We start from the raw sequence: 71147 nt of genomic DNA, 5'->3' as shown, positions 1-71147 counted from the left end.
ATACGTAGTGTTGCCAATCAAAATCGGAATTTCTTTATTCTACATCATTATACACTAATATCAACATTCCTAATAAAGTAAGCACTTTTTCAAAGTATTAAAAACAAAGTATTAATTTAATAGCACTAATCTACAACTTCGACTACTTCGAAATAATAACGAAATAGCTTCATGTTAATAATGAGATTTTCATGGCCGCCTGAGACCGCGTGGCACAGCCCCAGCCTGCCTCCTCCCTCCCTAGCTAATTTAATGAACAGCTCTCTCAGAACTCTAAGAATGAGACAGTTCCAATTTTTAGGAGTATAGTATTCCTTTTAGTATTGCCTTGACAATATATTTTAACATCATTTTCTTAAATTACGCAACAAATATCAGATGAACCAATATTTTTTAACAGGCATGTTCTACAGTTTTACGACAAAATATGACCAAAGTCGTGGAAGCTTTTTCAAAACGGGTACTTTTCAACATTATACCTTACAACCCGTGAACAAAATGTTTACGATAAAACAAGAGTACACGGGCTTATTGAAATAACCCTCTTCAAGATGTCAACCTTGAATTTTTGTAATCGTAGTAAGTTACTTTAGAAACAAAGGGTCTTGTAATGTAATATCCAGAGAGTCGAGCGACACTAAACACCGACTGGCATTTGTTCGTATAACGTACGGGCTACGCAACGTTAGTTGCAATTTCCACAAGGCGGGGAAATATTTTCCATTTGTCTCAGATGGGAGCGGAGCGTCGACAGTTATTAGTTCTACTAGCAAAGTAGTATTGAACTTGTTCGCTACAATTATTGGAAAACTTCGTAGAAATGTTTTATATTGTACCTTTATTCACTTTGATACATTATTTTTTACAAACTAACCTATATCGAAAGAGTCTAATGTATTTCAGACAATTTCAAGGCATATAAATAAATTAGGTTATAAAATTTATAACGAATGCCTGAGGAAATATTATTCCATTTATTTCAACAATAGCTGCTAAGTCTAGGGAATTTTGTTAGAAATTCTCGTTGCGAATACTCCTAGACTAAAACAGAACATTGTGAAATTCAATAATCGAATTGAGGAAATCCAATTGTAACAGTTGGACCATAGAGAGAAGTGTAAATCCGAATAGAATACATTGTAAGGAGGCGAGATAGTTCTAAACACTAGCCACCCACTAGAATTTATTAAAAAAAAACACATGTATATAAGAATTCGATGTGTTCATAAGAATTCGAAGCCCAATATGGAAGTCTAAAAATAACTTATGATAGGTCTTGTTTATATTTTTAATTTCAAAAAGACAAGAAGTACTTAAATATAAATATTAAACAATAGCTATTACAATAAAGCTACTTACGTGAGTTAAACGGCAATACAAATTATCGTTATATGGCGTAATGGTAATAATCGAGCTATAATTCGAATTGATTGATTACCAAAGGAAACGAGCCAAATGTTGGGCCGGCTATTGTTTGCACGGTTATCGTAGGCGCGCAACAGTAATGGCGGAGCAGCCATTTTGACGCGTAAAAAGTGCGCGAGAAAATCAATTACCGGTGAGCTATCAGAATGAATTCCCAAATGGCTATTGTTACACTTTATAATCGTATTATTTGAAAATGGAACAGTTTTAAATAAAAAACGATCGGTAGATATAGCAGTACCGTAACTTATAACCACCTAAATATTAATAGTGCCACATGAAATATTACGTTAATACTCTAAAGTATCGTGAAATCTATCGTATAGTTTACGTGAGAACGTCGTTACTTTTTAAGTCTAATATAAAGTATTGTAGACCAATAAATATGTTTCATAATAAAGGAATTGTTCTTATTTTAATTTATGAAAAATCAACTGAAAAAGGTCGAAATGTAGAACATGATTGAAACATTTCGAGCAAACAGAAAACAATGAACGTAACGGCCGGCACTCGACTTTGAACAAACGAACAATAAACAGAATTAGAAACGATCAAAGGATATTCGACCTAGATTGGATTGTTTGTAGAGCTGAAGATTGTTTTTACGTGCTCTACTATATCTCCATCTGGTTGCGAGGTGGGTGCTTCCGTTGGCAATCGGGTCACGTTTGACGCGCCTCTCGTTTCCCAGACGCTAGTCCAGGTGTCAGAATGTCTGTTACGGAACAAACTATGAAGTTGTAATCTAATCTCTTTGTTATGTTGTATTCTTCTTTTGTAGTTGTGATTACAATCGTAGTATTAATTTTATTAGCATTTTATGTTAGTACATCTTTCTATATATATATATATATTTCTTTAAGTAGACGTAGGCGTCTGGTTTTGCAATGTAATTCAGGATTAATTTTCACCTACAACAAATTATCGAGCGCAAAGTTTCACAGGCTGCGGTCGCAGGCTTGCTGCGGCTTCGCTGAAACTGTACCCGACAGAGGAATATCATCTATCACATAATATGTAACGTGTTCACACTTCTATAAATACAAATGATTTAAATAAAGTAACATAATTTTAAGTGTTGACATAAAAAAACACCAGATTTTTTATTTATTTTTTAATTATAAAGGAGTAGTTTTTTTAATTAGAGTAATCGTAGGGCGTGTTATTTTTCTTGTGTAAAATCCCGGGTTCGATTTGTCAATAACCGAACTTTTGGCGATATATTTATCTCTGTAACTTTAGAACGAGGATAGTTAACCTTTATTACTTTTGAATATTAAACATTTAAAGGAAATTTAATTACTAAACTGCCTTTAGTTTCTTTAGAAGGACATGTAGGAATTATTGAAGTTATAAAAGCTTGGGTTTATTGAAAACTTGCTCGGCGCCCGGCGTCAAACTAAGTTCGTTTGCTTTTAATAGAATTGCCCGCAAAGTTTTAATAAAGTTGCGACATGTATTCAGTTATGAAACTAACGTAGAACGAAGCTTTATATTTACTTTAGGTTTATCGCTATTTAATTATTTTTAAGAAACAAAATTATATAACCGTGACAAACGATCAACATTTAAACGTATTAAATATCTATATTTATGATTGAGTTTTCACGTTTTCCCTATAATTCAGATATTCATTCGACCATGTAAAACAATGACGCAATTCTCCTCATCCTTTGAAGTAACCTGGATATCATCAACATACATGAAAAAGTAAACAATAAGTTCATTGAAGAATCATGTACATTTTACTACACTAATTATAGCTATATAAATACTTGCACTAAACTTGATATACTTCTATTATAATAATTTATCGTTTTCACATTATTTTTGCTATCGACTGTACCACTAATAATAATTTCCGTTGTGAAAGCAAGTCGGGCACGCGCGGGAAGCTGTCAGCCATCACTCAGTGCTAGTTTTTGCACTCACGTCGATATGTGTAACTCATCACTCAGAAACTAATAGATAGGGCAATGAGGAGTATAGCATATTCATTTTACTTGTTTTCACTATACGAAGTATCGGAGGCGTCCGAAAATACAAAGATTGCAGAATGAAAATTTCAAGCGAAATGAAGACCCAATTTCGGATCGCAAGAGAACGTAATAAGCGAGCTCGTACAGTTAACAAATTCAACAAGACCCATTCAGCTATTTCTTTTATACGCAAAAGGTCGTGCGTCCATTCGAGGGTTATCAAACGGTAAAAGCGGGCCTTCGCTAAGTCTTTTGACGAGCGTGGAATTGAAAACATGACTCGACAAAGCGAAAATAGTCTTTTTATATCTAGGTTTTTTTGTTGCAATGCTTTTATCGATATCTGTGTTCTAATTTCCAAAAAAAATGGATAAGTAGGCCATTACCAGTTTTGCAAATAAACTTTCATCAGTTTCGCTTATGTATCTGTTTTACACAATCGTTTTGTTTTTCAATTATAATTTCTGTGAAATGTAGTAATATGCCCACATAACAGTGATACGAGACACGCTAAGGTTGTTGCGTGAATAGACTGATTCAATCAGGCTAAACAGCAATACAATTTCACATATCAGCAAATGTCTCTATTAAATATTGAACCTACTGCAGGTCGATCGATGAGATGTATGTTTGAAGGCTCGGTCAACACTCTTAAGATGTTTAAATGCACATAATAACTCTTAGTTGCTGGATAGTCAATTACTCAATCAACTATAATAACACCGCAATTAACATTGTCATCAACAATTCAAACGATTACTTCTTCATAAGTTATTAAAGTAGTACGTACATTTATAAAAAGCGCAATTCCCTTATTAGTATAGGTTCATAAATTCATTATCCACTTTGTGTTATATTTCTCAAGAAAAACAACCGGGTCACACAATTCATTGTATATTGACAAGCACCCAGCCTTGATCATAAGTAATATTTACCAATACATATCGCATTATCGAATAGTTTAAACTATACGGGATATTTCCGTGTGGATTTGACGGCATTGTGAAAAATTGATGGTCCTGCCGTCGGCGTCGGCGTCGGCGTCGGCGTCGGCGGGCGATCGATGCCGTGCTATTTGTGTCCACAACAATACAATTACCCCACGAGTCAACAACCGACCTCTTCGACATCAAATTCAATATTACAATTTCTGGTGAAATTAGTGTATCGTAATATTAAATCTTTGAAACATTTGAATTGAAATATAAATGTAAATAAAATGTGTAATCTTAATCTTTTATAATTTAATACTCACTCAAAAAGCAGACCATACCTACATACAAGAATGTCTTCTTCGACATAATTCTAGAAAAAAAAATATATGGCATCGTAAAAAACATATTCCGTGTCATTGGGGGAACCCTATTCAATTCCACGAATACACGAGCCATTGAGAAAAAAAAACTACAAAAAACCTCGACAGTCTTGAGTGTAACGCGCGCTAGTGCGTGTTCTAAATTTAAATAGGTTTATCTCGTGATACTTTTTACGCGAGTTGATTTTTTATGTGAACAGGAAGCAAACGCGTCGGCGGGTCACATGTCAAAGTAACGCTTCCAAAAACAGGGTCTAGAACACTTGTTTTATTTAATAGAAATAAAAGGAAAAGATATGATGTAAACGCAAGGAATACTCAAAATCCTAAATATATTCTTTTCCCTTACCCTTTTAGACCCATTCAACGAGGTTTTCAATCCATATTTTTTGTAGTTTGAAAATAAAAAATAAATAGCGTAAACTGTAGCTAATCCAAGTATTTTACTAATTGTGGGGCAAGATGCGGGCGAAAATCCGACCGCACAACATCCGAGACACAAGGGAAAAGGTACGAGTTGAAATATGGGTTATTCTTGTCGGGAACAAAACTCGCTACAATATTATTTCGTGTTTCTTTGTAATGGTACTTTATTTTGTGAGTAGTTTGCGAAATAAAAATGTTAGAAATTTTCCAGAACTTTCAGAGTTTGCATATTTTGTTTGAAAGTAATGAAAGTAAGGAAACATTTCTCTACTATTCATCCTTTTTAACTTAAAAACATAAAAAATACATGAAATTTCTTCCTATAAATTAGTGTGATGAGCTTCTTTTTCCTAAGGAGAAACTGCGAACACTAGGTTTTCTATAAAACTGTGCATCATAGGTACTCGCTTGACCGACAATAAATAAGGCAAGGTATGCAGCGTACTCGCGAATGCACCGTACACTGCGTGCACGAGGAACTGGGTCAGTCGGCGCGGCACCGACATTTTGCCACCGTTTAGAAATTAACGCCTTAAAGTGAATTACATTGATTTTTTATAATCACTTTTTATGATGCAATGATATATGAAACTATGTATTTCAACAAAACGGTAAAACGTAAGGAATGTTTGGTACGCTCAGTATCCTATGAGGTTTAGTAGAAGTAAAGCTTACGCCGGAGAAAGCACAAGTTCATATGAATACACATTATTCGGCTTGATTTCAAACTGTGGTTAGTTAGTAGTTACATTTGTTACGGTAACTTATTATCTTAATGCTATAGTATTATAAAAGTTACGGCAACATTTCGCGATACGAGAGAACTACGTAACAATTACATCAAAGCGGGGCGGGCGGTCGGAAGTGAAGTCAGTGTTGCAGAACTCACGATTTCATTTGTAAATTACTTCAAATTCCTCCGCGGGCGAGCTAACTTTCCCACTATTGTACACTATAATAATATTATGTAGTTTATAAAGGTTATCCTAATAGAACCAACAAAAATAAAGATGTGTAGACTATAATTACGAATCCTAAAATTAAATGCCAAATGTTTTATATACGTTAAGTATTTACAAGAAGAAATATATTTATCAAAATCTTATTCCCACATGATCCTTAGGTTCAGAAGAATGTGTTTTAAATTTACACAAAAGTTGTATTGAAACAAACTGACCCATGACGAGTTAGGTGGCGCGTTGTACCATGTTATTCCATTGTTACCTCTGCGAGTATCACAAAGGCTTTTATACAAACGTTACTGTACGAAACTGTACCGTTTTTGTATATAAAAACGCAGGAAACAATATTAGATAATAATTATTCAAACGCAAATTATAGTTCACTTAATACCATTAAAAAAAATCCAGTTAAAAATGGAAATGGAACGAGATGATGTTATAAACAGGAAAACACTTAGACATAGAAAATTTGTAAATGCATATCTAGGTAGTAACAAATACACAATTATAACAGTTAAGAATGTCACAAGTCAGTTTAATACAATCCTTACTGAAAATGTTGTTTTTTCTGGCCTTTATTTTTAGATCAAAAGCAGGTACAAAAAGTCAAATAGGGATAACAGCATGCTAGATGTTTGAATTGAATTTCAATATTAATAGGAGCTGTAGGGTAGGAGGTAGGTTTTTGAACTATTATATTATTTAAAACCCAATAAAGTGGGCGTTAACACGTAGAGTTTTTGAAATTTGTAAAGCTCAGCGTGCGCTTGTATTCAGGTAAAATGTATTGTGTTTGAGCATTCAATGAAATTGACGTGCTCTAATTATCGCTGTATAATGTTTTATAATTTCAAAAAACAAACAGATGGTTAGATTAAACAGCATAAAACTGATGAATTTTCCAAAAAATATCTATTAACAAACATATTCTCCTAAGAATTGTACCTTTTTATTCTTTTAATTTGAAATATTTTTTTAATGTTCGATCTTTAAACGGCCATGAGACATAAAAACCTTGAAGGTTTACTTTACATAGCTACTTATGTCGTCGCCACGTCCTACGCATTAATATTATAGGATGTGTTGGAAGTGTGAATGCATTGTAAGGTTTATCATGATTGTGTGAAGTGATTATTATCGCTAAAGGTATTACATATACTAATACTGTACAATTTTGTAAGGAATTTTAAAACCCAAAAATTAGACTGCTGAGGTCCACCCTGCTACTCATTTAAAATCCCATTTGATGTGGTACTTTTGTTAAACAAATGAATGCAGGCACCAGAGACGCACATAAAATAAAAAATGGAAAAACAAAATGTCTGTAGTGGTTTAATATGACATACCACACCATTAAAATGCACGTTAGTCTAAACGTGACACTTAAAAAAGGGTAAGTGTGTTATATTCTCACAGCACATATTATCTATGTTACGGTGCATGCCACTATGCCACTCAACAGTAACGCCATTTTATGACGCGTGAGTGGCCGCGAACCGTACTACTAGTTGTAAAGCTAACGCGAGGTTAATGGCTGACAAACTGAGTTACTTCTGCATCACGGTTATTGTCGCTAATCGCTATACATTTAAAAAATGTAGACTGACAAACATGTAAGATGATTGTATGTCCTCATGTTACACATTTCCTTAATAAGTAACTAATTACTGTTAATAAAAACTAATAAATATTGCCTTTCTCATTGCCAAACATATTTATGAAACATATATCATCAACTCTTACTTGATTTTATTGACACAGAATCTGTTGCGAGAGCGATCGCAAGTCGTTTCGCGCCAAATTGATACGCTTCATGTCGATGGTAGCAAAGTAAAGAGAAATCTACTTGTAAGAAGCCTTTTACTGGCCCCACGTAGGCCACTATTAATTCTATTTGCCGAGCTGGGGAGCCGGGGAGCCAGGGAGAATGATTTATTGCGGCCGCCGGTCGAGTACATTCTTGAGAAATTATGCTCGACGTGTGCAAAGATTACATTTGTAGTTTCGTTTGCGTTTTGATTTTGCGTCTCTTAATGAATATCCACTGCCGTGAAGTCATGTTTATTTAATAAGTTTTTTTTGGTGATTTAATGTCCATATATCATACATTTTTTACCCTTTATTCATGACAAATGTATTTTGTGTAATTAAAAAACGTTTAACTCCTAACTCCGCTTGTGTAAACGCAAAGCTAAATTGTCCGCGGAGCAAATTAAAAATGAATAATGTAATAATCCGCATCATGTAACGGGCAGCTATTAAAATGCTACAACGCGTTTAATCGCGCTTTCGAGGTGAATCCGCCAATTAGATGGCGTACCTCACTCAAATATTAAATTCCTGCCGACGGCAACGGCCGCCATCGTAAACCAATTAAAAGAGCCCTAGACTATAATCTATAACGTCGATCCTAATGGCTAAAATTAGTACAACTATTCATTACTAACATGTTTTATTACGTAAAGAACAACTGTAACGAAAATTCTTATTATGCGTCTAAACGTTATGGGACATTCTTATACTCCAATCTTATGCAGTACACATGTATCCGTAAAAAGGACCTTCTGCCTCCCTTCGGTACGATAAAGGGTACATACATCTTGTTACATTATAAAGCTCTTTCCAACTTCAAAAGGTCTATTGCCTACTGGCCACAGCAGAGCCAGCTTGTGACGTAAGCACTTGACATTCATTCTGCGCCGCGCGACCTCTGCCTGCTAATTAGATATCTCTCGGAGAGCCGCAGCCGCCTACGACCCACGACACTCTTGTCATTTACATGAAATTAATGATCTATTTTTGCTTCTTTTCATTTTGATGGTAAAACAATAGAGTTTACGATCACCTTAATATAGCAACTCTTGTATTATTGTTACGTCTTCTAGTTTTAGGGATAATCGTCTATCTACTACAGACTTTTAGGTACATCTGTGTTTATATCTTTACTTTTGATGATCCATTTATACGCACATTCTACTGGTGCGAAGACGTATCCACAGATTTCAATAGATCTGCCAAACTTTCGCTTATGACAAAATCTAATAAGAAATTGGAATCATGTCGATACTCCCACAAGTAGTGATTAACAGTCAATGTAATTGATTCAAACTCTATATAAAATTCAAAGAATTAGCGCCTAACTGCGGCGTTTCCCTTTAATTGGGCGACCCTTAAATAAGATCGAATTCGTAATTTGAGGACCACTTGTCGTAATTATGAAGGCGTTTAAACAACGTCTCTGAGATAATATTGGGTGCGTAGGCTTAACACAAAACATTATTTAGATGTACGTTGTCCTCGACTTAATTATCTTAAACCTTAAAGGCTTTAAGCGTTTCTCTCTTCAGCAAGCTTTTATATCCATGTTGGTACGACTGGTACGTTTTTCCTCGAAACAAATCTCTTCGAACTCAAAAATACGGAATAGGAAACAAACTTTCAATTACAAGGCAGTAGAAATTGTTTCTGTCCCTTAAACGAGGAGAAATTAATAATAGATCGTGTTCTGAATGATAAGCGGCGGTTATCGTCAATTTAGTGTGTGTCGAATGGCTTTTAGGGTGTTGATTGACGTTAAAAATTAACATCGCACAGTCCAAACGAATAGAATGTCGCGACCATAACCAATGGTTCACTTTTATGGAACGCAAGTTACGCACAAGGAATAAAGATTGCGAAAGTCCTGTTACTGGCGGCTCACTGACTCTACCTTAACCTCCATTCCTTTGCTATTATTATTAAAAAAACATAAATAAATCAAAGTCACCTCTTACCTTTTATGCGACGTTCGTCTTCATAATTACGTTAAGAATAATCCTTTCACAGAACAAAAAAAAACAACACCGGAACACTTTACAAGCACAATATGTGATCAACTAAAGCTGTGTTATGTTAGAACATCATGTAACAAAAACGCGCACATTTTACACGTAAATTTCGGCTGTTAATAAATAAACCAGCACAATATTTAAACAGATGTGTACATATTTTCGTTGACACGACACTGGAAGTTTCGCGTGACTGTACGCGCACCGCCGCCCGTCAGGAGGGAATCACGGCACTAAACTGAACCGGAACCATTACGTATTTTGTTTGGTTCGTCTATGCGACTCGCCTTCCCTTTCTAACAAATAAATTATTTTAAAATTAACGCCATCTAGCGAAGAAGCGTGTCCCACACTTGTTAACGTAAAAACAACGAAGACTTACGTACCGTAAAATTTTGATTAAGATGACGTTGTATCCAAAGAATACAAGGACAATGATTCTTGATCACTTTCTTCAACAGTGGAAACATACTGTAAGGTCATAAAATTTCTCATAACACAAAAGTAAACCAAGATCTAAGATGTACCTTACAGTCTTGCAAATTTAATACTTAATTTACGTGACGGCGCTTAAAGGGTTAAGAAGTTTCGATAAACAGAATGTCATTTGTTTTAAACGATGATTATTGTAGACAAATCAAATGTATATAATGTTAAAGTGCTACGCAATTTGAATTTCTAATATAAAGTTAAGACGAATAAAAACCTACGCTGGACGGTTGAATAGTCCCCTTAGAGGGCTTTCATGAAGTTTTCTGTTAAGTGCTCTTGAAAAACGCAACTTGAGTCCCTCGTATTACATTAAGTTTTTTTCTAATTTCTATCATCATGAACCTGCCCTTTCTCCTACAAAGGGTCGGCACACTAAATACTTTTCTTCCGTGCATCTCTATCAGCTGTTATATATGAATTTACCCGCTCCTTACGCATATCCTCTTTCACACAAACCATACCTTCTTACCGTGGATTTCTGAGACCTAAGAACCCGTTTGAAACATATTATCTCTGTTTTGTCAAAGATGTAAGACAGGGATGACGAAATGTGTTACACAGAGATTTAGGTCTCAGAAACCCACGGTAAGGTCTTCCTTTCTCTTTGTAGCCGTCTACATTCAATCACATTATTTTTTATATTTAAGTGGTCATCATCTTTACCACGTTGTATGTTCATTGCACGTTAAACTTTTGCTTCTCAATTTCTCTATCACTGGCGCTACTTTCAAAATTACTATAACGCTTATTATAGCGTTATTATATCGTTTTACTATAAATTTCCGTTCAAGTTTATTACAAAAGTAAATATATTCCTAAAATTTTGTAAGATGCGTGTACATATTTCAAATAATAGAAACGACGAATAAACTTGTCAAACTTTTTTTGACGCATAAAAATTAAATTTACATTAATTAATAAAACCTGATCTTAAATATACGTTATTATAAAACAGTTTTTCATTACAACTTTACAATGTGCAAGGTAATAGTTTTACAATAAAAGTACAGCTAAAAAAAATGTACATTCGCCAAAAAAACTGAAAGTAACGTAGAAAACATCTGCATATTAGCAATAAAGTGTCATAACGACTCTCGCTATTACTATTATGCACTGGGTTTAGGTTTAATATCCAGTTCATATTAATTTTAATTTTAAAGCAAATTATATAACACCGAAAAAATACAACGAAAATAACGCAACGATTTCATAAATAAAGGAAAATACTGACTTGTATAGGATATACTCTATTATTAAATCCAATCTTGATAAGCAATAAGTCAGAAAGTCTTCAAAAAAACTTAAAAAGAAGTCATGTTTATTCAATATTTTCGATACTGGTTAACTTAAAATAAAATAGCCACTTCATTGAAAAATATTTTATTTATTTTTTTGTTTAGGAAATAGATTGAACCTACATCTAAAATAATCTTAATGTAAAGACACTTTACACGATAGTTCTGATTCAGTCTGCTCTGATACCACTTTTAACATAGATGTGCCTGATATTACATTCTTCGGTTCAAAACCCGAGTTCACCCAAGACTCGAGCACATCCGTACTTGGTAGCAGTGTCCGTAATGTGTTTCTAACATAAATGTATGCTTGAGGTGAATACTTATAAATACTAAGAGCAAAATTCTTTAAATCGTCTGTGTGTCTTGTGGGCATGGCCAAGACCAATCCATTTGTGTCCTCTTTGATTTTGTCTTGCAAAGAAAGCAGAATTCTTGATTTTTTCTTTCTCTTCTGGTTCAATAGATTCTTCTTTGATTCAATAACTTTTTTCAATCGCCCAAGAAATCTATTCTGTCTGTTGTATATTCTCATGTTAGTTTTTAATTTGTCTCTTAGTCCGATTGCTTGTCGTTGCATTCTTTGGACTTCAGTGAATAGTTTCAGCAACTCAACGTTTTCATCTTCAGATAAGTTTTTGTCATTTGAGTTTGATACATGATTTTCTTTTGGATTTTTATTTGACTTGTTGTAATGTTCCTCTTCTGTATCCATTTCATCTTCATCGTCATCATCATCATTGTCTAATGTTTCTTCATCAATATACTCCACCTGAACACAAAAGCTTTTTATTATAAAAATATAGTGTATAAATAAAATACAAAACTCCACCAACTTTGAACATTTAACTTAGTTTTCTATAAAAGTCATATAACTTTTTACCTCTAGGACATGATTTGGTAATTTCAATGAAGGTACAGCTTTGTTTATTAGAACAACCCTATTTTCAGCGTCACATTCAAAACAATCAACAGAGAAATGCTGCACACAAATATATGAGTAGTCTGTGGGTGTCCAATTGTTTCTGCCTGTTAGGTCCGTCCAGATTTGTCTTAGGTTTGCATCCTCTGGAAATCTATCAAATACATTCTGTGATGAACATTATTCTCATAAACAACTCGCCAACTAGAATATCAATTATATATTCAACTCAATTTGGTAATATACTTAAATATAACACTATTAAAAGATTTTCCTGAAATTTTTAAGCAATCAACAATCAATAGTTTACATTCGCACTTTTAACTTAGAAATATCTAGTAATTACCATACTATTCATATTTCGAGGCAGCAGACTGGAACATAAGCAAACTATGTTGGTCCATAACAATCAAAATATAATTATTATAGAATTTCTAATACATAAGTAAAAAGACATCTCTATGTAAGTTCTTACTAAACCAGAAACATTGAAGTTAAATTTCTTACCTAAAGAATGAATCAGAGTTTAAAGATTTTGATTCCTCACATCCTAAAACTGCGCAGTTTTTTGTTATTTCTGTATCGGCTTCAGTATTCTGTTTTAATTCGGGTGCTACCATTGCTGAAATTAGCAAACATTTCTATCAAGATTATTTTCACAAGAATTCAAAAAAATCGTTTCGATATAAAAAGTAAATACTTACCAACAGGAGTTGATTTTGATTTGTTATCTTCAATTTCTTTCATTTTTGTAAGCCCTTGATTAAAATTCATCATTGAGAATTCGCAGCCGACATAAATTGGCGGGATTTCTACGAGAAGTATCTTGAATTTGTATACTTCTTAGCACTTAACCTCAAAAATACATAACTTTTTATGATATTACGGGTCAAAATAACCTTATGTATGATTTACGATAAAAATTACAACATTGAGTTGGTGAGACGCCCGCAACATTGCCTGTGATAACAGGTTATAGACGTTAGTTTACGAGTACGAGCCATTTACATGGAAATACCGATTTTTCTTCTTATTTTCTCTTGTAAGTACTATATAATGAATCGTATATGACACCTAATTATAAAATTAAAAAAGAAAAACTTTCTTAACAATGTATTCAATTCAAGATAAATGTAATTTAATCAAAGAATAATTTTTGCTTCCCATTGCACGACTCCATGACAAAATTTTTAAAACAGATAATAGAAAAATATAAACCATGGTGATGACATTATCCGATTAAAACAGAGATTCCCAAACTTTTTCTCGGAGACCACTTCCAAAATTATACTGCTTTAGTGGAAATAAACATCCTGCTCTTGCTGCTGTTATGTGTTTTCGAAATGCGAATTGCAAATCCCTCAACTTTTTTCCCGATATCATACGGCCCCAAGCGACAATTTGCTTCCCGCCGCCTCCGCCGCTGCCAGATCTTCCCATCATGGGCCAGGAGGTAGCTAGGCCATTTTGGGAACCACTGGATTACCGTTAAAATAATAACCAAAACATATTGTCTATGATTAGGAAACGTCACATGAGTCTATGACGCATTTAACTGAGGTTTATCTGTGCTCTGTTTTCTATTTTCTGTGATGCAATGAAATGTCACACTGATTTCATTTCAATTTCATTTGTACGCATAATTTTGACGATATCTTTGTCTTTTACGGTTATATGCCCAGAAAATGGTTGACCCAATATTTGATTATCAATTTAGGCTCATCCTAATCGGCGATAGTACGGTGGGAAAAAGTTCCCTTTTAAAATACTTTACGGATGGAAAATTCGCTGAGGTGCGTATCACATACTAATGTTTTGGTCTTTGTGATTAAGTTTTATTTTAATTGGCAATTATAATACGCATTAATTTTAGCTCTCCGATCCGACAGTAGGCGTAGACTTTTTCGCCAGAATAATCGAGGTTCAGGATGGTACTAGAATTAAATTACAACTTTGGGATACAGCAGGACAAGAGAGATTCAGATCCATCACAAAGTCTTACTACAGGAACTCCGTGGGAGCTTTGTTGGTGTATGATGTGTGTAACAGATCAAGTTTCGAGCACATACCCTTGTGGATGATGGAAGCCAAGAGGCACATTGAGCCGCACAGACCTGTCTTTGCTTTGGTGGGTTGCAAAGTTGATTTAGTCGGTACAGACAATAAAAATGGTGCTAGAAGAGAAGTCACATGCGAGGAAGCCAGAATGTTTGCTGAGGAAAATGGTAAATAGTGTTCATTAAATTTCATGTAAATTTTAAAAGAGTATTTAGTTGTTGTAAAGTTGTCACTTGATAAGGAACATATTTATATGAATCAAGGTCAATCTACTTAACATAAATTTGCTTATGTTTGTTATTCACTAATGCTTACATTTACAGTGCAAACCTCTTTGTTAACATTTAATTATCCTATACATTACTTAAGATTTTCTCTGTTTTATTTATTTTTATGTTCTTCACAGCAATAAAAATGGATTTAAAATTGACATATTATGATTTGGTTACACCAAATTTTTGATTAATATTTTATCTATCAGATCATTTCCTTTGTTTGAAGACTGTACTTCAAAATTATGAACTGTGGAATTTTTCCAGGGCTCCATCATGTAGAGACATCTGCAAAGACTGGTGTTAACGTTGAAGAGGCTTTTGTATTAGTGGCACAGGAAGTATACAACCGCATTCAGACTGGAGAATACAAAGTGGAGGATGGTTGGGATGGCATCAAAACAGGGTTCAACCGTCCTAATGGTATGGATTTCAATTTGCTCGAGGCAGAAACTGTCCAGTCCACATGCTGCTAGAAAATTATATATTCTTTTGTAAATACTGACTCGTGTAATTAGAATAGATATATATTACGTAAGTATAAATTAACTATATAATGTAGATATTTTCAGCACATGTTTGCAATGGCATTTTAAGTATGCATCGGTTTTTCTTTTGTACAAGTTTTTATTGAATAATTCACTAATTGGTTGCAGGGTTAATTTAAATTGCTGTAATTTCATTATCTTGTTTATAACAATATTTTATGGCAATTAATGGCACCTAATGAATACAAAGAAATTGGCATAATGCAATGATGCATTTCATGAAATATCCATTAAAATATATGTCATATTTAAGTTGTGTCATATAATGTTCTATTCCAAGAATTATATTGATTTTTTTTTAATTTGTGAACATTAGAAATTGTTTAATATATTATTATTCATGTTAATATAAATAACAACAATGTGTTTTGGTATCACAAAGTGTCATCGAAATCATTAAGGATAATTTAAAAATTCTAAATTTAAGTATTTCACTGACATAGTATGACCGCTAGAAAAGCCTTTAAATTGTTACATGAAGCCTAAGATTTGGTATGTTTCAAAATCTAAGATTTAAGTGCCATCTGGTATGACATGGTCCACATTTTTTTTATATTTTTAAATTATAATAAAGCACAAGCTATTAACACAATGTTATTTCATCACATCACAACCAAAGACACTCCATACTATGTAAATGTTCTGCAAATTTTTAGTTTTTAATGTATATAGTTTTATTTTTAACTATCATTAACAAGTTTCCCATCGAAAAAACTAAATAAAACAAAGTTTTTACTCATTTGATTTCTTTTTTATATCCATCCAAAGATAAGATACATTTAGGACTTCTTTGAATCTAATTCAATGATGTGTCAAATTGTTATGACGAGTCTCCATTGTCACCTGTATAACAACATGTTCATACACAAGTGAAACAACATTGAAAATTCACAGTAAAAATGGTAAATCCTCTTTACATTGGTATTTATTTTATTAAGATAATATAGTTCTGTATTGTTTGTATTGAATTTTTGGTTAGATCAATATTTTTTGGCGCCATAATCGATTATTGTCAGTTTTAGAATACAGATTATATCTAATGTTTTCATACAACGCATCCAATAATGTTGAATCTTTATTAAAAACAAAACTGTGGCATGAAAATGAAAATTTTTATTCCTCAATAAAATTGTTAACAAATCTTAGTATAACAAGTATCTCAGCCTTTGTTCAAATCAAAAAACAATTCTATTGTGAATTAACTGTGTATTTAAGAGCTATGAAAATAAATTTGTGCTCAAAATTCTAAACAATATGTGGAATATGATGGTTTGTTTTTATATACGTATACATTAAGCGACATTTTATTTTTAAATGTACTACGTCATAATTACGCTGTTATTATAATGCTTGAACGCAGTAAAGTTTTTGTTAATCATTATCTTGTTTTAATTCTGCCCTATTTAATTATAATTGACCTGTGAAGTCAAGTGGATGGCCCAATTTCTAAACGTTATTGTGTCTGTCTTACCGCGAGGCAAAGGTGAGCTGATAAGAGGTCCTACACTACACAGATCAAATATTTCATGTTGAAATACCAATTCCTTAGCTTTCGTATTTTTTAAGTATAGTTGTCTCTGATTTTTTTTCTAAGAGAATGAATGATTACACGATTTTATTGCACACTACCTGTCGCCCGCGACTTCGTCCTCGCGGAATTAAAAAAAAAACTTGGCTACTACAGCGTAATGTTATATAGCCTAGAGCCTTCCCCTATAAAAGTCCAAATATCCAATAAAAAATAATTTTTCACATCGGACCAGTATTTTCTGAGATTAGTGCATTTAAACAAACTCTTCCATTTTATAATATTAGTATATACGGAAAAAGAAATCGCAGTTAACTTAAGCTAGACAGCGTATTACGTCACTTCCTAATGTGTTTTCGTCGGCGGAGACTTATATTATTATTACGCAATGCATTACAAGGAAACGTCTAGCATATTATCCTAATTAGAGTTAAATATGTACAGTAATACATATGTCTACGTGGTACAAACAGTACCACGTAGACATATGTATTTAATGCTCCTTTCTAGGCGCATTATTTAGCCAAGCGATGATACTTGTAGCTTAGTGGTTAGTGTTACGCGACCTAATTCAGAGGTTCGATTACCTGACATTTCATGACAGCAGACATATGATGACAATCAGCATTCGGCTAATTCAAAAATGGCACTTTGATAAATAAAAATAATTTCATGAATTTAAGACAGTTTAATTTCGCATTAAGGCAGGAAATAGATCTAGTAATACTATATAAAAGTAGTTAAATACTACTTACTCGAGTATAAAAACTTTGTACTCAGTCTCTAATTTGCGACAGACAAAATAAAGTTATCGGATTATCAGCGGCCTGGAAGCCATGTAATTATTGAGGCCATATGTCAGCTTAGCGATAACAAACGCTGGGTTAAATTTTGTATTCAATGTATAAGGTTAAGGTCAGTGTTAGTTTGGGGTATTTTCGGGGGCCAATGTTCGGACAAGTCTCTGTGAAAAGTTCACAACTATTGTAATAAAGTGCTGTACCCGTTGCTGCAACATTTTTTTACACACTGGCTACAAAGAGTATATAAAGCTAATTCATTGGAAGAAACAAGAATTTGAATTCATCGTCGCTATCAGGTCATAAATGTCCCTACCGAGGGGCTCCGAGTCAACCAAAGTGACTACGATGGCCCAGTGCGGGTTGGTTGATGCTTAATTTTTTCGGCAATATGTGGAGGTCGCACACCACGTTATTTTGTTTCATAGTAAGAACATCGGATGTACGCATGAAAATCGAAAATGACTTTGGTACATGACGGAGATCGAACTTGAACTTATGGATTTCGGTACGGCAAGAACTTATTGCGTCACCGAAGACACTCTTTTAAATTTATACAAAACTAGCTGTCGCCCGCGACTCCGTCCGCGCGGGATTAAAAATAGATGTTGGCCGATTCTCAGACCTACTCAATATGCTCACAAAATATCATGAGAATCGGTCAAGCCGTTTTGGAGGAGTATGGCAACGAAAATTGTGACACCAGAATTTTACATACTCTTTGCCTTGTCAGATGTGTGTCATGACACTGTCAAATAAAAGAAGTGTCAAAGTCAAAAAATATTGAACGATTTTGATGTAACGAAAATTTTCTCTTCTTATTTACTAATTTAATTATTGAATTTTAAGAGAAACAGTCCTTACTGAACAAAAACATAATTATGTCGTCTAGTCGATCTAAAACATCTTTCATAGACAAACCTTTAAGTAAAGGGAAAGGAGAAATATCGTTAGCTCTATACGCCCTTTTATTTTCAGAAATTGTACAATATTGTCAAAACCGTTCGCATTCAATTCACGAACTCCAGACCAAGTAAGTCTTACATTGATTTCATAAAATATTTTGTAATTTATCTATCCAGATATAAAAACTAGAATATACGATACTTGGCATTTTCTTATATTGTTCATCATGCTTGAATTTTCAGATTATCAGAAATTGGCCAAGATGTAGGAACTCGTTTGTTAGACCTGTACTTTGTGAGAGAGCGGAACAGCAAGCGGGAAATAAAGTTGTTAAATATGCTTCTTTTTGTCAAGTCTACATTGTGGAAGGTAGTATAAGCAAGCTTATAAATATATCAAAAACGTAATTAAATGTTTCATTCATAATTTTTGGTTTCCATCACCATATTTGAGTATCAACTGTTCCAATTTCAAGTGTGATGTATTCAAACTATCTTTTGTGTACCTTAAGATTTGTTTTTTTTTTCAGGTATTATTTGGCAAAGAAGCTGACAAACTTGAACATGCCAATGATGATGAAAGAACATACTACATTATTGAGAAAGATGCACTAGTAAGTTAAAAACATCCACTAGAAAGTGTGTAAAGTAGATTTTATACTAAATCATTATTGTTTCACAGGTTAACAAATTTATAAGTGTGCCTAAAGACAAAGGTTCTCTCAACTGTGCCACATTCAATGCTGGTATCATAGAAGCTGTCCTTACTAAAAGTGGTTTTGTTAGTAAATTTTATTTATTTATTATTAATGTTTATATAGAACCAAAAATATTTTCTTTCATTACAAATTCCTGAGGGAATTTTATAGTATAATTATGAATTAGAGCTTTTAGAGAATTTTCACACATGGCTTAACTTCATAAAGGTGACATCTACTACCAAAAATGGTGTAATTTTATCATTTTTTTTGTTTCAGCCTGCTAAGGTGACAGCGCACTGGCACAAAGGTACAACATACATGGTTAAGTTTGATGATTCTGTAATAGCCAGGGACAAATCTCTGGATGACCGATAAACTATTAATTTTAAGTGCATCTAGTGTTATATTCTCTGCAAAATAAAAAGATTACCTTGTTGTATTATTTTATTTGTCATTAGATGGAAGTTCATCAAACAAAAACTACTGCATAAGAGTTATAATGTTAAAACATTCATTTACATGATGTTGCTAAGAGGTAGTGTTGTAGTTTTCTACATTGAAAATTTAATGTAATTTAAAAATTCTATCCCGTGGCTTTAGATTTCCACAACGACAATCTCTTTCAAACTGACTTCTTTGTCTATGTATAAAATATCCATAAATGAACATTGGTAAAATAGCTATCACCCCAAACTGGATTGTTTTTGTATTTGCTTTGAAATACTCAAATTGACATGCCTTCATGGATAACCATTTTTGAAGAGCTGGGTCAAACTGAAAATGTGTTAAAATTAGATATGCCTTAGAAAATAATGCAGAGTCTTGTCTAGTCAAATAGATTGGAAATCTCTTGTACTTACAACATGTCCTGCTTCCATACTATGCTTACAAGGGTCAGTCCGCAGTCTTAAGAACTCTTTCCTATATTTTGCTCTTCTTTCGATTTGGGCTTTTATTATTTTACACTCAGTTTCAGAAATCAGTTGATCAGTCATTGTAATTATTTATTTTTCGATTTAAATTGCAAACAATATCAATTAAAATGACACTTTTATTTTTCTACATGACACATCAAAACATTGTATGAGAGGCCAGCATTAAAATTAAGGAAAAAAAATAAATAGCACAATACTCAACATTTTACTAATAATAATTGTATTTAATATTCTAACTGTTTAAGCAAGCTTAAACATTCTGTCCTTGTATCGGAGTTCACCACTCCTGATCTGCTGCTCCCGGTTGTTACGCTCGTTCCAGATAAAGTAGCCATACACAAACATTGGCGCTATAGCGCAGATTGCGAATAAACTGTTTGTTCTATTTGGTTTGAACTGCTCAAAAGAAGTCGCTTTCATTGACAAAAACTTTTGTAGTGCTGGATCAAACTAAAACAAACCATTAATATAATTTAATAGCTAGTTAAATAGTTTGATTAAAAATTACGTAATTCTAAACTCACGACATAGCCTGCTTCAGCTGCATGTTTCCAAGGATTAGTTCTTTGTTTTAAAAACTCTCTTCTCAACTCGGCCCGTCTAGAAGCTTGCTGTTGAATTAGCTTATACTCTTCCTCAGATATACCGTACTTCTCGGCCATTTTTGCAAAAATAACTTTTAAAATATTTACAAGTGCGAGTATGTTTTGACGTTTAGTGCACAGTGGTAAGGTGGGTGGTTCAAAGAGCATGTCAAAGGTTCATGGGAAGTTCGGCAGCATTGATGTTAACTCAAAGTATTGATTGTGCAAGTTGGAATATCTTGTTCCTTCGTAAAAAGGTTTTAGTTTCTAACCTAGTAGGATATTTTAAACTATCCGCAGTCAGCGTAAAGCCTATTGTATTTAAAATCATATCTTGGATTTATGATTCAATTTTTTTAGAGAGCTGATGTTAAATAGAAAGAAAGTAATCGATTCAAATATTTGCGTACTATTTGAGTTGATGTTAAAATTAAAAATATTTTTTAAAAAGAACGATAAACATAAACCGATAAAAGTTTGGCATAACGTTTTTGAACGATTAGGACATCACTGGTTTTGAAGGATTGTGCTTCTTCCGGCCACCATCTTTTTGGTTTCTCTTGTTGTCGTTGTCAGATCGGCGAAATTTCTCTAAAGCCGTAACCATGGGTCGTATGCACGCACCTGGGTAATTTATTTACAATTTAATTTGTGAAACCCTTTTTTATATTATGCACAACTTATTCCACATTTATAAAACCCTCATTGTGTGCAAGTATAACCTAGAAATGTCTTATTCACCACATGGCGTCTTTGAAATTGTGATTTTGTGTGTTTCAGTAAGGGTATTTCCCAGTCGGCACTGCCGTACCGTCGTAGTGTACCCACTTGGTTAAAACTGACCGCGGATGATGTAAAGGAACAGATATTCAAACTTGGCAAAAAGGGTCTTACTCCCTCTCAAATCGGTACGTATAAAACCTACATGGTTTCCAAGAAAATTTTAATTTCTTAATGTAAAACCAATAATATAATAATAGAAGTTAATGATACTTTAGACCAGATACAGACTTTATGTAGCTATCATATTATTTAGTTCTAAAAAGCATAACTGTTACAATCGGATATATTTTATGAAATTATTATTTTTATAATGTTTATAATCTTAATACTGCACTAGATATCATACAATAGAAACTAATATTTAAACAAATCGAAAAAAAAATATATTTGCTATGACAAATATTTCTATATATGTGACCAATATATATATAGATTAAAGTGAAGGACATTATGACAAAACCTTACAAAGAATGCTGTTTCCACAGCAATGTCTGCATATTTTACTACATGCTCAAGTTTTAATGAAACTAAAGTACAATAGTACATAGGCTGTCCTGTTAATGTGCCTCAGAGTACTTACTAGACTGTAGTTTCTTGTGTTATATATTCTATATAAATAGATTTACATTTATGTATTTTCAAACCCAACTAACTCGAATAATAGTGTTTCTCCCACCAGGATACATAACTTTGACACACTTCTTGGTGATCTCAAATAAATACCAAATAAACCGTTGGTCTCTGAGACCAAAATCTCTGCTTAAAACACAGTCATCCTTGTCATGATTGACAAAATGGAGATATGTTTCAAACAAGCTTTTTGGTCTTAGAAACCCATGGTATAAAATGCATAAATAAATTCTTAATTCAAAGAGTTCTTTTTAAACAAAATGTTTCATTCTTTTGCTTTACATCTTATCTCTTTAATTCTAGGTGTCATGCTCAGGGATTCACATGGAGTTGCCCAAGTCAGATTCGTAACTGGCAAAAAGATCCTCCGTATCATGAAAGCCATGGGTCTTGCTCCCGACCTACCGGAAGATTTATACTATCTGATCAAGAAGGCAGTGGCTATGAGGAAGCACTTGGAAAGAAACAGGAAAGATAAGGACAGCAAATTCAGACTTATTCTTGTTGAATCCAGAATCCACAGGCTGGCCCGCTACTACAAAACAAAGAGTGTGCTTCCTCCTAACTGGAAATATGAGTCAAGCACTGCCTCTGCATTGGTGGCTTAAGTTTAAATAAACTATGAAAATCTACTCTAGTGTTTTATTTTTTCATTAAATTTGTTCACTGTAAATCAATGTTCAGTTCTTTATAGGTAGGTTAAGCTACACTTTATCACATTAAGAACACAGGCTACTAATTTTTTTGTTTCATTTTCTCGCGGGCGACAGCTAGTTTGTCCATAATATTATGCACCTATTCGCCATAGGTTTTGTGTGCAATTTATTGAGAATTAAAGTTTCCTATAAATCTTAATTCGTACACAGTAATACTGTGCCGTGGGACGTGTATTTTTTGCATTTTCGCAAAGAACTTGAAAAAGAAGTTGAATATTACATAGATTATATCATATTATCTTCGCATAATTCAAATAATTTATCAATGTGGTGATAATGAAGTATGGATGGTAATTTTTGTTAAATAAATAATGATTTTGTGTAAGGTGTACCATTTATTATCTATGGAGACACGACATTGCAATAATTGTATAATCTGCAGGTGTATGGTTTCATTTTTCAACGGTGGCAATGATTTTGAAGTTCAAAATTTAAAAAGCGCTCGACCGTTTGCGAATTACAGGAATTAGGAAATGAGTTTTAAGTTTATAATTCAAATTCGATAAAAATAAACTTGCATGCAGTGCCCATAACTCAATTCATTTACGTGAAAATGTTTATTGTTTGGTGCTTGATTTACGGTACAATTTGTGTAATGTAATTGCGTGTTTTGTGTAACATCAAATATCAGGCTTGCAAGTTTTTGGTGTTCATGATGATTCTTCATGTAAATTTTTAGTAAATCATTGACTGAATCACCGGTTACTTTTCAAGATTTTTATATATTTTGACATTGGCAAAATTCAGGATTTCCAGAATGTCATAAAAAAAGAAGTCAAACCGTTTTGTTTGATAATTTACATATTTCAAACTTATATAGCAGTGGCAAAATGATAAACCAACGTATTTCCGATAGTGATGTCTCCAATTGCAAACGAGACGTACCCTCGTTTATTGAGCCGAGACCGCCTCTAATATCTAATCCATTCATGCGACCTAAACCCCAGAAAGGGACAAACTTACTGGACTTGTTTGAGACCGATTCCGAATCCGATGAGCCTGAGCTAGTTCAAGTATACTTAAGGTTAAAACCATGCAATGCTCCCAGCAATTTGTATGAAGTGAAGTCAGATCACTGCTTGATAACATCTCTGGATACATCTACAGTGGGCCATGGTCGACGCACTCAGTACAATGTGTCTAAGATGTACACATTTTCACATATTTTCGGACCTGAGGCCAATCAAACGGTGAGAATTTCATAAAGCCAGTTTTAAAATTAATATAGTACATTTTATCAAGTGATATTGAAATTTTAAAAGCAAACTCACATACACTAATATTATCTAATATTATTACTTTTAACGAAAAAAAATAACATTTCAGGAATTGTTTGAGAGAGTTGTTAAAGATAATTTAAAAAAGTTACCAGAGGGGCATAGCTTTACATTGCTGACTTATGGAGCATCCGGTTCAGGCAAGACATTCACACTCATGGGGACAGTGAGCTCGCCAGGGCTGGTGCCGCGGTCTCTGGAGTATGTGTTCAGAGTTGTGGATGCAGCCGTCAGACCTGTGTATAAACCCGCTGATAATGGAGCTGAAAAACTTAGCTATGCATCACAGGAGCATGAGCTACAGGTTATTAAAATATATTTATTTTACTGAGACCTAAATTATCCTTATTCTTATAAGATCAATAACATAAAAATGATAAGTCCTTACAGAATATTATAAAAAACAAATTGAAAAAGAATTACCTAAAGTAAAATTTCTGTTAAAGCTCTATATAAAAATATTTTCCAGTTTGTGAAACAGCTGCGTCAGGTGTCGGTGCCACTGCGAGAGAGGTACCGTCGCATGAGCACCAAGCTGCACAGTGACTTTGCAGCCAGCACTCTCGACTTGGCCAATAGGATTAAGTATTATGTCTGGGTATGTTATCTCATATGTCTTACATTTATGCAGAAATGTCAGTCAATCTCTTGTTAATATCATTATTTTTTTGGAACCCAATGTAGTATGATGCTCTCTTTGAAGTAAATTTAATTGAGGAATATTTTCATTTTATTTAAAAAAAATGAAAATGAAGAAGCAGTTTGTAATTTAGTGTTAATTCCAGGTATCTTTTGTGGAGATCTACAATGAGGGGATCTATGACTTGCTGTCCACCAATGATCGAAGTTCCGCCTCTAAACTTGTTATTCGTGAAGATTCCAATGGAAATGTATATGTAAAGGTAAATTTTTACCACATACAAGTATATATATTATAAAAAGTGTACATATTTATATAAGTTGAAGTATTGTATTTCGGTTTATATGTGGTCAGGGCGCGACGCAGGTGTTCGTGAAGACGGGCGAGGAGGCGTACGACGTGATGGTGGCGGGCAAGCACAACCTGCAGGTGGCCGCCACCGGCGTCAACGCGCGCTCCTCACGCTCGCACTGCATATTCACCATCACCATGCTCACAGAGACTGGTACCGCACCCTCCCCTACTCATATGGTGCCCCCAACTATATATCTAAAATTTGTGATTTAATTGATTTAAGAATCACAATGGTGATCAATTTTCAATATTTTGTTACTATTTGTTGGTAAAAAAATAGAATAAGAGGTATGATTTAGGAGCGTTAAGCGGAAATATATGTTGAGTGAGATATGTGCGCGAGCAGAGGCCGGATGCCGCGTGTCCAGCGTGCGGCTGTGCGACCTGGCGGGGTGTGAGCGCGCACGACGCACGCGCAACGCGGGCGCGCGGCTGGCGGAGTCGCGCGCCATCAACACCTCGCTGCACGTGCTGGAGCGCTGTCTGCGCACGCTGCGCCAGCGACAGCGCGCGCGCACCGACGCCCTCGTCCCCTACCGGTGGGTGCGGCACTGCCCTCCCTTGTATCATCCCCGGTGTGTTGTGTACTGATGTGTGATGTGTGATGTGCGGGTGCGTCCAGGGAGTCGAAGCTGACGCGTCTGCTGGGCGCGGGTCTGTCGGGGGCGCGCGGCGAGGCGGTCAGTGTGGTGGTCACCGTCAACCCGGCGGCAGAGTGCGCGCTGGAGACGCGCCACGTGCTGCAGCTCGCCGCCGTCGCCAGGGACATACGTATGTACCGCCGACAACAACATTATACTATGCTTCACAATACACTATTATACTTTGTTCTTACAATTGCCTTTGCAATTAAACCGAGAAATACCCCTAAATTCTAATTTGTGTGCTCCCAATTCAATCAATAACTCCAATAAACTTGATATTTTGTTGAAACGATGTTCTTTACAGAGGTGAACAACACGGCCTCGGAGTACTCCGCGCTGGAGGCGAGCTCGCAGGACACGATGCTGTCGCAGACCTCGTCAGCCTCCAGCGCGGAGGTGCAGCGTCTGCGAGCCGAGAACGAGAGGCTGCACTTTGAACTCTTGCAGTAAGTAACAAACTACATATACATATACGTTATGTGAACATGTTAGACATAATATAATGCTGTTATGTACACTTTATACGAAATAAGATGTGCGCGTGTGTGTGCAGGGCCCAGGAGTACAGCAAGGAGTTGGCGATGTCTATGGAGGAGCAGCAGGCGCAGAACGCCAGCAACATGAAGGCGGTGTTCAGCGAGGGGCAGCACATCATGCGCCAGCACTACGAGACCATCATGCGCTCCATGAGACAGGAGGTCCACCACCACTACTCCACATTGCACATAAGACTGCACACCCTGGACAACCGCAGCTCTTGTACCATACATGAATAAACAAAACTGTCATCAAAATCTGCTAATGATTTGAATTTTCAACATTGTGTTTTAATTTATTGGTATTTCTTCAGATGGAGGAAATGAAACAAGAATATGAAGATAAAATAAGCAAGCTTAGCTTACAACCGGCCCCTGCAGACGGTTCACCGACGCGATTACTCAAAAACGAGGTTTGTTATGTGACTAATATCTTTATACTCATTTCAGTTTAATGGTATAATAAGTTATTTTTAAAACATTTCTTTTTCAGGTATCCGATTTGATGAGAGAGATCGATAATCTTGAGGTACGTCCAATTTACTTTGCATGCTAATAAAAAAAATTTGTAATGCTTTATAAGTTATTTAGAAATTGTGTCACTTTCACAATGTGTCGATACTTTGCTGAAAAGGTTGCGTTTCTTATAATGAACATTTCTAAATGAAGAAACATTGTGACGTAGGGCAAGCTGGCTGCTGAGGTGTCTGCGCGCGAGGGCGCCGAGCAGGAGGTCTGCAAGTTGAGAGCATACATTGAAGAGATGGAAGGTACATATTGCATCACAATACATTACTAAAAAAGGCAAACAAAAGCACATCTCAGGTCTCAGTCAGGTCAGTTATAGTTGAATTGTGACAAAAAAAAACTAATAATTTATATTATTGTTTAGAAAAAGTTGCCAGCGGCGCACAGAATAAGTACGAAGAAGTTATATCTCTGACTGAAAGTGAGGACGACAGCGAAGAGGATCCGTGCAACGAAAGCCTCGAGCCCGTCATAAGAAAGGAAAGATCTAGATTGTTGAGACAGAGTCTAGCGTCTTTCAGCAACATACTGAATGAAAGCGTCGAAGTTTCAGGCGACGCACGCGCCAGTGAGGTTGACGAAGGTATCTGTAGGGAAGATGTAGAAGATATTGAAAACGACGAGGAAGTGAAGAACAAGTCTCAAGACATTGAAAAAATCTCTGAAGAAAATGTAGAATCGTTTGGATGTATAGACAGAGGAACATATTTCGTTAAAGAGCCTGAGATAGTACTCAGCAGCAGCAAAACTGTCGAAGACAAATACAATCAACGTGTACGTGAAACTTATTTTGTTAGGAAATCACAAGATGACAGTAAATCTGATGAATCTTCCGAACAAGAGCAGGAAATTGACAAAGATGACAGTGAGACAGAAATTGACAAAGAAGCCGACTTAAATGAAGAGAAAGAAAACGCCGACTTGACTTCGCCGATGTGTGATAATCTAGAAAAATTGGAAGAAAATTTAAATTCGAACAAATCTTACAACTTTACAATGAACAATAAGAATGATGAAGACAGCAAAGATGAGATAAAGACTTATGAAGAAATGAACGATATGTTAGAAGGAGAGAATATAAATAAAATTGTACCTCTGACAAAGTCTGATAGTTTGGAGAATTCAGTTGATGATAGTAATTTAAATAAATCACTGAACACCGAGAAAGAAATCATAAACAATGTGGAGAAGGAAATCGAAACAGAAAGTCAAATCGAAATAAATAATGGAAAAGAAACATCAGATGTACCAGATCCAACGAAAAGCTTGATGAATAAAATATTTAAAAAATTAAAATCAAACTCTGGAGAATACAGCTCCAATAATTCTTTAGCCCAGTTTGAACAGTTGGAAATGGAAGCAAATGATTTGAGCTCAGATCCTAAACGAAAAACTTTTGACGTTCTTTCGAATATTAACATATTCAAGGAGAAGAAAAACTTTTTTGACGTAACAATACCCGAAAAGCCCGAGGACTTAAACTGTGAGGAATCTAATGATGAAAAGAAAGATTTAGCTGACGATTTAAATGTACAAACTGAAAAATATGACAAATTATCGCACATTAAAAATATGCATCAATTAAAAAATGACGAATTAAGGTCTCCGTCAATAGTTAAAGATGATTGCGTGTCTAACTTTGAACCTAGTACAATAAAAAAGCTTTTGGGAGAAAGTTTTACTCGACAACTAGATTCGGTGTCAACTTTGAAGAATAAAAATTTTAAGAAAAAACACGATTCCGTCGATCCATTCGATGACTTGGAGTCGCCGCGAAAAGCTGTTGAAAATATAGGGAAATCTTTCAGTGATATTAATTTGTCTAAAAATAATGAATGTGACGTAAAATCCAATCCGGAACCGGAGGAATCCGATATTAACAAACCGTTAATGGAAGACATTTCTATAGCCACCAAACCGAGCGACTCGGCTCTCATTGAGAAAGAAACTAAAGTGGATAACACATTGGAAGCATTCGAAAACATATATAAAGATATTTCTCAACCGAGAGCTACTGACTTTGATCTATTGGTGGCGCAGGAAGAAAGCTCATGCAATAAAGAAGATAACAAAGAAGAAGCCACGAGTATTACACAGGAAGGAACGCAGGAAGCGACCGAAGTTAAATACAACCTGAGGAAGAAACTAACATCTAGAAATGGCGACGATTCTGATAAAACTAATGAAATAGTCGCGAGAGCGAAACGCAATTTGAGGCTGCGACGCCACAAGAAGCAGATGGACGAGGCTGCGGAGCTGGAGGAGGGTGACAAGCTGAAAGACATCATCAACCTGCAGGTGCAGTTCTCCGATGTGACGCTCGGCAAGCCGGCACCGGAGCCCCCGGCGCGCCCCGCATCTCCAGAACCCAAGGGGGAGGAGAACCTGCCCCCCCTCGGCATACAGAGTTGCCCCTCCAAGAGGTGAATATTAACATTCTTATTTTAATTATGCAATGTCCATTGTTGTCCATAAACATAAATAGCAAAGTTGCAGGTGTTACCAGCCTTCAAGTAGAAAAGAGGAGCTAAATAAGAAAGAGGACAACTTTGGGCCATCACCTTGTAACAACAAAGTATCATATCATTTACATTAATGTTTCAGCAACAAATACGCTTGAATTGTTGTATTGAAATGCGACTGGTTTGGGTTTTTTTGTGTGTGCAAGTCTATTTGTTTAAGGGTTAGTAAGATCAGTGTTTGCGTGTGGTTTATTGTGTATTTTTTTTGACGTTTATTTTTGTATTTAGTGTGACTCGCAGCAGAAGGAAATTGTTCACGCCGCGCGCGGAGCCGCTGGAGGACGAGTCGGGTCCGTGCGGCGACAGCGGGGAGCGACTGCGAGTGCCCCGACCCTCCTACCATAGACCTAGAGCGCGCCGCAAGCTTTAATTCATTTATGCAACACCTTATTCAAATATATTTATTAAATTTTATCTTGTAAACTTCAAAGCACAGGACTTGCTCATAATACAAATAAACTTGACGATAAATACGAAAATATATCTGACCTGAAGTTATTCTTGTTTTACATAAATATTTATTGTTACACTGTAAATATTATATATGTGATAATTCGATATTATTCTTAATAAAAAAATATCAACATTGTTAAAATTTGACTAATTTTGAGCATCAACTTGTCTTCAAATCTCGTGTCGTCGTAGATATTGTCTTTTATTGCATTCTAATTATATTACGTATCTATTTTGTATGCCTGGCTTTTATTTCACTATCCCATTTGCAACGGAATCATCGTCCAATTATGTCCTAGAATTAATTGAGTCTAAGGGTCGCTACACACGGGTCACATACGATAACCACTAACGCCGTCATTTAAATATTTCTAGTATATCTAACGCAACAGTAGCGCCTCTCTCACCGGGCCAGGTAAGTTAGTCGCACTAATATTTGTCCGGTTAATCGGTTGTTAAGAGCTTTTGCTCGATTCGATTTTTATGCCGATTTAGGTAAATACTCTATGGCACTATTGCTCATTTTTCAATCAATTTCAGGCATTAATCATTCAATGTGTCAGTTCAGTCATTTTTACAAATGTCGGATCGGTGCTTGTGTACAATATCTGGCTTGTTTATTTTTTGATTTTCACAAAATTATATATTGCCAAGATAAATGAGACTCTCTTTTAGTTTGATGTCTTGATTGTTATTTATTGCCCTGTTGTTTTCGGGGCAATATGCGCGAGTCATGTCATTGAAGAAAGTTTAATTTTTACGAAGCTTTGAAAATGTGATTGTTATTCGTTTTTGGCTTAGTGCCATAGTTTTAAACAGTTTTATGGGAAGCCAGCAAGATGCAGCAATATTTGGTTGTGATAGTGCTCCTGTTTTTCGAGGGGGCGCTAGGTTACTGTCCGTCGCTATGCACCTGTAAGGGGAACAAATCACTAGACGGATCAACATCCGATCTTCAACCAGAAGAACCCTTAAAATTAAAATGTGGCGGGAGTCCTGCTCAAATTACCGAGCTCAAGGAAATAGATCTCAGCAAATTATGGAACCTTGTTGTCAGTTTGTAAGTATTAGGTTAAAAAGTTTATTAGGTTAAAGTTAAACGAGACGAGCTTTTATGATTCGTTTCTAAGGCGGATAAGTTATGCTAACGATGAAAATAATTTTGTTGACATCAATTACGATGTCTGCTAATAACATTCAAATATGTTTTTTTTTAAATAAACAATTAGAACATTTTTGGCTTTACACAATATCAGTTTCAGTTATAGTAAAAGAAGATATTTCATGAAATGTACAATTTATGAAATGAAATAACTTCTTTATATGATTTTTTGTCTTTTTACTTTAGGAATTTATCAGGGAATGCTATATCAACTTTGTCAAGGGAGCTGCACTTACCAAATCTGCAAAAATTGTAAGTTATTTGTTATGATGGTTCTTAAATATTTCTGTCTGCTTAAAAAAATTAGAACAAATAAATGAAAACTTATCTAGTTTTTTCTAATTTTTTTCCAATTTAATATACAATACTTCTAAAGCTTAATTTTTCTAAATAATTATTTAAAAAGGTCTTGATTCTATTGTATTTATCATAAAAATCTTGCAAAAGTCCATTGAAAAAATGAATAATGTATGAATTTTGTTTATTTTCAGGGATCTCAGTAGAAATCAAATAAATCTTGTAGAGTCTGATGCTTTCTACAACATGACGTCTCTGCAGCGGCTGGACTTGTCCTACAATCAGATAAGCAATATCTACAAAGAAATGTTCAAAGGCCTTGTCAACTTGGAGAGGCTTATTCTGACTCAGAATCTCATATCAACATTGTCTTCTGGTACATTTGATTATCTTGTAGGATTAAAGCAGATGTAAGTTTAGTTTTATTATCTTGTTTTCTTTGTTTTTATAAAACAAAGTTTTCATATTATTTATGTTTTCTTTTACAGAGACTTAACTGAAAATCCCCTTATTTGTGACTGTGATTTATTATGGGTGGGTGATTGGTCTAGAAACACCAGTGTAAAACTTGTCGGCAACCCTAAATGCAGATCACCTGAAAACATGGTCAATAAAACTGTTCGGAAACTGAAGATTTTTTTAGATCTATCTGCATGTGGCAGCGTGCTACCTTCCAGTACTTTAATAGTTAAACCAGTTCACGATCAAGTGGTGTTTGAAGGAGACACATTGATGTTAACATGTAATGCACCATTTGCTTCAGTGTTAGCTAAATATGAACTGAAATGGATACATCCTATGCTGGAGATCTGTGATGTTAATGTTACTAATACAGACATGCAAGAAGAGGGTATAGCTGAGACAACGGTGTTCTTCCCTAACATAACAAACCATCACACGGGTAACTGGACGTGTTTGTATAATGATCAGAATAGAATTCATCACAATCATACCGTTCAAGTGCTAGTGTTGTCTAACAGGACACAGTATTGTGAAACAAACCATACAGTAACAAACAAAGGGCTGTACTCTTGGCCCCAGCTTCTGTTAAATCATACTGCGGTTGTACCATGCCGTAGTGGTGAGGGTTCAGCATACAGACATTGTTTCGCGAATGCCACCTGGGGTCCAGTGAATACAACGGAATGTGCGTACATAAGTAATGTGACAAAATTGCTGCAACAGTTTGCGTTACTAAACGTCAGCTTGGTTCAGTATTCAGCGCTGAATGCTACGGAGAGGCTGGCGATGTTGATACAGGAGAAAACTTATCCATTGGCAGAAATAAATGATCCGGATGATGTTATGTTCATAGCTCAAGCGATTCGCAATTATATGCAGTACATGATTGAGGAGCGGGATTTAGGTGAGTTTTTTATAATTTCTATTGTACTTAACAAATGTATTTAGTTTGCTAACTATCTTGTATATTTGATAATTTCAGGTGCATCACTCTTAGATGTTATTAGCTCAGCGATGAACATAACACCATCAGTGATGACCAAAGCGGAGACTCTGTACGGCGCGTGCACAGACATGCTGCGAGCCGTGGAAGAGATATCAGCCTACACCAACAATGTACAAGGCCACAAGGTACAACATTTTTACTTCAAAATTATGTATGTATACTATCCATTCCCCCAACACCATAATTATATTTTAAACACCCTAGATTGTACTAACTAGAACTTATTAGGTGGTTGAGGTTGAAAGTTATCAAGAGCTGTGAATGTATCGTCAGCCTTTCATAAGGTAACATTAAAAAAGCAATGTTATTGATATAGTAGATATGATGTTCAGGTAAAGTTGGCGGTGGAGAGGTTCGCGGTGCGCGAGGGCTTCAGCGGGGTGACGTGCGTGTGGTACAGCGCGGCCGCAGCCCCGCAGCCCCCGCCGCGCCTGCACTGCTCCACCACCAACCGCACCGTGGCGCCTCTGCTCACCGTCAGCGACGCGCTCATACACGCCAGCGTACAGGTACATACATCTCACATACAGACCACAACCCTGTCAAAGTTGGGATAGCAGCTATTAGTTTTGTTAACTTTCAGATCCCCCAGTCGCTGCTGTACGGCAGCTTGTCGTCCGGCGGGCTGGTTGCGGGCGCGGCGCAGGACCTGGTGGTGGCGCTGTACGAGGACGCGGCGCTGTTGCCGCTGCTGCCCGAGCTGGACGCCGACGGCCCGCCCCGCGGACACCGCTCCAAGGACTACTACGGCAGGAGCACCAAGCGCGAGGACATGAACATGGAGATTACCTCACCCGTTGTCGGCTTCCAGCTCAGTATGTGCTCATTTCTTAGACAACATTATTAAATTGTAGGAGGAAAGTGTAAGTAATGGTGTGCGATGTGGTGTTGCAGGTGAGCGGCAGGTGCAGGGCGAGCTGCTGGAGCCGGTGATAGCGACGGTGCGGGCGCGTGCGGGCGGCGGGGTGGAGGGACGCGCCGCGGTGTGGGACCCCGCACAGCGCCGCTGGGCAGACAACTCCACCGGTACCCGACGCGACATTGCTCCAACACCAGTACCTTTGTTTACTCTGTATCATATGTTTATTGTGTATGATATAAATGTAAATATTGCAGATTGCAAAGTGTCGCACGTGGTGTCGGAGATGATTATAATAAGCTGCACGCGCCTGGCGTACGTGGGGCTGCTGCAGAACGTGGAGACGGGCATCTACGGCGCGCGCACGGACGGAGCGCGCTTCAAGGTGTCGCACCCCGCCGTCTACGTGGGCAGCCTCATCCTCATCGGCTGCCTGGGCTGCGCCGCGCTCACCTACGCCATGTGCTACCCCGCCATCCTCATGCCGCGCAAGGCCAAGCACGCCCTCGTCAACACCTGGGCCGCCCTCGGCCTGCTCTGCTTCCTCTACACGCTCGGCATCTACCAGACGGAGGACGTGAAGCTGTGCCAGGTGCTGGGCCTGCTCATTCACTACCTGTCGCTGTGCTGCCTGCTCTGGATGTGCGTCTCCGCCTCCAACATGTACAAGTGGGCCACCAGGACGCACGGCCCCGTGCGCTCGCCCGAGGACGAGCTGCCGCCCGACGCGCCGGTGCGCAAGCCCATCCTGGGCCTCTACCTGGTGGGCTGGGGCATCGCGCTCATCGTCTGCGGCATTTCCGGCGCCGTCAACCTCAAGGACTACGCGGGCTACTCCCAGTGCTTCCTCAGCACCGCGCCCGCCCTCACCTCTCTCTTCATCCCCGGCGGCATCCTACTCCTCTTCCTGCTCGTTCTCTTCCTGCTCATCAGGTGCACCATCAGGAACATGAACGTCCAGCTGTCGGAGGGCACGCAGGCGACGGAAAACTTGGACCTGGAGATGTTGGAGCCGAGCGCGGGCGCGGAGGGCGCGGAGAGGCGCAGCACCAAGTCCGCGCTCGACTCCGAGCTGGAGGACGTCGAGCACACGCCCATCATCCAGCTGCGCGCGCAAGTGATCGTGCTCTGCCTCTACTTGGCGGTGTGGACGTGCGGCGCCGTCGCCGTCTACCGCCCGCTGCCCGCCTACCTGCCCTACCAGGAGGACATCTGCAGCATCGTGTACGCCGTCTGCGCCACCGTGCTCGGCACCTTCATCCTCTTCTTCTACGGCATCGCCCGCAGCGACGTCCGCGCGCAGTGGGCCCTCATGCACTGCTACTTCCAAAAGAGCAAGCAGTGCTGCAGAAATCGTAGCGTGTTCGATGCCAACCGGCCCCCCGCCTTGCAGCCCACCGCGCCCGCCACCGCCCCACTCCCCAACGACAACAGATCGCGCTCCGACAGCAGGAGCTCCAACAGAACCAACTCTAAGACCAACAACAGCGGCACCTACAAGGCGGGCGCAGATCTCAACGGACAGACGCTGCAGAAGGATTTGATAAAGAACACGAACGGCAAGGCGCCCAACATCAACCTGGTGGTGCTGCACCGCCAGCAGTACAGGTCCAACAACTCCATGATGACCTACCCGGAGCCCGGCGGCGTCGCACCCGACCTCTTCTACAACCCCAACCAGATGAACGTCGCCAAGAAATTCTTTAAAAAGCAACGCCAGCACATGAAGAGGAACTGCCTCGAGCTGCCCGTGCGCAGGGAGTGCGACGACGACTCCCACGTCTCTCTGCCGCTCCCCAACAGGGGGGCGTACGACGGCGTCGCTAACATCATCAACGCCGGCACCAAAGTCAACAACACCAACCTCCACGTGGAACGCACCGGCACCGGGATAAAGGAGCCGCGAAACGCCGCCAACCCCAACCTGCTGGAGGAGGAGCCGCGCGACAACTTCAAGAGCTACGCGGCCGACAGGAAGCCCTGGGCCAAGAGCCACGACCTCAAGATGGGCAAGTCGCAGATAATGAACATTTACACCAACGTGCCCGAGACCCAGGTGCCTCAGCATCAAGTGATGAAGGCGAACGCGCCCAAGACCCTGAACGGTCCTCGCAGCAGCGCATCCGAGGAGTGCCTGCGGCGGCACGCGGCGCCAGCCGACCACCCCGAGCCCGCAGAGATGCGCACCGTGTCCCAGCAGTGCAGCCTCGAGTACAGCTCCGCCTCCGAGCTCGCCGCGCCCCACACCGCCTCCGACCACACCCTCGACACCCACTCCGAGATCACCTCCTGCCGCGACACGCCCAGCGCCCCCAGCGCACCCAGCGCACCCTGCTCCGCCAACGAGATCACCGACACCGAGAGCTTCGGCCAGTACATCGACTACCTGCAGCCCTCCCGTCCCGACCTCCCCGCCTCCGTCCCCGCACCCGCCTCCGCACCCGCCCTCCACAAGTCGCTGCAGGACATCTCCGAGGAGTGCACCATGCACAGCGACGACGCGCCTCGCGACCCCCACCCCGACATCGACCCCGCGCCCGCCGGAGAGGCCGACGCCCTGCTGCAGCGCGCCGACGACGATAAGGAGTCCTTCTTCCTAGCCAAGACGACGTACGACTCGGAAACGGGAAGCACCACCGCCAGCGAGCAGGGCTTCGAAAACGACAGCGACATCTACTGCCCCAACTACCAGGTCTCCGAGGTGAGCATCCGCAGCCACGGCCTGTACGCGCCCTCGCCATCCGCCATGTGTCCGCACGAGATCAGCTTCAGCGCGGAGGACGTGGCGCACGACTCCCAGTACGTCAACTACTGCCCCGCCTGGCGCACCCCCGCCCCCGCACCCGCACCCGCCCTCAGCTGTCCCGAGGTCGGCCGCCCCCACTCCGCACACTCCGCCCACTCGGCCCACTCAGCCAGCGACCTGGACGAGCTGTACACGCGCATCACCAGCCGCGACCGCCCCGCCCACCTCGCCGCACGCCCCGCCCACACCGCGCGCTCGCCCCGCCCACACAGCGCGCGCAGCGGGGAGACCACCGTCTAGATAACAGGTAACACTCTCCTTTTCACTTTAACTAATTTAATGATAAATTGTCGGTTACCTATTTAGATTTTTTGTAAATTTTTGTTGTACAGACCTAACGAAGAAACGTTACAACACCTTGTTATTGTTTAATATAAACTTAGACTGAATAAATTCTCTTCAACTATAACATTAACACGAAACAACTATTTATGTATAATACTTAGTCGTGTGGGATTTTACACATAAATCCCTCAAGTTGATGAAAAAAATATTATGTTTAATATTTTGGCTATCAATATATATATAAATGTTTATTTTAATTTGTAAAAAAAAGTTTGTGGTCCATTGTCATTGGGAAATGATATTTTGCAGGTAAGGGCAATGAAATACACAACGAAACACGTAAACATCTGTGACAAATGTCGCGGTCAAATGTCAGATGTAGTCTGATTTTGTATGTATACTGTAGAATATTGTAATTTATCTGTAAAGTTATTTATTTCTAAGTTTACATTTGTAGAAAATGTGTCAGTATTCAGATATAACGTCGTCTAACTTTACATTAACACTTTGTACACGTTAATAATTATATATTTAAGATCTATTATCAGAAAAGAAAAGACTAAAACCTCATTTATTTTTTAATCTATGATTTAGTTTTTAATAAAACCATAAACGCACAGACTTGCCCTAAGTAATTTTTTTTTAAATGTACTTGATATACAAATAAATAATAAAAATCCGTCTAAATTTAAAAAAAAACTATTGACAAATAAAATTTTATAACTATTTTATATGTTAGCTTTGGCTTTGTGGATAATTTCTAAGGAATTTTTATAAAACGTGCCAAAATTAACTTCATCCATCGATTTCTTCCTTCCTTCTTCCAGATAATTGTCTTCGATACTAAATCATAAATAAATTCTTCCCGCCTTTTGTCTACACTCTGACAGTTTTATATTGTAATTAATTAATAATTATATGGGATTTTAAATAAATTTGATAGTAATAGACCGAGGTGAGGTGAGGTGACGTCCGAATCTTTGTACTGTCGCTAACAAAATTGTCAGAAAACAAAACAACACCGTATTAGTCATTTTGATTCACACTAATTGCCATTTAAGGTTGGTTTCTGAGACCAAAATGTCTGTATAAAACATATCTTCACCTCATTATCTTTGACAAAACATGAACATTATGTTTAAATGAAGTTTTTTTTTGTTTTTTTTTAATGCATTTTTAAGGACATCAGTATTGAAAAGTGTGCCTATTAGATGTTTAGGGCTTAAATAGTTTGTGACGTGTTCGTGTGAACTTATTGTAAATATTATTATGTATAGTTATGATCATTTTAAACTCGATTCAAAGTAGAAGATATAATTATAATATCGTATAATTATTACATTTTATTGTATAAATATAAAAATACAGACTTTTTGTATATAGACAATTTTAGAACATGTGTAAGATAAGATGATGCGGCGGTCGTAGTCTGTCGACGCGTCAACTTTGTGAATATTATACATATTGTATTGTAAGTGAAGAATTTATGAAGAGTTAGCTTTTTGTGAGCATATTGCGTAATAAAACTGCATCGCACATTACAATATTATCTTTATTTCAATCGCAATCAAACAAAATATAAACAATATAAAATTATAAATCTCGATAAAAACATCCGCTAGACCTTCACCATCTTTGGCCGTCGCTAAAATAAAAATTCATCAGACTTTTAACAATCGACTTAAATAACTACGAAGGAACTTTCGTTTACTATATCGATTATTTCGAAAACAATATTTTATCTTAAAATTAACTTAAATATTTGAATCTAAATAAATGAATTTAATTTTATATAATAACTAATAAAATTATAAAAAATAATCGACATTAAAATTTTATCAAATAGAACTCCGCAAAAACTCAAGTTAATTCTAAATGCGGATACTGCGGAAGATTTTTGTTCTGATGAGAACATCTCTGTGCGTGTGTGTGTGTGTGTCTGATGCCGCGTCAAGCCTGCGCGGAGAGTGCGGGCAGCGAGAGTCGCGCTGTCAGGTCGCGCCCTCGTCCCGCCACCGCGCCCAGCACGCGCCCCACCAGCCCGCGCCTTCCCGCGCCCACACCCACACCCGCACCCTCCTCCACTGCGACAACCACACACACGAATACATTTACAATGCATTTTTTATGAAGAAATATATTCAAAAGGTTTCATTCGTTGTTCAGTTGGGTTCCATTTAAACATTAGACAACACAATATTAGACATTGTGAAATTGAACATAAAAGTTACCTTTCTGCACTGCGAGGAAGTCCAGCAGCAGCGCGGGCAGGTCCGGGTCCGCGGGGTGCGGCGCGGGCAGCAGGCGCAGCGCGGGGCGGGCGCAGTGCTGCGCGCTGGCCACCAGCTGCGCCGCCGCCGCCCGCGCCCCCACCAGCAGCGCCGGCGCCTCCGCCCGGTGACCCGCCACGATGCGCCACCACGCCCCGCCTGCACACACACACACACACACACACAACAGTGTACTTACTTCTTTTTTCTCTAGATTTCTAAATACAATGAATTCTCCCCTGCAACACATACCTCTAACATAGTTGAGGGCGCCGGTCCAGTCCCGCGCGCGCAGCACGCTCGCCGCGCCCTCCGCGCTCTCAGCCAGCGCGCGCTCCGCCAGCCACCGCTCCGGGAAGTGGGGCCACTGCACACATACGTATTAGTATAACTGGAAACAACGTTTAATTAACCTACAGCCGCAACATTCTAGAATGTTAGTAGTACCTGTATAAAGTAAAGCGCTTGATGGCAGAAGGGCGCGGGCGGGTGCTGCCAGTACAGGTTGGGGTGCGGCGCGCCCGCCACCACGAAGCGCCGCACCAGCGCGCCGCGGCAATGCGCCAGGTACCTGGCACACCACTCATTCATCAGCTCTGAGGATCAAGGAGACCTCCTCTACCCGACTAGACAAATCTACTGACAGTGAAGTTTTCACCTTTTCAAATTTTGATGTATTTAATATGACTATTCGATTCGAGCTGCATATAAGTAAAAATAAAACGAAAACGTTCGAGACGTTTTCGTTTTCCCAGCATTTGAGTACAATATAAGTTTAGTTCAACGAAATCGACTTTGGTCTAATTAACTTCTTCAACATTTCCGTAAACGATAACACATATCTATGATCTATCTATATTAAGTACGCGGAAGAAACTATATTGATACAATTTTACAGCCTTTTCTATTAGAATCGTATTTGTTGAATGATGACTTTCATATTCATAGAACGTATCGAGTGCAGATGCTTTGTATCAATAAGTAATCCTAAGAAATGAGCAGGTACATATACATATCACACGCATACATACGCTCGCGCATACTATTTCATAATCATTCTGTTACTCTATGCGAGGCATATTTACATTTTTTCCTGTTAATCATCCTTGCAGTCATCTCTTTCGCACTCATCACGTCTGTCATTTTCACACAATCAACGTATCCGCAATATTTATTGGGTAAAATTCTTCCTGCTGCCATTTCTACTCGCTCATCCTAAAACACATTCTTAACAATTTCATAACGATTGTTTTTTTCTTTGTTTTAAAAATAATGCGTGACCAAATGTATTATCGGAGAGGGATTACAGTGCGTGCGATACTGTGCGCCCCAACACTTATCATAGTCGTGTGTGGGACAAAATTTTATATCTTTTAATTCTACTTTTGTTAAGAATAAACAATTAAAAAACAATAATAGTAATAAAATTGATGATATTTTATTAAAATTCACGATAAAATTGACGATTTTTTTTTATCGTCTGCTTTTCCTTATATGCCTAACCAAGAAAGTACGTAAATCCGATTTATCTTGCTTGATTCATTTTTTCTAAGTAGTTCATAATGGTTATCAAATATGAATTACACACAAAAATGAATAATTACGCATGAACTTAATCTGTGACAGACAGAGGCGAGACATTATGACGTGTGTCTGCGCCGAGTACGATCGTGACAGATAATTACGCGGGAATGCGTCGTGTCACAAGATAGATGCTGGTCCTAGCTCAAAGATTATGATTATCTGTTTTCATTTGCTTACAATTCACCCTGCAGGGGTTATAACTTGACAGCCAGTGTACAGTGCAGTCAGAAATAGTAATCTATTACTTGCAATGTATTCAGAGACTTGTGTACAGTTAGCAAAATAAGCTAGTCTATAAAGTTTGCATTAAGATATGCAATTGTAGTGCTTTTGTGGAGTGTGATCAAATCTTTCTTACATTATGTTACTTAAACAGCATTGTGTGATGACTATTGAATATCTGAATGTATATAGTGGTTTAATCCAAACTACCCACAATATTATATTAAAAATAATTTCAAGCATTACTTTCTTTGTACAAAGTATAAGAGTAATTGGTTTTCAAAGTAAGTTTTTAGTACAATTGTGATACACTTAATTCAAAAGTATATTAAAGAGCAATAGATAAAAAATACCATATTTATAATACTAGCAATAATAGTAATATCTGCTCTAGGAAAGGCAAAAATCTTATCAATAAAAAAATAATCACTTACCATGTTAACATACCCCCGATACCAAAGCCTATCACTATAGCTGGATTGTTGGCAGACACTCCCAGAGCTTTCAACAGAGCTGACAGCTCCTCCACGGCCCTCGGGGGGGAAAGGTCCCTCCTGTTGCCGCACTCACTGCCCCCCGTTCCTCGCAGATCCAGTGTGACTACATGGTGCTGGGTCTCTGCCAGCCGCCTCACTACCGCTGCCCATGATGGCACCCACAGGTCACCAGCATCTGGCGCATCCCCGAGTATCAGCACTACTTGGCCATTCTTTGGACCAGTTTCTACATAATGATACTTTACTCCCTAAAATAAAATTAACTTTTAAATAATTCAAAAATATGTAAAATAATGCATAGTGTTCTCTTATCATTACTTTTGAACTTTGCAATGTTATAGCACTATTTGACTTTATTTTAAATATTTTAATTATAAAATAAAGACTTACCATAATTTTAATATAACAATGTATTCCTATTGAAGAGTCTACGGTGAGTTCGACCGGTGGAAAATTCTTTGAAAATTTTCTGCGGTGCCCTTTCCATAACCTTCGCACTGCAAATTGCACCAATTGCCATAGTCCTATGAATATACATTTCAAGAACAATTTCACTGCGGTCGTTCCCGACACTGGTTCTAAAACGTTTTGGTTTTTCGCACCCATAATAACTACTTAATTATTTTATTTATGAGATTGCGCTAGGTCGCAAGGTGATCGATATACGTGATGTTATTGAGTTCGACGCATTCTTATCAAAAAGTTTATCTCACTAGTTTGAAGTAAACGGATACAAAATGAATGCAACAATCATGTTGTCAAGTTGTCAATGTCACAACTATTTTGTTATCTAGGATGCGTTCGGGTTTACACTAAAATCAGAATTTAAATTTCATCGCAACTTGTTTGTTTAAAAATTTGGGAAAGAGAAAAAATAAATAATTTACATTGTTGCATCAAAACTAATTAAATTTTATTTTAGTTATAGTGGAACATCATAGTTATATCATATACATTTCATGAATACATGTTTATAACAGTGTAATTAAAAACTTTAAACAATTAAAACGAATTTCGACACATTAAACATGTTTTATTCGGTTAAAGAAATACGACGTATAGTATATTTTACCTGTAATAAATAAAACACTTCGTCATTATGATCAGCAATATTCATTCGCAATAAAAAAAGTTTGCCTTTACATTATCGTAGGCGTTGCATAGGACGGCAGTGAAGGCTTAAGCAGTTTTAAACATTGCTCTTGGTCAAGTCCACTCGTTATCCCATCGTTAGCTCACATGACTGCGCTTTTCTTCGTTTGTCATTACACAATCTCGTCTGAAGTGCCTTCTGTGTCGATACGACCTTAATTTATTTATAAATAAACCCTTGACTGTGAAGGCATTGCACGTCCAGACGCAACATGAAGTATGAAATTAATGGAGGAACTTTAACTTTTGCATATACAATGCCATATTAGAAATATTTTTAAATATATAGAAATACAAAAAAATGTTCTAGTCTCTTAATGTGCACTTTCCTCTTTAACGAGATTTTAGGAAAATAAACAAATAAGTGAAGCAATACACCATTCGAAGCAATTGACTCTGCTGTTGTAATCAGTGCGCGGGTGAAGTACATGCTTGTCTTTTTTTTAATGAGACATTCATTCGACAAAGCCCTTGCCTGTAACAAATAGGCGGGGAATTTGACAGCTAGGGATGTGGTGTGGAGGCACGTTCGTTCCTCCTCCCCCGGTCCCCCCGCCCCCGCCCCCGGCCCCGTGCTCGTCACCAGTGACACTGTGAGCGGATTCCGCTTTGCCAACTAATATTATGTATCGCGATACATAAGGGAGCTGAAGATACTCTGAAAGAGCCCTTGTGGGGATTTCGGCAACGGAAATATGTCAGCTGCTTCGTGTGGTGCGATTTACAGCGGAAAGTTATAAAATTTTATTTTTTACTTTCTAAAAATGTAAATTGACCATAAACTAGTTTTTGTTTTTTATATCAGAAAGTAAGAGAAGATGTCTCCTTTGTCTCAGAGTCAAACAAGATGTTGACCAGATTTTTTTACAAGTTTTACCTTTCCTACACGCAAGCATTTTCTGAGCTTGTGCTAGTTTCCTATCTATCAATGTTTTTTTTTTGCTTACGTGGCGGAACACATTTTTTGTATTTTTTTCAACGAGTAGTAAAAATATTAATATAAAATATTAGTTTTACGTCGCTGTAAGTGCGGCGGTGAGGATATCTGCAGATCCCCGCCGCGGCGTAGGTATCCGCTGCGGCGCGGGGGACTGAAGTCGGCACCGAGCTGCGATTGTCATGCAAATGACGGCACGACACGACTACGACATATCCCGTTACAGTTTCGACACTCTCTCATTGGATAGTGTACATTGCTGCATTTGTATGTTGTGTGTGATATAGGTACTATATCTACCTAGGTATTGAATGCAAGAGATTTTTAGCATGTTAAAGTTACACAGTTCAAACAATTCGCAACTAGATAACTATAGCACATATCAAACATTTCAAAAGTTATTTTAATACATTTTAACACTGCATGTTACCCCGGCAATGTAATGCTAGAATGTTTCGATAACGTAGTTCTTTATTGAGCAGTAGAGTCGGGTGTTGGGGGTGATGGAGGGTGTTCGGGCACGCCCCGCGGATCAGACGCGAAATGATTAATAATTACGTGACAGGAGTAGCACCCGCCGTGTTGCGCCACCGTGCTATGTAACCTCTCTCATTGAATACTACTCCCTTCACATGGGACCTTATACATAAAATGTTTTATAGATTTGTTTTTAATTTTTATATAATATATGTATGTATATGCATTTATTACGAAGTCTCGTCGTAGGTAGGTGATGGACTTTCTTCAATATTATATACGTTGTTTTGTTCATCATCATCATCATCAGCTCACTATACGTCCCCACCGAGCGGCTCGGAGCCTATCCTAAATCGAGGTTGTTTTGTTCATATTTGATGTTGTGATATAATGTCTAAAGAAAGGTTTTAAACAAACCACAAGTAAATTGACAAAAACACCTTCAACCGTTCTCTGTCATTTTCGTTCGAGTATCGACCGATTTAAATAAAACTGTTTTTTTTTTTAATAAAAAGTTGTAAGTATAACAAATCGCCCGAATCTACGAACGAATTGTTAAAGTATATTATTATATTGCAAAGACGTGATATAGGATACTGTAACCACAATCTGGTATCTTCACGCGCGCACAAAAACTCTTTTATAATGAAACTGAATTAAGTTTGAAAGCGTTCACTAATCAAATAAACGGATCGAACCCGACACCGGCGCGGCGGGCCCGGGCTGCGCTGCGGCGCACCGCCAGGTACGAGGTGTCATCTTGCAGGGATCGTGGCTGATACAACACCGAGCTATGCTTTGTCCACAAATCTGCTCCTATTTATTTGATCTGCTTACTGCAATTTTTTATAGTACATAATGCCTTCTGATTTTGATAAAATCCCAGTTATCCGAAATTTTATAATTCGTGAAATTCGACATTCTTTCTGTTCTCTTTAAAAGTCCGATTGCATAAATGAATGTGCACCTATAGCGCGGGAAAAAAGCGAGGAAAATGGAAATTCGGTTTAGAGACGTAAATGTTGGCGGACTGGGCCGGACCACAGAGATTTGTTATGTTTTTTTTAGCGTGGCATTAGCATGCGCCGGCGGTAACCACGTTACGGACGACGTGAGCTTGGCGACCGGCGACCGTGGGTAGCGAGGGCGATGCGACAGCGAGGCGGTGGCGAGGCGGTGACGAGACGGTGGCGAGGCGGCGAGGGCCACTCGTTACCTACTTGACTGTATAACTTCGTTTGAGTGCTCGCTGCTTCTGGCATTTGCTATCGAGTTTTGCGGACACGAGAATGACATTATGCATCGTCATACAAATGAAGTCTGGTTAGTTAAAAGTGTGATTGATTCGATTTGATGTTTATTTATGAATGTTTCAATTATTTTATTCGCATCATTTGAGAAGGTTACCGGTGTACTGATTAGAGACGACCTAAAACTGGATATCTGTAAAGTGTTGATTGCTAACATAATTTGTCCTGCCTAATTATTAGATTTATTTTTTTGATTCCTTCAAAAAGCAACGATACTTAGACGTGCATGCGTAATTTTAGCTCTTTAAAAGAAGGTATCAAATAATTATTTCTTCTACGTCCACTACCTTCGCGTGTCAATGAGCCAGCATTTAGATTTCTTCCCCATGTAGGGTGCGTCACGCTGGCAGCTTGTAGCAGCTATTATGGCGCCCCTGCTCACAGATTCATTTAAAATGTTATTTTACACCCAGCCGTTATGTATGTAATTCTTTTGTGTCCAATTGTCACTTATGTGTATTGCATTGTCGATGACATTTTACGACCTCTATGTTTGTCGTTGGATTTTGAGCTCTATGGTCTTTGAAATGTATTGTTTATGGTCGTTGGTTCGACGCCATTTTGTTCGAATGCCCCTGCATTGTAATTTGTTACAAATTAATAAGAGGACTGTTATTGATTTGCGTCATTGAATTACGCTGAGAGGTTTTATTAGGTAGTTACATTAATGTTATTGTATTTGTTTAAAGATTATATTACATTTATATATATTGTTTATAATCAGTATACTGCTCGACTATCGTCGAGGTTCCTTAATCTAAAGTCAAATAATAAGCTTTAATATAATCAAAAGTGATATTATAATGAGGCAAGGTACATAGCATTGGCGTGTAATTGACGTCACTCATTCGCAAAGAGTGGAGCCGGGTGCTGGATGCTTGCCGGCACTAACGAAGTCAATTTACCCGGCCCGGGCGTAATGAAGCGCCGGCGACCTCCCCGCGACCCGACTGTCCGGGTATACCCGGCGGCCCGGCCACCCAGCTCCCAATTAATCTGCACCTACATTTTTCTCTTATTGGCTCTTTGCAGAGATTGGGCATTCGCTGGGCAATGGTTTTTAATAGGTAATTAAGTGCTGATTAATAAAATCATTATAGCGTCAATTGCCTAATGATTAAGAGTGCGAATTAACGATCTGACGGTCGTGGTGGATCCCGCCGTTCGACTAAATTAAATTAAAAAATGACCTAGTATATGGAATTTAATTTATTTAAATATGCGGATGATAAAACGAAGTTAATGTTTGCATAAAAATAATATTGCGATTAGATAAAAGGTACAAGTTTAGAAAGGTACAAAGAAATCTTTTTACACCAAACATTATTATAATTACTTACATTTTCCTATTAAGAAATTAAATATAAACAGTCGGTAAAGTATCAGTAAAGCGACGTGGTTAAAGTTAACTAGAGGAATTAAATAGAAGAGGTGTAGCGGGTGGCAGAGATGCTCACAGCTGTACCGAACTTGAGACGCTCATCAGAGTTCACAGCGCTTGTCTCCCCGAGGTGGAGAGCTCCTGTCTCGCCGCTAACGAAGCCACTCGCAGATTGGCAGCTGCCACTCACAACCCCGAAAACCTCTAGATATGACTCTCTCGCCTTTTTAAATATACTTACAACTTATCTGAATGGATTTGTAAAATTATTTCACTGTTGGAAAGCTACATTATTTCTGGGTGACATAGGCTATAAATATCACTAGTTTTTTTTTTATATTGCGCAGACAAAGTCGTGAGCAACTACTAAACTAGTAGGATAACTCATGTTAGGTGTTATAGTTTACAAAATATACTTTTAGATACACTTAATATTTGCGACAATTGGTTGTTAAACTGTTACTCAAGTTTGCGAATAGTTAAATCGCGACATCAAATCTTGGGTTCATCAAAAAGTGTGTGCAAAAAAACGTTTTTTGTCTCTGGTAGGTATGACAATGCGCCCGCTTGAATAGCAAAGCGATAAACTGTAGCTAGTTATGGCGCACGTTTCCGCCGCAGACCGCGTTCTTATCTGTCCACCCCGTTATGGCGCTGTATCGCTATTGCTTATCATTATAACAAGGCACATAGTACTAGTTAAAATGATTAAAATTTATTGCCACGATTTTTTGCTTAATTAAACAAAGTTAAAAAATCGAAAATGTTTAATTACCTACCACAGATAAAAATAATAACACAATTTAATGTAGAATTCACATTCTACTTTTTTAACAAAAAGATATTAATTTACTTCTGCTTCCCTATATTAACATCTTAAAAAACGTTTATTTTATTGGAAAGTAGTTAGAATAAATACTACAATTTAAAATACAAATGTTACGTAACATTCAATAAAACCCTTTTTAAAAATATCAGCTGGATAAATATAAAAAAACTGAGGATAAAATCCCTAAGGTCTTGTTCACCGACCAGTGTACAATGAGGCGCTGCCATTGTCTGTGGTCACGTAGCGCTCTGCCGGGATGACCGGGACAACATTCGGGATGCTGCCTGTTTTCTCAACTGGACCGCGCGTGACTCCTTGTCTATGCTTTATGAATATTAAATTGGGCTGCTTCACTATAAAAATGTTTATCTAAGTTTCACAATGAACCTTTGTAACCGACCTGGATGTGACTACATTTATATTTAATATGCAACTCTCACAATAATAAAAAAAAATGTATTTTATTTATTTAAAAAAATTAAAGTTGTAAAGTTTTTTGTGGATTTCATAATGTGAAAATGTTATATTACGACGCTTAAATCGTTGAGCGACTATAGTCAATACAATAACAATACTATTGACGATTATTTTTTGTTTTGTCACATTTATTTTTTATTTATTTAAAATGCCTAAATGGTATTAGAATGTGTACAATAAAAGATACATAGTGAATGTTATGTGGGTGGACTTTAGGTGTGCGTGTAATGGATACGAGACAAGGCAACGAGCGGGGCGGGGTCGGTGTCAGCCAATCCTGTAACTGATACCCTGCTTCCTGTCGCCGGCTCCCGCGGGAAAGTCACTCCTAAACTAGAACAGTAAAGGCCAAACTCCCGCTACGCCGCAACGCACTTTTGTAAGGAATAACCTACTTCTAATATCCCCATTCAAGCGATAATAGATATTGTTCCTATGTAGATAAAAGTCAGTTTTGTTGTTAGGTATTATGTAATTGATATGGCTCGGTTGACATTGGTCGGACAGTTTAGATTTTATGTGTGTACCGTTATGTTACAGTTATGTGTTTCACGGTTATGTAAATGAAAGTAGTCCATATGTAAAAGTATAATAGTAAATTACCACCATAAATAAAAAATTACTCAAATTTTAATTTGCTTATGTTTATCTAAATCGCTGTACATTTTTTTAACATTGCTTAAACGTTCAATATCTCTAAGGTTAGACAGAGTAAACGGATTTTTAATTAAACAGTATACCGAGGAACGATTTCCTGTAGCAGGCAAACTAGTTACAACTTATCGATTAAAATGTTGTAAGAAAGACCATACATAATGAAAATGATGACCAATCCGTTTGGTTACAGTTGCTTATTATGATTTTTATTGCGTCATTTACAGGTATAAAATTAAGGTAATTTTATTTATATTTTCATTAAGTCATTTCGATTCTTTGAAAACATACAGATGATGTATTGGCTAACATAAAAATCATTTTCAAAATAGAGCCGCACAAGTAATTGCAGTTTGTGATAACGAGATACAAAAAAATACGAGGTTATTGTCTTATTGACTTTATATATGTAATATAAAGTCAATAAGACAATAACCTCGTATTTTAAATATAGGTCGCCTCGTAAATATGTATATTTTTCTAATCGTGTACAAATGTCTCATTGAATAGGGGTCGGAGGGAGGGAGGGAGGTGGGGTGGGGGATGAGGGCGCACCTGACGCCGGAAGTCATTAGTAAATAGATGGTGATAACACCCCGCACTCACAGATATTACAAACTACCAATTTATATTGTACCACTGATAAAAACTGACTAAAATAATATGCACCTTGTGTGTATGGAAGTAGGCCTTTTATTCGATAATACAAATTTTAGTGGTGGTATTTTAAAACGGTCACTTGGTATAAAAAAGGACTGACAACAGTGGAGTGTATCTTTTGTTAGGATCTGCTCTGAGGCGTCTCGAGCTCTCGGGGGACTTTCAATATGTTTACGATAAGGGTTTTTTGTTGCTCTACAATATTGTTGCCAGATAACTAATGCTGCTAACACACAAATGAATATTGGACTGTGACTTTTGTTGTGACATCTTTTGTTCGTTTACTTGTAAATCCATTAAACTTAATAATGAATATTAAGAATGAAATTAAAAGTGTACAAAAATGCTCGCTTTATCTGATTGAAGCAATAAAAGACACTCAATTGACGCGTCGCTTCGTTATAGGTTGACAGATGCCGTCAATAAAGAGGTGTCAGCAATTGACCCGACCGCCAGCAGAGGGCGCACGGCGCAGGGCGCAGGCGGCCGCGGCTTGTTGACTTAACTAAACCAACAATCGTGATTAAATCGCGCGTAAACTAATAAAATAATAGTCTAACGCTTCAAGTAAGGGACGGCTTACATGGACGCAACTAGTTTATTTATATTTAATATTACCAAAACTCTATAGAAGCTTAAATCTATGTAATAGCTAATACTTCAAATAAATAAGATAAAAACACATATCTTAAATAAGTCCACGCCTATTCTTATCACTTTCTATATTAATTATAAATAAGAGATTGTGTAGTAAAGTCATTTATTTTGCAAAATAAACGATTTCTGATTAACCTATAGTTGGTTTCAGAGAACAAAATATAAAAATGTCGTAAGAAAAAACTGTCATTATCTTTGAAAAAAACAGAAATAACGATATGTTTTATATAGGGCTTTTGGTCAAAGAAACGATTAATGTCCTAATTCCCCGTAGTTGAAGAGGGCGTCGCAGTCGCACCGCCAGCTCGCTCTATTCTGATCTTGGGTCATGTCAGAATTTATGATTAGCGGCCTAATTTGTTTCTTAGTTTTGTATCTACAATTTTGTTATAAAAGCAATCGTAAGATTACGAAATTAAAATCTTCTAACATATTTGTCTATCATGGAGCGGTATGTAATCCCAGCGTGTATGTACACAGGAGGACGCGGGGGGCATAAATTTGATTACAATTAGCCAGCGCGGCGCGGCGCATGAATAATTCATCCGGCGCGCAAACAGCGAAGGGTTGATTGTCGCAATGACCAGTTGCAGCCGCTACAACAGCCAACAGCCGGCTACAGACTGTTTGCTGCCATTACGAGACCGACAATTTGCTCTCTGCCACATTCATTAGCTTCACAACTTTATATCGAATCGCTAATCAAATTTTCACATTTGGATTTGACAGTTGTGATTGTGACGTCACGTTTTTCGCGCGCAAATTGTTGTAATAATGGCTTTCAATGTTTTTGGATTTTGGATAATGGAATTATGTAATATATAAAAATCTTACGTTATCAATAAAAATGTATATTTTATTTATAAAATTAAAATTCTATGTAACGTATACTTTACATTCCGGATATTTAAGTAACAATGATCACCCCTCCTCGGAGTTAGCGTTAAGCTTTTAACTAATACGCGTATAGAGTTACATTTCGAGGCTAAATCTGTCTGTTTGCCAGTACGTTGTCGTCAGCGAGGCCGCGGGTGTCGGAAGGTGTCAGGCTGACGCGTCAGACGACCACCTCCCGACCCTCATGCTCGGATTTCAGGAGCGGCGAGTGGGACGTGTCACGAGCGATAGCGTTGGCGGATACATTGCCTACTCTTATTTGGAAAAACTGACTGGATGATGATAAATAATATCCACTATCAAGTATTCTAGTGCATCTAGAAAACTATTTAAGTAAAAATATTAAATATAAAAATTTGTCATCGTTGAATTAAAGTAAATGTAATAAAGGTAAATATCGTTGTAGTCATGGTGATACTGCATTGCAAGTGAATTGAGGAAAGCTACAGTTTACGGGAGGGAAGATAATAATTTGTAACCTAAATGTTCATGTTCCCGCTTCATCTTGTCTTTTGTGATCCATGTTTCAGGCATGCTGTGTGTGACAAGCGCCATCTGGCGGCGCCGGCGCCACAGCATCCGCTGCCCTCACTCGCTGATCCTCCACACACTCTCATTTACTCCAATGGTTATTGTTTAGAATAGATTATAATGAGATAGAAAAAAAAACTATTAATTATCCTCGACATTTAACAATATAATAATGACCTGACAGTTTAACACTTTAACCCAAAAAGTTTTTTTTAATAAAATAATAATTACCAAACATTAATAAGTGCATTTGTGTAAAAATAGCGACTTAAAGCATCATAATATATATAATAAACTCCTCGAAACAGCAGACATATCGTCAGCAGGAACATTGACATGCGTGTTTGTTTTAAAAACACTCACAGAAAATAATATTTGTAATGGCAACAAAATATTTTTCTCTATAATATCGCTGCGGCCCTAAATAAATATTGCGCACTTCCTCTGTTATTAAAACTTTTTTCGCAAATACCGCGAAAGAAAGTATTCCATTACAAAGCAAAAAGTGGCCGTGAGATGGCGCCAGTTTATTTTTTTTAAAACTAAAATAGGGATGGCTGTATGATATGCACGCCTTTGCCTAAGTAAATATATTGTCTTCCAGCAAACTGAAGATTTTAATGACCTTAATATTTATTTCTGATGAGTAATGTTTGTTCTACAAAAAATGAATGTCGATGCACTGATCCTTTTCCTACATTACATTAAATTAGCAAAACATCTGTTGCCACAAAAATCAATTGTCAGAGACGTTTCTTTCGGCAAACTTTTTCACTAAATAAAAAGTTATGATGCGAAATTTAATGAAAACTCAATTGAGATCACGAGTCCTGATTTCATAACTGTTTTTTAACCTCTGGCAGATGTAACAAGTCAACATATGAAGATATAACGTCTTTATATCCTTAATACGTTTCCTTTTGCAAATCGCCGATGACCCTCGCGGTCATTATCGCCATCGCTTCATTACACCCGCCCCGCACCCCGCACCCCGCACCCCGCACCCCGCACCCCGCACCCCGCACCCCGCCCCACACAGACAGCGCAATCATTATGTAATTATCAGCAGAGATGACTTCATTATTTCACTTCCTTTTTAATCAAAAACAGGTTGAGTTTTTTCGCGAGTGACGGTTGCGCGGTCCGCGCTTAAAATAACTGCCCTTTGCGTCATCATGACGACGCAGCCTTGATAAGTAGGGTGGCAGGGTGCAGGGTACAGTGTACAGGGTGCAGGGTGCATGGAATGACTAATAGAAAATTAATTTAAAACAAATATTTATTTAATGCAATGAACAACCTGCGCCGGCCGTTGTAATATCTATATTAGTCTGACAGTTTTTTTACTCGGGAATTGAATTATGGTTTAGTCTTGAATTCCATAGACCTATATTTGTAACAGTTACTTTATAATATATTAGCTAAAAATAGCAGTAAAATGCATAGAACGCTAATATTGATATTTAGGAGTTAGAAATGTTTAAAATTTGAAAATCTAAACGTGAAAATAAATGTAAGAGCACAGCAAACATAAAAGTGATGGCATATTCAATCAATATACGTTATTGTACACACAACACTACATTGTATGAGAGGCACAGATTAATTCTACTCAGAGATAACGTTATTATTTCAATTTTGCATTTGTCTGTTTGTATCATATATTTACATGGCATTTCAATAATGGACAGTGAGCTTATATTTTATTAGATATGTTTTAAAACTTTTCCTTTACTTTTATTTGTAAATCAACGATAGGAACTGAATGTTTAGATGGATGGATGTTTGCTAAAAGGTATCTGTAGAACGACTCAACAGATCTCGATGAAATTTGGCATACATATAGAACGCAGTCTGGAAGAACACATAGGCCACTATTTTTTTTATTCTGCGCGGACGGAGTCGCGGTCGACCGCTAGTATGTTATAAAACTAAATTACCGCTTTACATTTAATATCTAAATAACAGCGAACAGAATATAAATGCAAAACTACGTATCGTGTAGGTATATGTTTCTAGTTACTCTGTGTTACTTACATACAAGTTGCAGTGCAGCGCCGCTCGGACGCGTTTATTGTTTACAATTATCGCTATTTATTATCTAGTCGTGAATATAAATTGCTTATTAATAAGTATAATTTGCAAGCAGGTCCCGATGTCTGAAAGCCCCATATAAGATGACCGGAGAATGAATAAATAAAATATTTATAAAACTTTTTTTAATCTGACATTGTATTAACTAGTAAAGAGGACTCGCGAATCTATTCTGTCACAATTTATAACATTAATTTAAAAAATATATGTTTTAATGTATAAAATACTAGCTGTCGCCCGCGACTTCGTCCGCGTGGTATGAAATAAAAGTTAGTTCCCGGCAATTATACATATTTTTCTCACCGTAAAAATCATCTTTGATCTTCAACGAACATTTAAAAAAAAATTGGCCAAATTGGTCCAGGCGTTGTTGAATTATGCGTTTTTATGTTTTACATTATAATATTAGTAAGATGGTTTGTATATCTTATTGTTTTGATAATTCCCCGATAGATGGCGTTAGCGGTTGGATTTATAATAATAATAATGTTTTTTTTAGTATAAAATATTTTGTTTACTATAGATATACGTATAGAAACTTATCTAGATAAAATGATATTAATGAACCAAATCCTAAATCAGAAAGACTTATAGTTTCTTAGTAAAGTGTATCACAAAACTGTAAATAGTGTAGAAAAGTATAGTACATAGAGCTGTCTTCGCTGGCATTTATAAACATGTCTTAAATTCAAATTAAATACATCAGCATAACTATCAGTATACGTATAGTGCTCGGAATAAAGCAAATTTTAAGAAAACACAACCGGAAATATGTTATTAAACGTAATTATAGCAGATGTAAACAGAGAGACAAGAGAAGGCGTTTCGTTTTCGTGTTTCTGAGCTCTGACGTCTTCCGAGATGTTTTTAACAACATCTACTACTTTTAACTGAGTGTCGCCTTACTGCACGACTGCCAGGGTTGCCACAGATGTGAGCGTGTTCATCTCAATTTTTAATAAATAGTGCAATATTTTAGTTATAGTTTGTAATTGTATAATAATAAATGTTATGTTGAATAATTTACTTTTATGTTATAACATAACATACTACTTTAAATTTCAAAGAGAAAAAATATGTTGCATTGATTTATTTACGTGTTTCTTTAATCTAACAAAGTGAACGTATTTATAGAATATTTTCCTTCACCTTCTGCATATAAAAATTGTACCAGCCCTGGTATTTCAACAGTTCTGTTGACATGTCTTTTAAACTGAGTAAATATAAGACGCAGCTCAGATTTCGGTGTCGATTTTAAAACAATACAAGAGTCCCGGTCGCGTCCCGGTGGAGACGCCCGGCGGCCGCGGTCACCGGGCACCGGGCGCCTGGTACAGGGCGCCGGGCACCGGGCGCCGGGTACAGGGCGCCGGGCACCGGGCAAACATGTCCTAAGACATTACAAACAAACCTCTCACTGCCCGCCCTCGTCAACAACGTCCGTCTCGAGTGCACTCGCCTCACTGACGCTACTAACCTCAACACGTATTGACGTATTTTTTACCTTGTAATGATAGCGCAAACATACAACATACTAGTACTATCTATCTGGAAGTTGACACGTCGCTTATGTATATAATTCACACAAGTCCAAGTCAACTTAATGCATTATTTAGTTGAAAACATTTGTAAGTTATGCAAAAACATCAAATTACTATATTTTTAATCAATGTGATTTCTCAATAAAGCACATTCGTATCAACCTTATACAGCGTGTTATTTTCCTCTTCATTAAAATTAATGATATTTTTAAAACCCTTTATTATCTTAGATAGTCCTTCAGAGTGCTGAACTTTTTATAACCTCCTCGTTACAGTACCTGTTCCTGTTACGCGAACGTATCGATGCTAAAATTGTACGAGAAGACCTTGTAGAGGCGGTGTTATCGAGCGGCAAGTGTCGCGCGATCGTGGCCACCTCGTAAATAAGCTACGATTGCGCTATTAAGCGGACAGGTGGCCGCGGCAAAAACGCAACAAAAACGCCGCAAAAACGTCGCCCGGTCGCCGCGCGGCCGCGGAAAAACAATCAAAGGGCGCCGCGAGACCGCGCGGTGTGATCAGACGCTCACCGCCACGGTGACCACACGCTTGGTCAGTAATCAGGATTTACCAAATCCGATCTAAATCCGGTCCTTGTTCACTATTAGTTACTATAACAAATCCAAGAGCTTTTATTACATTATATTGTGCACGTTGCGTTGCTTCCAAAAATACAGTATCAAAAAGCAAGTAATAACTATCCCCTTGTCTACGGCAAATGGCTGGTGTACGTACTGGCAGCCACTCCTCGAGCGATTACCGCCGCCTCCCCCTCGCGCCGCGCACCCGCACCCCCCGCCCGCGCGAGGAAACTCATTTTCCGACGACGACTCAACCTCCGCGCTTATTACGCCCATACACACATATACTTACTACCCGATAGAATATTATAGCTTTTGCAACAATTTTTGCTTTACGCAAACTCTTTATTGGAGATTCGTTTTACTGTTTAGAGAATAAAGATTAGAATCGAGCAGCTTTAGTTGTAGGAGCGGTAGAGGCGTAATATTATAATTCTAGGCCGCGAATCAGCCGTCAATCATGTCGCGATATGAGCTCACAAAGGAAAAATCCTTTATCGGGCGCGAGAGTGCGCTGTGAGCGGTGAGCGGTGCGCGCCGAGTGCGACTGATCAAAGAGCTAGGCGACGCGACGCTCTGACACCTTCAATAAACTCCTGTTGAGCTAATTTTCTCACTTTTGCCGCGTAAATTGTGACGCCTTCGAAATATTCAAATTTACAATTTTCTTTAAATTTTCCACTGCCTTTGATCGTTTTTGTTTTAATTACACACACAGTCTCCACTGATTTGCATATCTTATCGCTGATTTTTGAGGCCAAACCCCCCCCTGTATAAAACATATTACAGTTATCGATGTTTTTGTTAAAGATGCAGGGATTTCGGTCTCAGAAATCAAGGATCAGAATATTAAACATAACTTCTTGCACATTAAATATATAAATAGTTATCATTTACAGCGATAAATTCCTCGTGCAGCTTACATGTCGGTCTCTCTGCAGACATGTGCTCACGTATAGCAATAAAATTTGATGGGATCCCGTGCCATCGGGTTTAAACTTGTGAAGCGTCCCGGACGCGTCTATAATCGTTTATTAATTGAAGAAATGCATTCGCAGATCGGTGCGAAACGGAGCGACAAGGAGCGGCGGCGGGCGCGGCCATTGTGCGCGTGAACCGCTAATTGATGTCGCGGAAATGCCGAAGCCGAGTGTCGCACTCAATACCCCACAAATGAGCATATAATACTCTCCATAGAATAAAGGCCGCTTTGTGCAGAGGAAATGGAGGGAATTGTGCTAAATCAAAGGAGACCGATTTGTATGGCGGCGGATGAATATGATCTGCAAATTGGTAGTAGTGGTAGGAATCGGTAGGTCGGGTATTGTGCTTTTTGCGACTGGCGAGTGGCGGCGGAATGCACCGCGCGGTGCAGAGTTCGTGTGCCGCGATCTGCGCTGAATGCCTTAATGTTTAGGATTCAATAGGAGTGTTTTCATTCATTATTGTCAGCCGATAATTCACTCAAAATAATCATTGCTATGTTACTGTCTGTGAATAAGCACTGTTACAGTGGCAATTTTGATGGCACTCCTCATTCAAAGACATCTCGCGGAGACGAAGATATACGGTAATAAGAACAAGACATCTTTATGGTTCTTCATTTCACGATCCTCTACAATAATTTTCAAAGTTGCTTCATGCTAAATACTGGATATTTTATCACCATTGTACCATTTACATCAACTACTGCGTTTGATTTCCGCCTCGGCTGTCACCCTCGTCGTGTCGTCTGTCACAGCGCGCTCCCCGACTGCCCCCCAACCCCCGTGACACGCCGCGGGTGTAATTGTCAAATTAGCGAGTCAGTGAGATCAAAGGATTCGGCGATTTGTTGCATTTTGATAATGTGATAAGTTTCGCGCACGATTACACGCGGCAGCGCGCGTCCACACTTGTAGCGGACACGGCGCGCTCGCGCACGCGCAGCGGGAATTGTTGATCTAAAACTTAAAAGTTGGTGATCGAGATAATTCTTAGTCAAACATTAATTTCACGTAATACTTCGATAGTAAATTATTTAGTATGTCTGTTAATAAAATTTTATTAATGCCTTTTGATAGAAAAAAACAGTGATAATTTGTGATAGTTTAGCTTTTAATTTTAAATAAATTTGAATCTTAGGTTATAACATAAGGTCAGATAATTTTTTTTACTGCCTATTTTGTCGAATTTTATTTACCGCCGAATTAAATGCTTACGGGATCATACTTGACATTTTCCGCTAACACTGCGGCTCCACAACGAGTCGTGTCGATTTTCATCCATTAAATAAGGGGGTGTAGAGATGAAGGGATGAAGGGATGAAGTAATTGTCCTCCGCCAGGCTCGCTTCTGATAACGGATTAAAGAATACGGTTACAGATATTAGTTTGTCCTCTGACTTACAAATTGGATTGATTACAACTGCGATACTCATTTTGTCGACGTAAGCTGCATTTTAATTGTATATTTGAAATTGTTACAAATATTTCGATGGGCTTTTATTTTATATCATTTTAAAAATGATTTATAATATCAAATTATGAGGAGTAGCCAGGCGTCCCATAGCAGAGGACAACCTAGTTTAGGCGCCTATCTCCTACCCTGTTTGTTCTTTACCATCTAAATTTTGTCAGAAATGGGAGAAAATAAAAAAATAAATTTTGTTTAATATAAAATCTTGAGGTAGTAACTAAGCTTTATAATAACTAAGTTCGTTATGTCAAAACTTCTCTGAGGCGAGTCGAAGATACTGTTTAGTGGCCTAATTGTTTATTTTTATATTTATGGAATTCTTGAAGAGGAAGGAGTTATCTAATCAGGTGACGACCTGGAGTGAAGGAGGACAGAGTCGGGAAGCACGGGAGGCAATTACCACTAATTGTCCGCAGTGACACAGCTGTTTGTCCGGGCCGCTGTCCGGGCCGCGACGGTCACACGTCGGTAAGCTCCAATAACACCATTATTCGCCCACAAAATAAATGTTTATTTGATTAAGGTAAAAAGTTTCTCACCGTCCGCATCGGCCGGCATCGGGCAGGCCTGTCGCGCCGTCCGCTACACAATTAGGCGTAGAAGCGATCCGTTTACGGACAATGGGGTAAATAAACGTTGATGGCAAACGGAAGCTTCTTAAATTGTTTTCTAAAAACAGTTCGGTCGTTAGGCGGTGAGCGGTGACGGGCGCACAAAGAGTCGAGACGCTGCCGCCTCCCCGCGGACGACGCGGACGTCTTCGAAGCATTATTATTTAATTCGTCGAGTATTTTTCTTCTCTTTTGTTAAAGTGTTGCTGACGGTACGTGAGTGGCATGTTTTTAATTTGTTAGGGGTGCTACTTTACTATAAATATTGACAGTTGATTCAACAGCGTTTAACTATACTACTCTTCGAAATGTTTCAAGGCAACCTATGTGTGATACCGGGGGACCATTAGAAATCGTCCAAACTATAACTAGAAAGAATTGGACCTTCATATCCTAGATATAATTAAAGTTTAATGATCACACTTGGGATCAAGAATCGCTTGTATTTACGTAGTTATAAAGAGTTAAAAGATGTAGTGGCGAAGTTTTCGTGTGGTGTTGTGGCAGCCCTAGCTAATTACGTCGCCAATGCACTCGCTGCAACTGATTTCGTTAATCGCTTGAACTTTGAGCTCCTCTCTTTGCTTTCGTTCAGTTTATGGTGAGCGCTGAGCGGCTGACAGCGATGCATCAAATCTCATACGTGCATTATCTAAATCTCTTTACGGTCTAATGACAGGGACGGATTCATGACCGATGGAAGTTTATGAAAGATTTGTTATAACGATTATTAGTTTGCTGTCATATTGACATATGTCTATCTACTAGTAAAATTAATAATTTCAATAAATTGAGCCACATGTCTGTGAGAACTACCACTCAACTTCCTGGTGTGGTGAGATGGCGAGAGATGACCCTCGGCCCGCTATTGGACTGCAATTCCCGCTTCCTGCAGGACAATGAGGATGCAGTGATCATGTTGATTGGCAGACCCCGCCCCCCCACTGCCACCCGCTGCCCCCCACGCCGCCGCTGCCACTCTTTATTGACCACACCACCGCCACTGACCGTTGCTCAAACATACCTACTCACAGATGTTTTTAACCTAAACAGGATTCTAAAATACTTCACAATTTTATATTTTAGATTCAGATTCCGACAGTTTCTTTGTTTATTGAACATCTATCCTGGAAAAGAAATATCTTCTTTTTCTCCATCGTCAATTTTCTCTAGAATATATCGTTTATATTTAATACCTATGACTTAGAACATAATATCAAATAATAATGAATGTTATAAAAGTGTAGTGAGCCGTCAGTGATGACGTACAAACAGCTATCAGCTTGTTACATTGCGAGGCAGTCTGTCCTGTGTCAATATTATGTCTGCTCCGCGCTCTGACCTCTCAGCCGTGACTCCGCGCCCGAACGAATTATTTTAAAAGAAAGAAAAACAATTTAAGCCGACAGAAGCTCATCGAGCAGCGAAACGTATTCAAATATCGAAAATTGTTGACAAATTAAGTTCCCTATCGAGCTCGAATTCCCTTACCACTTGAGGGGTAACTCTCCAAAATTGTACTTGTACGCCATCGTTGTTTTTCATTTCTCATTTTTAACTGCGACTCTAAGCCGACGTGATAAAGTCCATTTTAATTTAATTGTATGTACAATAATTGAAATATTAAAGTTGTAAAGTAACGCGAAGGGACGGCACAGAGACGTTCGTTTTACTAGTTACTCAATTAGGCCCTTTGTATTTGTTTATCTGAGTTTGTATAGCGTCCGAGTGCGACGGCAATACGGCGTGGCGTGTGCTAGAGCGTGACGCACGATGCAAAGTAATTTGAGACAGTTCTTTTCACCGGCGGTAATACGTTCCTATTTTGAATGGCAACACGAAACTGGCGGGAAATGCATTTACCAGTCGCTTTTTTTCTTTTTCTAATTCGTGTAATGGCCGACGTCGATTTTCTTTGATACGTTCAGAAAGTTAAATTTAGTAATGGTTTTAAAATGTAACAAGATTTTATGTATCGTTTTACATTTTGTTTGTTTCAGTATTGATTCCTGATGCTTGTCAAAACTTTTAAATGGCTCACATAATAATCTTAACACCCTTGAAATACTATCACCTACAACAGGAGATAAATAGTGAGCTATCCAATGATTTCAAAACAATTAACTGCAAGTTTTACTACAACTGCGACATCTTGAGCCGCTGCAAAGGAATAAAATTGTGTTAATTTATGATAAAGAATATGGTGAAAATGTATCTGAAAGTACGCAGTGCTGCCGTTGTTTCATGAGATTTAATGATGCTCCGGTTATTTCAAATATATATATGTACTTCATTAACATTTATCTGACATTATAAAAACGTTGTCTGCTCTCAATGGTGATGCGATTGTGCGGGAAATTGCATTAAATCTGTTGACATGTCGTTTATATTCATGTCATACTTAAAGTTTGCTTCGTTTCGCCGAACATCCCCCGCACATCTCCCCGCACCCGCCCCGCGCACACCACCCGCGCCTGTGATTGAGCAAATATCGTAATATCGGAGTGGGTTCGCGATCGCGACCGATGGCGCATAAAATATCCAGATATCAAACAAGCCTGGATGGTGCTATGCAACATATTTCAAGTAACATACAAAAAAAAAAATTATTATTTCGGGGCAGTTTCTTATGTCAAAGCAGCGACGATTTAGGGGACTAATTTGGGGAATTATAAATCCGCAAAACGCAAATGAGTTGCGAATATACTTAGTATCAGCTCTGATGTAGCCTAGAGGCGATATTTAGGGGATTTGGCTTTAACCACATATCATGTCCTGCATATTACTTTACTTTTGCTGTTGTTACATAACATTTGCACAGCAGTTCTTAAAGTTTCGAGGCTTTGCGGCCTCTTGCATGATCCTTCCATTGAAAGCAGCGCGCAAGGTATCGGCGCGGGTCCGTAACGAACTCTTACAAAGTGCGGAGCTCGACTTTGCTCCCTGTCTACCCTGTCACCCTTCCCCTGTCTTCCCTGTTGACTTTAAAATCACATGACGGAATGAAAGTGTTATCAACTTTCGATTCACACACATTCGATTTGATTTTTCCTTTCATCTTCACTTTGTTGGTGTGTTTGTGCGTCACGAAAATCTTGTAAATGTTAAATTCATTTGAAGTTTGTATGAATTATAATGCGCTTTGAAATGGCTTGTGATATGTGACTGGTAACAAGTCTGCATCTAGACAACTTTCTGCATCATAACTCGAGTCTAGTCTAGACTAGACTCCAGTATGTATTTATTACTCGGTGAAAATATTGAGATGAAATAAATCAAATTATTGGTCGTTTTATTTATTCTTTGTTTAAATATTAATTGTTAACATGTATAATACAATTCTACCAACTTTACAAATTACTTTAAATACATAAATTCTATTGTCAATGAAACATTTGCAAATATTTCTAAATGCACTGCGCTATTTGTTAAATGACTTCTCTATTATCATAATACTTCAAAACCTCATTTGAGCCGCAATTAAAAACAAAACAAACGTCGTTAATAAAACAAAATGAATAAAGTATAAAACATTTGGCGCCGGTTCCCATGTGAAACTAAACGCTCACTTAAAATCGAAACAAAATATTAAAATGTTGACTTTAAACGAAACGCCATTCATCCGGCGGCCGAGCTGTTTGCAAAATAGAATTAAATGGGAGCCAAGGCTTTGTCTTTGAGGGGCACTAGGGGCCGAGTGGGCCCTCTCGATTAGTCAAGGGCTCAGTTGAGGTTTTGTTCATATTGCCTCTACAAATTGTTACTGTGCTGGGAATATTCCTAACTTAACTTATAACAATGTGTTTTTGACTTTTTCGAGTGCGTATTGTCCTTAACGAGCTTGTAATTTCTTAAAGTTTTCTTATTGTTGGCAGTTTCTTTATGAATATCTGAACATATAGAGTGTGGAAAGCGTCCAGGTGTCATTGCAAAAGTATTTTTACAGAATATCTTGTGGGAATCGCACAGAGTGAACTTTTCTTATACATGGTTTTTAGTGTTACGCTTTTGTTGGTGATCTTTTGTCTCAATGATTCTCCATTAATGTTTTGTTCTAAAAACTTAATATATTGGCTGGGTAACTAAACCTCGGTGTTGTCCTCTTCTCTTATAAAAAAAAACTAACAGATTTTATATCATTGAGGTAAATGAGATTAAGTTTTTTACAACATCCACATATGGATATACCCACTCGACTTTACATATAAATAACTAAAAATATGAATCTTTTTCTTAATTGTAGTAATTGTGGTGGAGTAGAGCTGTGACTGTGACCTGTAAATACTAACGAAGGGCTCTCAGCGAGACTGGCCTCGTTAAATGTTCTCTCGAGCATCCTCACAGCCACGCCGCGCCGCGCCGCGCCGCGCCGCTGCTGACTGCTCAACAACTGCTGTACATACATGCTTTACATACTCGTGTAATACATACATATACATACATACTGTTTATGTAAAAATTATAAAGTTATACTTTATAATATAATCTCGAAGTGTTCGCAAACTTTTAATAGAGAAACCGTTTCAATGTATGCCAAGATTTTACCATTTGTAAAATTTGCTTATTTCTGAAAGAGTTAATTAATTTTACAAAAACTTTAAATGTTACAAAGAGCCTTGAAGGTTCATTTTTTTTTATATCACAAGGTGACAAACGAGCGAGCGGCCACCTGAAATCGCTGAAATAGCGAAGTGACCGTTGCCCATAGACATACGCAATTGCATATGCGTTGCCTACCTTTGATCGTCGGAGGAGAGGATGCACAGAAAGAAAATATTTTCCCTTTCCATGCATCCTCTCATCCGGAAAGTCCACTTCCACTTCCCATCCTTTCCTTATAAGAAATAGGATGGTAAGGGAAAGAGGACTAATTTTGGCCTCCGGGACGCACACTCATCAGACGAAACGCGGAATTGCTTCCACTTCACGCCTGTCTTCTGTGTGGTCGTGGTATTTCACCGGGCGAGCCGGGCCGATTCGTGCGAAGATGTTAAAGCGGGCTCTACCACTGTTAAGTCATAGTGACAATGAATCAGTCGTCGCTGACTTTAAGCGTTGTAACCAAAACAAAAGCGATATTTAAAAAAGCGAGGGAACTTCTTCAGTGGAGCGTCGCGCGTCAAAAATGCGACTAATTTTAATTCGGCAGGCTGATAGAGTCATATTATCGCATTACTTCCGGCCCCTGCCCACCCCGCGCCGGGCTCGCTGCACTGATTGTCGCATCTCCCCGCGCGCCCGCCAGCGCACCTCCCGCCCCAAGTCCGTCCACTTTATTTGCATGCCAACGTCTATAGAAGTCGCTTCCTTGTTGATTTAACTTTCTTTGTTATTTTTCGGCAACATCTTCTGTTTATATTTCTTATTAATAATTACTATTAAATAAATGCTTTTCAGTTTCGAAGTCTGCTTTCCTTTATTCTTATTTACTAAAATTATGAATATTAAACATGGACGACGACGGATTAAAGACAAATTTATTTTCAAAATTGTATAATTTTTTCTGGCCTTTGTTATTAATTTTAACACACCATAATACTTAAGAATTAAAAATTAATCCTATATTGTTAATAGGTAAACTGGTATAAAGAGTCAATTAAACTTAGTAGATGAATCCATAATTTGTCGGCTTGATAAAGCATTAATAATTCAGCAAGACAGCGGGTAGTATCACTGGGCGCAGTTCAGTCTAACCACTGGGCCACTAATCAGTAATGACGTAATTATAGAGGAGAAATAATTACGTCACTGATCAATAGCCGACACCGTCTTAATCTCCCTGCAACGCGCCGTGTAACCGCGCCCTATGATACCACATCCAACACATGTACAACACAATAGTTTGTTAATCATTTATAAAGAACTATTTGAATATTCATGTAAAGTTTTTACAAGTCAATTTTAATGGTGATATGAAACTGAGTGAGTGGACAAATGTTGACGCGACACAGAAATATGTGCGAAGATATTGCCTGGTTGACTAGAACAAGTATTTAGTGTGTCGAAATAAAATGGAGGAAATTATCAATAACAAAAGAAACGCGTTTGTGAAATAATAACATGTAATTAATGTTATGACTTTTTCTGGTCCTTGTGACCTTGTTTATAAATTACAGACAAACAGACAGATATCACAACTACGTATAGATGGAATCACAACGCCAAGGTCTGATCCGATGGAATCGAAATCAAATAATGAAGGCAGTCTTGCCCCCTCAGGGCGCTGTGACTAGCGGCGGCGGCGCGGATCAACTGCGGATACACTCGTCTCGTCGCTACTTCCACTGAGGCTCGCAATCGCAATATGTCTGCGGGATTCGGCTGATTCGATTTGGCGGGAACCACCAAACGCATTGTCTGCTCTCACAAATCTTCAATGTTTTTTTTACAAAATAACAAAATATCTTTTAGAGAACTTAAATCATTGTAATAATACCGATTAGTTATTAATTTTTAGTTTTATACAAATGTCTTTGCGATGAGCGTCATTGCGTTTGCAAAAAATCTGTCAATATGTACCCATATTCTTGTATAACAACTCTGGTTTTTGGATATTTTTTCTATACACTACATGTTAAGGCCGACCTCTCGTAAGACTGGCAGGCTGGCACATTAGCCGGCATTCCTCGTAATGATTTATTCATTGCGCGCGTTCGCCGATGCGTCTAACATTTGGTTATTTTCTCATTTGCTCTGTACCCGAGGTAATTGCCTTGGGATTGGTGTATCGGGTTACGGTGTGGGGTTCTGCGCTCTCGCTCGCCGGACGAATCTATTTCTATTAGGTTAACTTTGTATAAATAGGCAAATTGAAATATTATCTTCCTATTGTATTATGAAGGGGATTAGTTTAATATTTCTTTAACAAATCCATTCAAAATTATTTTACTTTAAATTATGCCATGAGATAACATTCCACTGCGTCCGATTTTCTCTTTACCTTTTGATAGCGCACACAAAAATCATTCGATGTACTGTTTACCCCTTACTGTCGGAACAGGGTGAGGTATTGATTGTTTAACAATATAGTATACATGTTACCTGACGGGAAAATAACGTGACAAAGCTGGCTGAAGCCGGGAATAACGAGATAACTTCACGGTCGACCTGCGCCCCGTATTGCTGCGCCTCGGGCGCTTCGCCCCTGCGCGCCCAGCTCGCTCCCACTCCGGCTATTGTACTCCATTGTGGTCAAGCTTCATTTTATTAAAGTTAAAATGGTCTCATATACATATATATGTACATACATTTTTCACAATCACACAAATTCAATTTTTTTTAAGAATGACTATTGCACAATTGTTTACGTGTTTAAGAATTTAGTTGGACGCAAATTATAATCATACGACCTTTTAAGGAACAATTAAGTGAGTAAGTACATTGAATAAAAATAATTCTCTGTTTATGACATTGGATGTTCAAAACATCGTCTACTTGTATGATAAAGTATAGGAATATAAGATAGCAAGATCAATGTAATCTCCTCCTAAGCCGCGCCACTCTATCTCACTTATTTACAATTTAATTAGTTTTGATTTAAGAGCAACATTTTGAGATGTAAGCGCGGGCATCCGCCGTCTTAAGCGAAGTCATTAGGCGCTTCTATCCCGCGCTACATAGAGCTCATTACGATCCAACCGGATTGTAATTTAGACGACAAAACGAATTATTCTCGCCCCAAATACGTTCAACGTCGAATATCACGTAAACGAGCTCCTTTGTGACGACATCGCGGAGTACGGCGACTCGTAGCTCTGCCTCGGGCGGCGCGGCGGTGCGGCGGTGCGGCGCAGACCTACGAAAATACTTTCATGTACAACATAACATGGTAAACATTCAAAATTATTGAGTAAAAGACAAAATATATCCTTAATGAGTACCACACATCGGTGTATGATATTTTTTATAGTTTAATTACAATAAAATTTTGATTAAAATTCTAGTTTACTTCCTTAACTATTCATCGAATATTAGGCATGGAAAAGTTTGTTGCTGGTCCGATGTTATCGGCATTTAATGTGTTTCTCTGTGGATACTCCTCGGTGACGAAGTTTTTGTGTTCGTAGCTTCATGTCGTGTGCCTAGTAATATCTGCGGCGGCCGGGGGTGTGTGCGCCTGTGGGGGGCGAGGGGTAGGGGTTGCGCCCCGGGGCAGCAATTATTCTCACAAAGCTACTCTGTGTCCGCGTCTTCCTGCGACACAAACATCGCTAATCGCGTTCCCGAACACTTTGCCGCTACTGTATATACTGTCGCGACTTTCCACAGTCGCTTCCTTCATAACAAAGCAGTATCTAAGTTAAAATCACTTCCTCCTTCTCAATTAATAAATGTTTCCCCTAATTTAAGGAGCCTGTGATAAACTTTCATACATTAATATAGCGTTAAAGACAAATTTCAAGTCAAATTACTAGGTTCATTATTATTACATTTAAAGAGTAAGAAGTAAAAAGATCTAGAATTTTAAATCATAACATTATCACATAATCACATCTGTATCTATTATAATTTAAAGCCGGCTAACATAATGCATTTCATTTTAGTTCCATCTTTTAAAATGACAATATGCAATCACAAAGGCTTAGCAGCGCAGCTCCCAAAAAGAACTCAATTGATATCGTTAGCTCGGGGAGGGGGAGGAGGGAGGCAGGTTACAGCCCAAGGCTTTGTATCCTCGCCTTTGTTTTGAATGCATACGAACATTGTTCAGGTATCTCTTGCTATCAAAGCAGCAATTCCACGTTCCTGATACAGATGAAGGCACCTTGGAAATTGGTAACCAATGTGGCAGCTGTTCTTTTCATTGCTAAAGTGATAGGACGTGTCAAGTGGTACTCGACACCACTTTAAGGGTCAATGTTAATCGTCACCTTGTTATATTTCTCACTACAGCGGACATGTCTACTTACACTTGTTTCTTTCCTTACTAAAATACTGACCACTTAATTAATAACTGATTTAAGATGCAAAGGTTTGCACTTCATTTAGTTATCATGTTTTGTCCTGTAACTTTGAGTTTCCACCGCTGCGATACTTGTGATTATACATTGTTGTCTCGCATGTAATTACAAATATGTAAAATATCATTATAGTGAAGGATTGGAATAACAATTTCATTCAAATTATGTAATTGTTAAGACTCTGTTTCTACTTGCTTCTGTTTTTATCTTATAATTGCAGGTTGTTATTCGATTAAGCTGTTAATTTTCATTGAAAATGGCATGTTGCGTATTACTTCTGTTTTAAACTGTCGGTAATGTTATGCAACAACACTACACCAAAACAAGATGTTTCCGATCAGATAAAGTGTTGTGGGTGATTAACAATGATTTAGTGTTGCCGTGGGCAGGGGGCACAGGGGACGCAGGGGCTCGAGGGGTTCCCGGTGTGCTCGGGAGGCGGGTGCGCAGCGCGCGCGAGGTGCGGCATAAATCTGGCCCGGCCGAGATTGAAATCTAGCCGATGTTTTTGTTGCGGGCGCGGGATAGTGCGGCCGCTTTGATACAGATATCCGATTGTACAAATGGTATCATTTGAATTGATTAACAACTTGACGTGTTAATCATCTATTTTGTAATGGAGGTGTCTGACCGCTGCGCCGGCCGGACACTGTTTGCACTAATTATAAAATCAGAAACATCAAATGTAGTTGTATATTAAATAAAATCACTAAATTAACGACAGTTACGTCAGTCAGACATTTTGTAACTATATAACAAACTTAGTACTTACTGAAAGAAAGATAAGTAATATTTGTCAAAATGGTTAGATGTATAATGTGACAAGCCGCAATGTTTATTATTCATTTTATAAGCCATCTCCTAAATATAATGCAAATCAAAGTTATTTAGGATATTATATAATATAAAATTTTTGTAAGTTTGTTTCAAATATGTGTAAGTTGTGGCGTTATGCGATGTTCTGTAACATACCCTCAGAAGGTGAGAACGTTCAGCCGAGGGCGCGAGGCGAGACCTTCGTGTCTGACTCTCGCTCGTATCATTGTGTTATTGCAAGCGCTATCAGCTCGACCGATCTTGTTAAGTTTTATTTTAACAGCAATATTTTATTTTAATATGAAATTTCGATTGTGTTACATTTTAATATTGGAACACAACATTAGCTGAGTTGAATGGAATGGTTGTTTTGTGTTATTTTTAGAAAGTGGAACAATTTCACTATTTAGTTAAGAAAATAAGTTTTTCGTTCAGTCTGTAGAAAGTAATGCATATTTCTGATCGTAGGAATCTCAACCATCTTCCCATTGATTAATTATTTTTGTTCCATTATTAGCCGGTCACATCCATTCATATTTAATGATAGTATGTCATTCTGGAGGTCAATTGTAAATAAGAGAAAAAGTTGACAAAGATATATAATTTTAATAACTGTAGTGGTGCTCGCGGTCAGCTGGAGTGACTCGTTAAGGGCAGGACGAGTGCGGGTGGACGTCTCAATCTCAGCCGGCAATTAGCGGGACGTTAATGACCAGCCCCCCCCCCACTGCCCCCGCCCGCGCCCCCGGCACTTGCCCGCGACCCCTCATTTATGAGGTCACTCAATGAAGTTCGGAAATATAAATGTGGACATGCTTTTTAAAATCAATTAATTTAAGAAGATTCGAGGAATGTATAGTATACCAAAAAAAATAATTATAAATGTATTGTAAGTTATTCTTTATGTTACCTATGTTATTATCTATATCGACAAATTGTTTGTTAAATTAAGAAATTCCAACTTTGAAAGTTCTTTACTATACTAGTATAAATTATGTGTCAAATAAGTCTAATGTGAAGATGAGTCGTTGTTAATTATTTGTTAGAGTGTATCCATGCTGCGCTAGCGCTACATTCATTTTGCTAATGAAGATATTTGGTCAGTATCTTGAGGTCAATAAATACTGCGTCCGTCCCGCCCCCGCCCCGGCCCCCGCCCCCTTTTTATTGCCTCCTTTATTACGAAATCGATATGTTGCTGGTACCGTTTGCTTGCGTGACAGCGACCCACTATTAATATCTTGGCTACGCGCTACGAATGAAAGATTGTGTTATTATTATTTTTTTTTATAAAAAAATTGTACATTTGTGCCAGAAATTTTCGAAAAGTTAATTATATTTTCATGTAATATACTACGATACTATAAAACATGTGAGTAGATGGCGTAGCACACAACGTAGCAGATAATAAACGGGATAATATGGATAGACGTGATTAGGATAAAAATATAATAGTAATTTATAATTGGATGCCGTGTAGTGTGCCGAACAAAAATCCCTGTCTTCTATAAATCTATTCGATGAAGAGTATAAAATGTTGTCAATTAAAATACGACAAATGGAGACAAGTTTACGCGGAAAGCGGCGATAGTTCTCGGAGCGCTCGCGCCATAAAAGGTGTCGGCACGTGAAATCGAACCGCCCGGTTTCGCCAAATGCCGAAGCTTTTTGCCGACGCGCGTTTCGGCAGTGGCTCGCTTTTTGCCGACAGTGTTCGCCGTCGGTGAGTTTGTGGCGATTTTTACGAGTTTCAAAAGTGACACGCCATGAATGTGGCAGCGTAAGTAAGCATCTTATTAGTTCTTATTGATACCCATTTATGGTGTCGGAGATGGTTCCTTTATTAACAAATAACTCGGGCGAAACTTATACGTGGAGCGGCAGCAACGTCCTCCTTACATACTCGTACATTGTAAAGTATCTTTTGCAAATAAATCTTATAGTTGTGCCTATAATCTAAAGTTAAGTAAGAGTATATACGTTGTAATTAATCCAGAGACGCTGAGCAAATATTCATCATCGGAACTTTTAGTTAGCCGTTGTGTAGAAAAGAAGTTCAGATATTGTTACACATAGAGCTGGATAGTTCGGCTCGTAAATGTAATTGCTTATAACTTTATAGACATTGCACTAAGATCCGTGACCTCGTATTGATCACATCCATTTTGGTAAAACTTTCTGTGAAGGCACTGCAGATATTTAGAAAGTCGGCGAGGTGGCAATGACGAGTCGTACGTGGTGATATCCCACGCTGCGGCGCATTTCTTGCCTTCGCTTCTGCCTCGCTCATACTTCACTCATGCCTCGGTAATGCCTCGCGGATGCGAGTAAGTAATTATGACCAATCGCGGTTTGTTAGCAGCGAATCTGGAGCGATTAACACTTGATGACTTTTTTCCTGCGCACCAATCGCCGCGGACGCCATTTTGCTCAATTACGATATAAGATGGCGGCATAGCGCGGTGCGGCGTTCACCATTTATGTTTTTTCTGTTTTACATTTCTTCAGGCGACGTACCTCCGTCTCTGTTATGACGAGATAAACGGTTGCTCAATGTCAGCCGCCACTCCACGCCTTGCATCTAGCCAAGGACAGTAGCCGTGTTTGATTGTGGGCGA

General features: G+C 38.1%; 9 protein-coding genes across 10 annotated transcripts in view; 5 read left to right on the top strand and 4 right to left on the bottom strand.

The window, feature by feature from the left end:
- The window catches only part of LOC106116738 (uncharacterized), an 80546-nt gene extending 70388 nt beyond the window's left edge, over positions 1 to 10158 (bottom strand). The window contains exon 1 of the mRNA XM_013310716.1: positions 9881 to 10158. The gene's annotated coding sequence lies outside the window, so the exon portion shown is untranslated. The remainder of the gene's footprint in view (positions 1 to 9880) is intronic.
- Positions 10159 to 11790: 1632 nt separating this feature from the next.
- LOC106116782 (THAP domain-containing protein 1) lies at positions 11791 to 14064 on the bottom strand. Its single transcript, XM_013310799.1, has 4 exons — positions 13348 to 14064; positions 13151 to 13265; positions 12605 to 12797; positions 11791 to 12493 (listed from the first exon to the last, which is right to left on the bottom strand). The coding sequence occupies exons 1-4, from the start codon at positions 13418 to 13420 to the stop codon at positions 11858 to 11860; spliced, it is 1017 nt and encodes a 338-aa protein (XP_013166253.1). The 5' UTR covers positions 13421 to 14064; the 3' UTR covers positions 11791 to 11857.
- A 151-nt stretch (positions 14065 to 14215) lies between these two features.
- Positions 14216 to 16900, top strand: Rab39 (RAS oncogene family member Rab39). The gene is made up of 3 exons (XM_013310800.1): positions 14216 to 14436; positions 14517 to 14868; positions 15241 to 16900. The coding sequence occupies exons 1-3, from the start codon at positions 14329 to 14331 to the stop codon at positions 15447 to 15449; spliced, it is 669 nt and encodes a 222-aa protein (XP_013166254.1). The 5' UTR covers positions 14216 to 14328; the 3' UTR covers positions 15450 to 16900.
- Positions 16901 to 18653: 1753 nt separating this feature from the next.
- On the top strand, positions 18654 to 19888 carry Trs31 (trafficking protein particle complex subunit 31). The gene is given in 5 exon segments (NM_001312231.1): positions 18654 to 18882; positions 18998 to 19124; positions 19285 to 19368; positions 19437 to 19535; positions 19732 to 19888. Coding segments are annotated over 5 exon segments (561 nt in total). The 5' UTR covers positions 18654 to 18730; the 3' UTR covers positions 19831 to 19888.
- Positions 19889 to 20492: 604 nt separating this feature from the next.
- On the bottom strand, positions 20493 to 21146 carry ND-B15 (NADH dehydrogenase (ubiquinone) B15 subunit). Its single transcript, XM_013310661.1, has 2 exons — positions 20915 to 21146; positions 20493 to 20840 (listed from the first exon to the last, which is right to left on the bottom strand). Exons 1-2 carry the CDS (start codon positions 21140 to 21142, stop codon positions 20631 to 20633), a joined length of 438 nt encoding a protein of 145 aa, XP_013166115.1. The 5' UTR covers positions 21143 to 21146; the 3' UTR covers positions 20493 to 20630.
- A 373-nt stretch (positions 21147 to 21519) lies between these two features.
- On the top strand, positions 21520 to 23019 carry RpS13 (ribosomal protein S13). The gene is given in 3 exon segments (NM_001312236.1): positions 21520 to 21602; positions 21755 to 21882; positions 22691 to 23019. Coding segments are annotated over 3 exon segments (456 nt in total). The 5' UTR covers positions 21520 to 21579; the 3' UTR covers positions 22996 to 23019.
- Positions 23020 to 23513: 494 nt separating this feature from the next.
- LOC106116714 (kinesin-like protein KIF20B) lies at positions 23514 to 30296 on the top strand. Its single transcript, XM_013310658.1, has 14 exons — positions 23514 to 24293; positions 24430 to 24684; positions 24850 to 24978; positions 25166 to 25282; positions 25375 to 25525; positions 25721 to 25913; positions 25997 to 26145; positions 26323 to 26464; positions 26572 to 26716; positions 26869 to 26967; positions 27048 to 27083; positions 27240 to 27324; positions 27447 to 29505; positions 29833 to 30296. Exons 1-14 carry the CDS (start codon positions 23934 to 23936, stop codon positions 29972 to 29974), a joined length of 4062 nt encoding a protein of 1353 aa, XP_013166112.1. The 5' UTR covers positions 23514 to 23933; the 3' UTR covers positions 29975 to 30296.
- Positions 30297 to 30630: 334 nt separating this feature from the next.
- On the top strand, positions 30631 to 37554 carry Remo (Remoulade). 2 transcript variants are annotated; one of them, XM_013310742.1, is made up of 10 exons: positions 30631 to 31117; positions 31406 to 31471; positions 31711 to 31926; positions 32005 to 32882; positions 32961 to 33109; positions 33317 to 33493; positions 33568 to 33799; positions 33879 to 34010; positions 34101 to 36896; positions 37244 to 37554. In XM_013310742.1, the coding sequence occupies exons 1-9, from the start codon at positions 30897 to 30899 to the stop codon at positions 36887 to 36889; spliced, it is 4860 nt and encodes a 1619-aa protein (XP_013166196.1). In that variant the 5' UTR covers positions 30631 to 30896; the 3' UTR covers positions 36890 to 36896; positions 37244 to 37554. The 2 variants fall into 2 exon arrangements, with proteins under 2 accessions (XP_013166196.1, XP_013166195.1); XM_013310741.1 differs by having other exon boundaries at positions 34101 to 37554.
- A 914-nt stretch (positions 37555 to 38468) lies between these two features.
- On the bottom strand, positions 38469 to 42330 carry LOC106116843 (uncharacterized). The gene is made up of 6 exons (XM_013310889.1): positions 41898 to 42330; positions 41445 to 41755; positions 39652 to 39775; positions 39457 to 39571; positions 39166 to 39363; positions 38469 to 39018 (listed from the first exon to the last, which is right to left on the bottom strand). Exons 1-6 carry the CDS (start codon positions 42111 to 42113, stop codon positions 38885 to 38887), a joined length of 1098 nt encoding a protein of 365 aa, XP_013166343.1. The 5' UTR covers positions 42114 to 42330; the 3' UTR covers positions 38469 to 38884.
- Between the last annotated feature and the right edge of the window lie 28817 nt (positions 42331 to 71147).

Source organism: Papilio xuthus, unplaced genomic scaffold (assembly GCF_000836235.2).
Source record: "Papilio xuthus unplaced genomic scaffold, Pxut_1.1 DF827714.1, whole genome shotgun sequence".
Classification (NCBI taxonomy): domain Eukaryota; kingdom Metazoa; phylum Arthropoda; class Insecta; order Lepidoptera; family Papilionidae; genus Papilio; species Papilio xuthus.
Note: the sequence above shows the minus strand (reverse complement) of the source record. Positions and strands in the feature narration are given on the sequence as shown.

Bases quoted from the DNA above. Each gene is read 5' to 3' on its own strand.
- LOC106116782 (XM_013310799.1), bottom strand. From the start codon at position 13,420: ATGATGAATTTTAATCAAGGGCTTACAAAAATGAAAGAAATTGAAGAT. The intron at 13,266-13,347 runs GTAAGTATTTAC...TGCTAATTTCAG, and splicing joins ATCAAAATCAACTCCTGTTG to CAATGGTAGCACCCGAATTA. The intron at 12,798-13,150 runs GTAAGAAATTTA...TGTATTTGATAG, and splicing joins AACTCTGATTCATTCTTTAG to ATTTCCAGAGGATGCAAACC.
- Rab39 (XM_013310800.1), top strand. From the start codon at position 14,329: ATGGTTGACCCAATATTTGATTATCAATTTAGGCTCATCCTAATCGGC. The intron at 14,437-14,516 runs GTGCGTATCACA...CATTAATTTTAG, and splicing joins CGGATGGAAAATTCGCTGAG to CTCTCCGATCCGACAGTAGG. The intron at 14,869-15,240 runs GTAAATAGTGTT...GAATTTTTCCAG, and splicing joins AATGTTTGCTGAGGAAAATG to GGCTCCATCATGTAGAGACA.
- ND-B15 (XM_013310661.1), bottom strand. From the start codon at position 21,142: ATGCTCTTTGAACCACCCACCTTACCACTGTGCACTAAACGTCAAAAC. The intron at 20,841-20,914 runs GTGAGTTTAGAA...GGTTTGTTTTAG, and splicing joins CAGCTGAAGCAGGCTATGTC to TTTGATCCAGCACTACAAAA.
- LOC106116714 (XM_013310658.1), top strand. From the start codon at position 23,934: ATGATAAACCAACGTATTTCCGATAGTGATGTCTCCAATTGCAAACGA. The intron at 25,283-25,374 runs GTAAATTTTTAC...ATATGTGGTCAG, and splicing joins ATGGAAATGTATATGTAAAG to GGCGCGACGCAGGTGTTCGT. The intron at 25,914-25,996 runs GTGGGTGCGGCA...GGGTGCGTCCAG, and splicing joins GACGCCCTCGTCCCCTACCG to GGAGTCGAAGCTGACGCGTC.
- Remo (XM_013310742.1), top strand. From the start codon at position 30,897: ATGCAGCAATATTTGGTTGTGATAGTGCTCCTGTTTTTCGAGGGGGCG. The intron at 31,118-31,405 runs GTAAGTATTAGG...TTTTTACTTTAG, and splicing joins TGGAACCTTGTTGTCAGTTT to GAATTTATCAGGGAATGCTA. The intron at 34,011-34,100 runs GTACCCGACGCG...TAAATATTGCAG, and splicing joins CTGGGCAGACAACTCCACCG to ATTGCAAAGTGTCGCACGTG.
- LOC106116843 (XM_013310889.1), bottom strand. From the start codon at position 42,113: ATGGGTGCGAAAAACCAAAACGTTTTAGAACCAGTGTCGGGAACGACC. The intron at 41,756-41,897 runs GTAAGTCTTTAT...ATTTTATTTTAG, and splicing joins ATTGTTATATTAAAATTATG to GGAGTAAAGTATCATTATGT. The intron at 39,776-41,444 runs GTAAGTGATTAT...GTGGTGTGCCAG, and splicing joins ATCGGGGGTATGTTAACATG to GTACCTGGCGCATTGCCGCG.